Raw genomic sequence first — 72,089 nt, 5'->3', positions numbered from 1 at the left:
GCACACAGACCATGTTTATCTGTCTTCAATCGCAGCCTTTTGCAGTTTTATATTCACATATGAGCATATTGCCATTTTGGTGTTATCTTGATTAATTGTGCAGCCCTAAAGGATAGCAAAATTAGTCTACTGATCCACTCTTCATGAAACTTAATGGCCAAATAAAAAGCACATTAAAATCATCATGATATTGCTTAATTTTATATGGTCAGCCAAATCATTGCGATTAAATCATGAATATTTGGTATATCGCCAAGCCCTATAGGTAACTGATATTGGCATTATATTCATGCTGTGTAGCCAGAGGGGAACTGGCCCTCCTAGCTAAGCCCGGTTTCTCCCAAATGATAGTGACAGCACTACTTGGGAAATTAGTGAAATTTTTTGCTGAACATGCTACTCACCTAGTGCATAGAAGGTGCTTCTGTCCATGCTGGCAGCATCTTTAGGGTCAAAGAGCACAGAGGCGACCTCCTTTAGGCTGAGCAGATTAGGGTCATTCTGCGGCAGGGCCAGCTTCTTCAACTGATGTGCTAATGATGTCATCTAAAAAACAAAAAGGTCGGAAAGGTCTAGAGTAGAATACAACATTTACTGTTTCTCTGACAAACAAAATAAAGTAAAAGTAGGCTTTTATGATGCATGTCTATATAACTTTGTCAAAACGACATTTATTGACTTTTAAATCATGTTACACATAATAGTTTATAACCAAAGCAATAGATCATGAAATAAAACATTTCTTGTTCTGCGTGCTTTTTAGTTAGCTTACATTTTGCAAGCTATCCGCTATAAAATGAATGAACCACAATTTTACAAAATATATTACATATTTACACACATTTCAATCTTATATGCACACCAGCAATTATGAGGGAACAACTGTCAATGACATTTCTGTGCGGTCTAAATATATATATATTTATTTTCCCCAAAAAGAAATGTGTCCTGAGCAGGTTTGTATACATTTAAGAAAATTTAGGTAAAACCAACTTTCCTAAAACATGTCTTTAATGCATGTTTTATATATATATATATATATATATATATATATATATATATATATATATATATATAGGCAAATGTAAAAAGTGGTAGGGACATGTCCCACCCATAAATTATGCCAATGGATACCATTGTTGTCAGATTTTACTGCTGATCTGAGATACAGTACTGTGCAAAAGTTTTAGGCACTTGTGAAATATGTTGCATAGTGAGGATGTCTTCAAAAATAATGAAATAAATAGTTAATGTCATACAAATTCCAGTAAACATAAAAAAGCTAAATCAATATTCGGTGTGACCACCTTTGCCTTTAAAACAGCACCTATTCTCCTAGGTACTCCTGGACACAGTTTTTCTTGGTTGTTGGCAGATAGGATGTTCCAAGCTTCTTGGAGAATTCGCCACAGTTCTATCTATTTAGGCTTCTGTCTCTATATGTAATCTCAGACAGACACGATGTTCAGTGGGGGGATTTGTGGGGGCCATCACATCTGTTGCAGGGCTCCCTGTTCTTCTGTTCTAATCTTTTCTATTTGCAAAAGTAATGTTTGGGAGTCTAACATTTATATTTCCTACTGACACACTAAAGCTGAAGATATAAATAACCATCTTAAGACAAATGCTTTTGTGAAACATCTTATGTGCCCAAGACTTTTGCACAGTACTGTATGTTCTTTAATCTTTAAATTTCTTTAAAGTTTTGGAGATTTTGGTCTTTTCCCAATCAAGTAGATAGAAGCTGTACTTTTATGATGCTTGTTTATGTAGAAAATGAATGTCCAGACTGCCAGGGGGTGTTCCAAAGATGGCCGCCAAGTGGACGGACTTCCCTAGAAGCTAAAAACCAGGGAGGTATGGATGATAATAGCGCCATGGTCAAGGTAATCAACTGGCAAAATATAATGCCTCCTCTTCATATGGCCCACTATATCATCTCATGACATAGGCTAGTCAGTAGAATCGCACACATTAACCAAATCCATTTTTTATTTTGTTGAAAACAACAGTACTTAATTGTAACCCTATCATAGAGCTGTTACTGGTTTATTCATCACAAACAGTGCAGCAAATATGGAACGTATATTGTGTGTGCTGGGCTTTGCTTGTACTTTAAGCTAATACTGGGGAGCAGTTAAAGTAAAAACAGGAATTTCAAACAGTATCTTTTAAAATCAATAGTACACTTGAATACATTTACCTGGAGTAAAATACAGAATAATATGCAACCAAAAGAATAACATGCACTGAATATAAGGCTTGGCCCTGATTTTTTGTCATGGCCATCTAGACACCCTAGGGTGCAGCGGTGCACCCTGCTCCATGTGAAATAAATCAGCTCTTTATTCATGCCAGTGTACATCATTTCAAACATAGTTTTCAAAAATAATATTCATCACTTACAAAACCTTTTAAATAACTAAACATTAACCCTTACATTTTATGGAAAAAGTCCAGGCTTCAGAGTGCTGCTGTGTAAAATAAATGTTCATATAATTACAGCAGTTTTTTTGTGTATGCATCTCGAGTGATCATAAAATTTGATTTCATATATTTGAAATTACATGCACCATTTCTGCATTTTATAGAACATTGGCCACCTTACTGACTAAATATCTTATCAGTCTACCACCAATTGTGACATTTTTACAACAATTAAGTACATTTTCTCCCCCAAATTCTAATTACTGCAACTGTCCAGACACATTTAAAATCATCATAAATTAAATTCAGCACAACAAATACTAGCATTATGTGTACTTCACAGTTCAAAATAATATACCTCCATAACTTAATTTGTTATCACATTAAAATGAGAATGGGATTTCTTTATGTATTACAGTAACAGCAATTTAAGGGTAAATGTGCTTTATTGTCATAAAAATAATGATGCAAATAATCTTAAAGTTTCTAAAACAGAATTAATTTCCTAGGCAAAACAAATATTCATATTTTGATTTGGGGGTGAATTAGGACCCGGACATGTTGTTTTCGGCAGGTTTCATGAAACTACCCCACATGTGTTCGACTGGTTGACCACAAAACGTGTGTGAATATTGATATAGCAATGAAAAACAGATTATGATGACATTTTAAAATATATTCCGTTAAAATTAAGCTATATCTTGTGCTTTCTTTAAGGTTGCTTAAAACACCGTCTACATATATGTCCTATTTTTAATATCGGAACGTAAGTATTACAAGAACATGTTATCGACTTAAAAAATACAGTTTTATTTTTTTTCACCTTTATGTGTTTCAAATACAAAATACAGTAATTTACCTTTAGAAGAGTTTATCACACCAGATTCCACGTGCGAATAAGTGAGTTTCCTCTCTGTTTTGCTTTCGGTAGCAGCTGAATTGATGAATGTTATACTGCCATCTAACGCATCGGATGGACTGCAGCTTCCTACTCAAGAGAAAAGAAAAAAAATGAAAAAAAAAAAAAAGACTACCGTGCACAAAAAACACAGAGAATTCATCATTTTTTATTTGGATAGGACTGTTAATATTGATGAAGCATATTCTGGGCGTTTCTCCACAACACAGACCCTGATTCAACTTGTATTATATTTTAACAACCTCAACCAATTCGATATTTATAGAAAGAAGCATGACACACACTAAAGCAAAGTTTTGGTAAAAAATTATGAAAAGACAATATACTACAGAGAAATAAGTAGCTCTACTTAGGCAAGCACATTTTCATAGGCAAACACATATTCAAATGAAATAAGGGGGTCATGTATATATTTACAAAAAAAAAAACATATATATGTATATTTATATTTTGTTGATGACTTGAAATGTGCATGCATTAAACATTTGAGTCGCATTCTGTCTAAAACACGGGGGGTGGTGGGGGAGTAGAAAGCAGAGTTGCCATGGAAACGGGAACGCTTCCTCAGACAACAGACCAGCTGACAAACAGCAAACACTGGTCCGTCTCTGTTTTATTTATTTACTGCTTACAGGTAAGTTTAGTACAAGCACATTATTCTTCTGGATAAAAAACGTAAGATTGAGGACTGATTAATCTGTCTGTCTGTCAGTCTCGCTGCCTTCACATACTATCGCAATAATCGAAAATATGAGTTTCCAACTCGGAAGTTGCATATGAACGACCCCTCAAGTCGCAATTACGACTGGGGAACTCAGAGACTGTCTGAAAAGATCCTCATCTGCTCGTGGCCAAAAGTGCGGGAGGGAGGGATGTTATATATTTAGCAAGTTAAAGGTGCACACAGTAACTTTTGTCTTTGTGTCTTCTTGGACTTACACTGACACCTAGAGGCTTGGATGCAGCATCATTTCAAATCAATGGTTTTCAGTTTCAGATGCCATCTGCAGAAATGTAGTATTCACAGTCAGCAATTATTACTTTAATCAATGAGGGAAAGTGTCAAAAAACAGGATGGTTACTGAGATTAAGCCAGTAGTATTCGGCTGATCATGTGATTCTAACATGGCAGCCCCCATGTGCGGACCCTCCATGTAGAATAAAACAACTTTTATAAGGTTACTGATATGACTGGTGTCTTCATTTTAATGTGAGTGGTCATGATTTCCTTAATATATTGCAAACATACAATTCATGTCTTTAGTAGTTAAACTTTTTTAGTGAGGAAAAAATTACTGAGTGCACCTTTAATCATGATGAGAAATTACAAAATTTAATGTAACCAAACACTACAATTTACATAATAATAATATTAATAATGTTTAGATATGTTAAATAACCATTATGTTAAAACTTTATTAATAATACAATAATACTTACACAGAACTTACATATTAAAATACTTATACATTATATAACATTTGAAATATTGAATACTGCTCCTTTAATGGAAAAGTTCATTTCTGACCCATAGTGCCATGAACCTTTCAGGTTCTTTATCATAATCATGTAATTATTTTATTTAATTTTTATTTTATTTTTTATTTTTTTGGAGTTAATATTCTGAATTTGCTAAAATCCGTGTCTTAACATGTAGCCTATATTTATTTCCTTTAAAATGTAATCTTAATCTTAAACCATCACAGGATAGTTCTGGTTGACTTCCCGTTCCGGTTGCTACCAGAATGTTGCATGAGCGTTTGTAGCTTGCTAGTCTGCTTAGCATTGCTTATTCTTATACATTCATCATTTTATCCTTTGCCATTTTACCGCGTGCTACAGGTTTTTCCGCTTTTCTACTGTTTCAACTGCCTATATTTTACTGCGCACTCCCATTTTCTCTCTTTTTTCTTTTCCCGCTTGTCTACATCTCACATCTCGACTGCGTGCATTTGTTTTCTCCACTGTGTTTTACATGGATTATTGCATCAATCTCAAACATTTGCTGATCAGGAACCACATCGAACCACATCGATCTCAAACCCTCACCACTCAAGAACAACCATAACAAGGGGGCCTGGGTAGCTCAGCGAGTATTGATGCTGACCACCACCCCTGGAGTCATGAATTCGAATCCAGGGTGTGCTGAGTGACTCCAGCCAGGTCTCCTAAGCAACCAAATTGTTCCGGTTGCTAGGGAGGGTAGAGTCACATGGGGTAACCTCCTTGTGGACATGTTTAGTGGTTCTCGCTCTCAATAGGGCGCATTGTAAGTTGTGCGAGGATCGCGGAGAGTAGCTGGGAGACTCCACGGTGTCATGCACAATGAGCCACGTGATAAGATGTCCTACGCCACCCGGATTGAGGTGAGAAACCAAGCCACCACAAGGACCTACTAAGTCGTGGGAATTGGGCATTCCAAATTGGGAGTAAAGGGGATACAAAAAAAAAAAAAAGAACAACCATAACAACAATAAACAATTGTGGTAATTCATGGCATCTGCTCATGTTATTTCTTCCTGCATTGCATGCCGCATGTTTACTACAGCTTCTTCCATCAGCAGTGAGGGATTCACATGTGATAAATGTAAGGAATTAGTCAGGCTGATGGAGAAGGTTAATGAGTTAGAGACAAGCATCCGAACACTAGTGGAGGTCAGTGAGAAAGAGAAGCCGGTAGATACTGTTTCGGATGCGGGTAGTACAGCAAGCAACACACTTTGGTTCCAGCTTTAGAGCCTCCGCAGCAGGGCGTTTGGGTGATGTCTCGGCAGCATACTTGCTCATCAAAGCGACACCACTTTCCCGTTCCTGTTAGGGTTTCCAATCAATTCTGCACCCACTGGGAATCATGTTGAAAGAGCCTTAATAATTGGTGATCCATACACGGATTATTGCATCAATCTCAAACATCTGCTGATCAGGAACCACATCGAACCACATCGATCTATCCGATTCTATTGTAAGGAACATGGAAATAGAGACGGAATGCATTTCCGGGGCTCAAGCATCTGACATCAGATCAAATTTACAAGTGCTGGCTAATGCTAAACAAATATTTTCTAAAATTGCTATTCATGTCGGCACTAACGATGTTCGGCTTCGCCAGTCAGAGATCACTAAAGATAATTTTAAAGAGGTGTGTGAACGGAGAGTCGCATGGCACCATGCGAGGAGTGGACATGTGAACAGCGAGCTCTGCGCACTTTGCTAGTTTTTAATTCTTTTTGTGTCTTAAACCGTTAAGATTCGATACATCTTGTTACATGACTGTTCTAAGAAGTCAACATGTCAAAGAATTCAAAATCCTTGGGCTCTGGAGATATTAAAAGACACTTACATGCTCAAGCTGATACCTCAGACAGGGCCACAGACCAGGGACTCAGTTTGGACGGTGCGACGGGAGAAAGCCAGCGGCAAATGGCAAGCATGTCTGTAATGCTGGCAAAAGTCGTAGTGGACCTGGAGGATCTTGCTGTAATACATCGATCAATTACTGTGATGGAGGCGAAATTCTCGGAGTTAGTTACAAGAATCAGGAATGTCGAGAAACGGATTGATTATTTGGAGTCATCGGAGAGGGAATTAGCTGCTAATCCGCTAGCGACCAAGACAGACTTGGAGCACGTTTGGGAAAAGTTGGAAGACCTTGAAAATCGTAATCGACGAAACAATGTCAGAATTGTTGGAATTTCTGAGCATGAGGAAAATTCCTAGATGAGCTCTTCCTGAGTCTGCTTAACATAACAGGCCATAAGCTGGAAATCGAGCGAGCTCACAGTGTTCTGGCTCAGAGATCCGCTGAGGGAGACAGGCCCCGATCAATTCTGGTCAAATTTTTGAGATCATCCGATAAAGATCTCGTGTTACGCGAGGTGAGGAGCAAAGGAAGGCTTTCTTGGAAAAACCACAGCATTTGCTTGTTCCCAGATCTTGCGAATTCAACAAGAGAGAAACGTGATCGATTCAAGGAATGCAAGAAACTCTTACATCAACGGAAGGTCGCTTTTGCACTGATGTTCCCAGCCAAATTGAGAATAGATACTAAGGATGGCCGCAAAATATTTACATGCCCACAGCAAGCGATGCCTTTCATAGAGACAATGGAGTGAGTAAGCCATTTGGTGATTTTCATGTTGCCCCCAAGTGAGCTTGGCTCGTTGAACATTCACTTGACTGTCTGAGGAAGCTGGGTGCTTTTTTGTTTCTTTTTGTGTTGGTTCCGCCTAGCAGCTGGAGTTTGTTTTGTATAGTAACACTCCTTCAAGAAACTCTTGCATCGACGGAGGGTCACTTTTGCACTGATGTTTCTGGACAAATTGAGAATAGATACTAAGGATGGCCGCAAAATATTTACATGCCCACAGCAAGCGATGTCATTCATAAAATCAGTGGACTGAGGAAGTCATGGTGTGTTTCTCACATTGCCCCCAAGTGAGCTTGACTCGTTGAACATACACTTGACTGTCTGAGAAAACTGGGTGCCTTTTTGATTCTTTTTGGTTTGGTTCCGCCTAGCGGCTGGAGTTTGTTTTGTGGAATAACACTCCTTCAAGAAACTTTTGCATTGACGGAATGCAAGAAACTCTTACATTAATGGAAGGTCGCTTTGAGAATAGATACTTAGGATGAGCGTAAATTATTTATATGCCAACAACAAGCGATGTCTTTCATAAAATCAATGGACTGAGGAAGTCATGGTGTGTTTCTCACATTGTCCCCAAGTGAGCTTGAACATACACTTGACCGTCCGAGGAAATGGGGCACTTGTTTTGTTTCTTTTTGTGCTGGTTCTGCCTAGCGGCTGGAGTTTGTTTTGTGGAATAACACTCCTTCCGGACAGTTGTGGATGAATCTGCACGTGCCTTGTGTTTATTCTGCCTATGGGCTGGAGTTTGTTTTATAGATTATTTTCTGTTATGTAATTCTGTCTCACAAAATTTGTATAGAAACACCAGACTTGAGCAATCTGACGGCAAATTTGTTGCGGGGCTCTCGTAGGCGTACATGGACTGTTTGAGTTTAGAGGGATGGACGCTGGTTGGTGCTATCGTGCTGCTTTTTTTTTTTTTTTTGGTTTGTTTGGTTCTGGGAAAAGTTTGGGGTTGCACTAATGTTGGAATGTGGTCTTTATAATTGTATTTCTGACACACAATCTATATTTTTTCATATGTCAAAATGTCAAATGTTAATATGAGGGGATTATCTCTCTCCACATGGAATGTGAATGGGTTGGAGCACCCCATGAAAAGAAGGAAGGTTATTTCTTTTCTTAAACGAAAGAAATTTCTTTCCCCGCATATACAGTGCATCCGGAAAGTATTCACAGCGCTTCACTTTTTCCACATTTTGTTATGTTACAGCATTATTCCAAAATGGATTAAATTCATTATTCTCCTCAATTCTACAAACAAAACACCATAATGACAACGTGAAAGAAGTTTTTGAAATCTTTGCAAATTTATTTAAAAAAAAAAAATCACATGTACATAAGTATTCACAGCCTTTGCTCAGTACTTTGTTGAAGCACCTTTGGCACCAATTACAGCCTCAAGTCTTTTTGAGTAGGATGCTACAAGCTTGACACACCTATTTTTGTGCAGTTTCTCCCATTCTTCTTTGCAGGACCTCTCAAGCTCCATCAGGTTGGATGGGGAGCGTCGGTGCACAGCAATTTTCAGATCTCTCCAGAGATGTTCAATCGGTTTAAAGTTTGGGCTCTGGCTGGGCCACTCGAGGACATTCACAGAGTTGTCCCGGAGCCACTCCTTTGTTATCTTGGCTGTGTGCTTAGGGTCATTGTCCTGTTGGAAGATGAACCTTCGCCCCAGTCTGAGGTCCAGAGCGCTCTGGAGCAGGTTTTCATCAAGGATGTCTCTGTACATTGCTGCATTCATCTTTCCCTCGATCCTGACTAGTCTCCCAGTTCCTGCCGCTGAAAAACATCCCCACAGCATGATGCTGCCACCACCATGCTTCACTGTAGGGATGGTATTGGCCAGGTGATGAGCGGTGCCTGGTTTCCTCCAGACATGACGCTTGCCATTCAGGCCAAAGAGTTCAATCTTTGTTTCTCATGGTCTGTGAGTCCTTCAGGTGCCTTTTGGCAAACTCCAGGCGGGCTGTCATGTGCCTTTTACTGAGGAGTGGCTTCCGTCTGGCCACTCTACCATACAGGCCTGATTGGTGGAGTGCTGCAGAGATGGTTGTTCTTCTGGAAGGTTCTCCTCTCTCCACAGAGAAATGCTGGAGCTCTGTCTGAGTGACCATCGGGTTCTTGGTCACCTCCCTGACTAAGGCTCTTCTCCCCCGATCGCTCAGTTTGGCCAGGCGGCCAGCTCTAGGAAGAGTCCTGGTAGTTCCAAACTTCTTCTATTTATGAATGATGGAGGCCACTGTGCTCACTGGGACCTTCAATGCTGCAGACATTTTTCTGTACCCTTCCCCAGATCTGTGCCTTGATACAATCCTGTCTCTGAGGTGATTTCTTTCATTTTTTATTTTTAATAAATTTGCAAAGATTTCAAACAAACTTCTTTCACATTGTCATTATGGGGTATTGTTTGTAGAATTTTGAGGAAAATAATGAATTTAATCCATTTTGGAATAAGGCTGTAACATAACAAAATGTGGAAAAAGTGAAGCGCTCTGAATACTTTCCGGATGCACAGTAACCAAATATATAATTCATATCCCTGAATAACCAAAACTCCACCTTCCGCGACAAAATAGTATTATATCTTTAATTCAATCGGGTCAATTCTCTGAGGCCATCAGACAACATTCGGTGAATCAGCTCTGCCTTGGCATTTTTAATATTCCCTTCTAACTCCATGAGTTCTCGTGCTTTGTATTTTTTGATGAATGAGGCATACTGTATGATCCGACCCCTAAGAGCCACCTTAAGTGCCTCCCAAGCCATGCCCACAGAGGATTGGTCTCCATATAAACATTGATTTCAGCCTTTCACATTTGTTGGAAATCAGGATTTTGCAAAAGGGATACATTAAAGCGCCAACTATTTGAATTCTTTTTCTCCATATGTGGCAACACCTCTAAACTCACCAGGGAGTGATCTGAGACTAAGATGTTTCCAATTGAGCAATCAACAACAGATGAAATGAGGGACTTAGATATCAAGAAAATATCTATTCTAGAATAGATCTTATGGACTGATGAAAAAAATTTATAGTCTCTCCCAGATGGGTTTAAAAGTCTCCAAATATCTGTAAGACCAAGATTTTTACACATCCTGTGAAGCGTCAGTGTTGCTCTAGGTGGCTTACACACATTTGCTTCACTATGATCAAGGGCCACGTCCATCAAAAGATTAAAGTCTCCTCCCAATATTATATCATGAGGGGTGCCAGCGGCATGCAACTTCCCTTCAAGATCTATAAAAAAGCCCTGATCCTCAGCGTTATGTGCGTAAATATTACATCTTTGACATCAATTGTAGTCCATCTTATCTGTACTCACTCACATAATTTACACAACTCTACTTACAGGCACTACATTTAAGCAGGCTCGAGTAACCCCGCTGCTGAAGAAATTCGCACATAACCCCACACAAACAGAACAATACAGACCAGTCTCTCTCATCCCATTCATGGCAAAAACACTTGAAAGGGCAGTTTTCAATCAAATCTCTGCCTATCTCTCACGGAACAAGCTACTGGATGACAATGAGTCAGGCTTCAAAAGTGGACACTCCACCGAGACTGCCCTGCTGTCTGTCACTGAGTCGCTGAGAAAGGCAAAAGCTGAATCCAGATCATCCATCCTGATTCTCCTGGACCTTTCTGCAGCCTTTGACACAGTCAACCATCAGATCTTACTCTCCAACCTCTCTTTGCTGGGCATCACAGGAACTGTGCTTGACTGGTTTAATTCCTATCTCTCAGGTAGGTCCTTCAAGGTAGCCTGGAGAGGTGAGGTGTCCAAGCCACATCAGCTACTTACTGGTGTACCTCAGTGTTCAGAGCTTGGGCCACTTCTCTTCTTTATATACACAATATCACTGGGACCCATCATTCAGGCACATTCAGCGCCAACTGCGCTATTGAACACAACATCACCGTGCAGCTGGGTGCAACTACAGTAAAGCCTTCCAAAACAGTCAGAAATCTAGGGGTAACCATTGAAAACAAACTAAATTTCACAGACCACATCTCAAAGACCACAAGATCATGTAGATTTACACTCTACAATATCAGGAAGATAAGACTTGTCATAACTAGACTGGACTACTGTAATGCTCTCATTGCTGGCCTCCCTGCATGTTAAATTAGACCCCTGCAAATGATCCAGAATGCAGCAGCACGTTTGGTCTTTAATCAACCAAAGAGAGCGCATGTTACACCACTCCTTGTCTCTCTTCACTGGCTGCTGGTTGATGCAATATCAAGTTCAAGACTCTGATGCTGGCATACAAAACAGTCACTGGGCCTGCTCCAGCATACCTAAAATCATTTCTGCAGAGCTACACACCCACTAGAAGCCTGCAGATGTCTAAGGAACATCGCCTTGTTGTACCAACACAAAGAGGCACCAAAACACTTTCCCGGACTTTCAGCTTCATCATACCACGTTGGTGGAATGACCTTCCCAACTCCATCCGTGAAGCTGACTCACTTTCTGTCTTGAAATGGCTAAACACACATCTTTTCCATGAGCACTTAACCAGTCACTAAAAAAAAAAAAGTTCCTTGTTGCACTTTAATCTGTTTTGAATGCTATTCTGATGCTAGTGAAACTTCGTAATATGGCACTTTTCGTACCACTGTCTCCTTAAGATGATTCGCTTATGTTTTCCTCTTTTGTAAGTCACTTTGGATAAAAGCATCTGCCAAATGAATAAATGTAAATGTAAATATTAGCCAAAATCAACCTTTGCCCCTGAATTTCTGCTTAAACAATAATGACTCTTCCTAATTTATCTTTAATCTGTTTGAGACATTTGAATTGTAGATGCTTACTTATCAAAGTAATGATTCCCCTGCTCTTACTTGAGCCAGCACTAAAGAAAACATGTCCACCCCATATCTTCCCAAATATTTCAGCTTCCTGCAGGGGTTTCTTGAAGAAACACTATATCAAATTTCTTTTGTTTAAAAAAAGAAATAACCTTCCTTCTTTTTATGGGGTGCCCCAACCAATTCACATTCCACGTGGAGAGAGATAATCCACTCATATTAACATTTGACATTTTGGTATATCAGAAAAAATAGATTGTGTGTCCAAAATAAAATTATAAAGACCACATTCCAACATTAGTGCAACAATCAGACCCCGATCTTCCCCCCGAACCAAACAAACAGAAAAAAGAAAAATGTGCACATTAACCCCACGCACGACAGTGCCAACTGGCATCCATCCCTCTAAACTCAAACAGCCCATGTACGCCTACGAGAGCCCCTGTGACAACTTTGCCGTTGGATTGCTCAAGTCCGGTGTTTCTATACAAATTTTGTGAGACAGAATTACATAACAGAATATAATCTATAAAACAAACTCCAGCCAATAGGCAGAATAAACACAAAGAATGTGTAGATTCATTCACAAAACTGTATCAAAGGTGTGTTCCTCCACAAAACAAGCTCCAGCCGCTGGCGGAACAAGCACAAATATATAAATAAATAAAATAAAATAAATAAATCCATTCAGTTTCCTCGGACAGTCAAACGAATGTTCAGTGAGCCGGCTGTTCATGAGTGCAGCAGATGACCTAATCCTTCCAATGTCCTACAAAAAATACTCCACAAAACAAACTCCAGCCAATAGGAGGCATAAGCACAAAGAATGAGCAGATTCATCCACAACTGTCCTGAAGGAGTGTTATTCCACTAAACAATCTCCAGCAGCTAGGCGGAACCAACACAAAAAGAAACAAAATGGCACCCAGCTTCCTCAGACAGTCAAGTGTATGTTCAGTGAGACAAGCTCACTTGGGGGCCACGTGAGAAAAACCAGATGGCTTACTCACCCCATTGTCTCTATGAAAGACAATGCTTCCTGTGGGAATGTAAATATTTTGTGGCCATCCTTAGTATGTATTCTCAATTTGGCCAGAAACATCAGTGCAAAAGCGACCTTCCATTGATGTAAGAGTTTCTTGCATTCCTTGAATCGATCGCGTTTCTCTCTTGTTGAATTTGCAAAGTCCGGGAACAAGAAAACATTGTGATTCTTCCAAGAAAGCTTTCCTTTGCTCCTCGCCTGGCGTAACATGAGATCTTCATCAGATGATCTCAGAAATTTGGCCAGAATTGATCGGGGCCTGTCTCCCTCAGCAGATCTCTGAGCCGGGACTCTGTGAGCTTGCTCGATTTCCAGTTTATGGCCTGTTATGTCGAGAGACTCGGGAAGAGCTCGTCTAAGAATTTCACCATATCTCTGCCCTCTTCATGCTCAGAAATTCCAACAATTCGTATATTGTTCCTTCGATTCCCATTTTAAAGATTTTCCAATTTTTCCAAAATGTTTTCCAAATCTGTTTTGGACGCGGGCGAATTAGCGGATAATTCTCTTTCCGACGACTCCAGAAAATCGATTCGTTTCTCAACATCTGCGACTCTTGTGACCCACTCAGGGAGTTTTGTTTCCATCGCCGTAATCAATCGACGTATTACAGCGAGATCCTCCAAGTCAGCAACAACCTTCATCACCATCACCGAGATGTTGGACAGTTGACGCTGAATATCTTCTCCCATCGCACTTTCCAACTCTAGTCCCCGGCTCGCAGGCCCGTCAGAGGTTTCAGCTAGAGCACGTAAGTGTCTTTTTATGTCTCCAGAGTCTGAGGATTTTTACTTCTTTGCCATGTTTGCCTCAAAGAGCAAATATGTAACTGGGTGTATCGAATCTCACCGGATTAAACATGAAAATAATTAAAAACTAGTAAAGTGCGCAGAGCTAGTCGCTCACATGTCTGCTTCTCGCATGGCTTCCTCAGGTGTTCGGTTCCACAAAATTTCTAATATCTTCATCAGTAGATAAAGACGTGGAACTATAAAGATCAAGATAGAACTCTTTAAAGGCATTATTAATATCAATGGCCGAGGTAAAAATATCCCCACCAGCAGATTTCACAAATGGAATGGTAGAAAAAGACACTCTCTGCTTTATATATCTAGCCAAAAGCTTCCCTGCTTTTTCTCCCGACTCAAAGTATGACTTGTCATGCCGTGAATAACCAAAACTCCACTTTCCACAACAAAATAGTATTATATCTGTATTTCAATCGGGTCAATTCTCTGAGGCCATCAGACGACATTCGGCACTTCAGCTCTGCCTCTGCACATTTAATAGTCATATCCAACTCCACGAGTTATCGTGCTTTGAATTTTTTGATGAATGAGGCATATTGTATGATCCGACCCCTAAGAACCACCTTAAGTGCCTCCCAAGCCACGCCCATAGAAGATACTGAAGACCAGTTAGTCTCCATATAAACATTGATTTCAGGATTTTGCAAAAGGGATACATTAAAGTGCCAACTATATGATTTATTTTTCTCCGTATGTGGCAACACTTCTAAACTCACCAGGGCGTGATCTGAGACTAAGATGTTTCCAACTGAGCAATCCACTACAGTCGAAATGAGGGACTTAGAGAAATGAGGGACTTAGAGGGCTTACAAACATTTGCTTTACTATGATCAAGGACTGAGTCCATCAAAAGATTAAAGTCTCCTCCCAATATTATATCATAAGGGGAGCCAGCGGCTTGCAACATCCCTTCAAGATCAATAAAAAAGCCCTGATCATCAACATTAGGTGTGTAAATATTAGCCAAATCAACCTTTGCCCCTGAATTTTTGTTAAACAATAATGATTCTCCCTAATTAATCTTTAATCTGTTTGAGATATTTGAATTGTAGATGTTTACTTATCAATGTAATGACTCCCCTGCTCTTACTTGAGCCAGCACTAAAGAAAACATGCCCACCCCATATCTTCCCAAATTTTTCCGCTTCTTGCAAGGAAATATGTGTTTCTTGAAGAAACACTATATCACATTTCTAACGCTTAAGAAAAGAAATAACCTTCCTTCTTTTTATGGGGTGTCCCAACCCAATCACATTCCACGTGGAGAAAGATAACCCACTCATATTAACATTTGACATTTTGATATAATAGAAAAATAAATTGTGTTAAAAATAAGATTATACAGACCGCATTCCAACATTAGTGCAACAATCAAACCCCAAACCAAATAAACAGAAAAAAGACAAATGTGCGCATTAACCCTGCGCACGAAAGCGCCAATCGGCGTCAATCCTTCTAAACTCAAAAGGTCCATGTATGCCTACGAGAGCCCCCGCGACAACTTTGCCATCGGATTGCTCAAGTCCGGTGCTTCTGCACAAAAAAAAAGCTTTGAATGGTCTAACTCCACAGTACTTAAGTGGCCTTCTGACATGCTATATTCCATCTCGTTCATTACGATCACAAAATTCTGGCTTGTTAATAGTTCCTAGAATATCAAAATCACAGGAGGTAGATCCTTTTCCTATTTGGCTCCTAAATTATGGAATAGTCTCCCTAACACTGTTCGGGATGCAGACACACTCACTCAGTTTAAGTCTAGACTAAAACTCATCTATTTACATCTAATTTATCCTTCAACTCACAATTAGGCTGCTTTAGTTAGGTCTGCCAGAACCAGAAACATCTATCAGGATCTATAACTCCACATAAAATATCCCAAGGTTACCAGAGCCAGAAAGATCCAGCTCCATTCCTGCTGGGTCAGACTCCACTGCTATGTGTCTCTGAGTGATGACGACTAAATGCAGCTGGTGCTAGCCAGACATCACTTCAGTATTTTATGATGGACTTCAGAGGATAAACTGATGCCAACTCCAACTGTAAGACATCAGATACCACTGCCTGAACCTTGGACTAAGGATGGACCCCACCGAACCTCACAGAAATGACCTTCCGGTTGAACTGCGATGCACCTCATTGATCTCTGCCTGCATCACTATCTTACTCACACTATCTTACTTGACTTACTCACATAGACTATCATTTAATTGCCAACAAAAGCCTTCATCAGCCAACAAACAAAGGACAATGCATCTATGTGAACTTCTGCAGTTAATCTAGGATGGATTACAAAGACATTAGTCATTAAACTTACAGATCATAAACATATATTTTTTTTTTAAACACTGGACCTTAATACTTACTTAGCTTACTCATCTTAAACCATGACCTGCACTGCACATAAATAACTAATATTGGTATTATATTCATGATGGTTAGCCAGAGGGAAACTGGCCCCCACAGTGAGCCTGGTTTCTCCCAAGGTTATTTTTCTCCATTAACCAACATCTTATGGAGTTTTGTGTTCCTTGCCACATTCGCCTTCAGCTTGCTTACAGGGGTTCTAATACAATTATTATTTAATTATTTAATATTTATACACAATTTACAATCATATTTAATCAAACTATACAATGATCTCTATGACTTGCTATAGATATTACAGTTTCATTTTTTGTTAATGCATGATTTTTTGTAAAGCTGCTTTGAAACAGTGTTGCGAAAAGCACTATACAAATAAAAATTACTTGACTTGACTAACCCATGTAGTACCTCAAGAAAAAGTAAATGCACTTACTACATAAAAAAAATAAATAAAAAAAAACGTCATTTAAAAAAAAAGCAACATTTAAATAAATAATCTAATAATTTATCTTTAACAGTCCTAATATACAGATAAAAAATATTTTCATTATTTTCTTTATTGTGACAAAATAAAACAATACTTATGGTATGACAGTAAGAAAGACTGTAGCTTTACAGCTCACAAAAGGAAAAACTCCACAAAACTATGCAGTGTTCAATGTTATATGATGTGCTTTTCTTAAAGAGACAGTAATCATATTGGTAGTGTCAATAACAGTACTGCAAAGCATTTTAAGAGATACTAAATTAATCAAAGAATACATTTAAATCAAATATTACTAAATATACATATACATTGGCTACTTTACACTACCGTTCAAAAGGTTTAGAACTAATGACATTTTGTTTGTCCAAGAATCCTGTTGCAGCAATGCCAGTCTTTGGCATGTACAAGCTGCTAGTTTAGGACATGTTAGGGATCTGATTCTCAGACTAGAAACTGTGATTTATTTGAGTCTTTGTTGTGCATCTGGGCCATCCACTTCACTCTATCCTGGTTAGAGCCAGTTTGATTTATTTTTTCAAAACAGTAATGCATGGAATATACATCTTCAACTCTCTAAAAACAGTAGAATGATGAATTTCAGGAGAAATTAGTTTATTTTTGCCAATTTTTTACTTGAACTCAATACCTCCAGCAAATAAAAATAAAAAAAGAAATAAAAAAGAAAAACCTCTATTGTGATTTCCACACTTTATAAGTAACACAACCTTTTTCAACTGCTCTAATAATAAGAACATTTTCTTGAGTACCAAATTAGCACATCAGAATGATTTTTTAAGGATTAGGTGACAGTATATTTTTAGTAGACTGGAGCTGTCTGCTGAAATGAGGATTTTTGGGACTCTTTCCACCACTCTGCTGACCATGTGCATCCCTTCATGGCCACAATTTACCCATCTTCTAATGGCTACATCCAGCATGATAATGCACCATGTCACAAAGCAAAAGTCGCCTCAAACTGCTTTCATGAACATGACAATGAGTTCTCTGTTCTTCACTGGCCTTCCTAGTCACCAGATCTGAATCCAGTAGAACACCTCTGGGATGTGGTTGAATGGGAGATTTGCAGCATGAATGTGCAGCTGACAAATCTACAGAAACTGCGTGATGCAATCATGTCAACACGGATCAGAATTTTAAAGGAATGTTTCCAACATCTTGTGGAATCCATGCCATGAAGAATTGAGGCTGTTTTCAGAGCAAAGGGAGGCCCTACCCAGTATTAGTATGGTGCTCCTAATAAAGTGCTCAGTGAGTGTATAAAAATGAAATCAGATTTGAATCTATTTGAAAACAGAGTTGTGAACCTGAGTTGAATAAATTGGGGAGATCTGTATCAATACCCAGCCCTATTTTGTGTGTGTCATTTTTGGAGCTTGACAGCATCTGTCCTCATCTCAATTACATGAAAAATAGCACCTAGATAATTCTGCTAAACATCTTCTATTGCGTTCAAAGAAGTTAGTGTTATTCCAAACCAATATGATTTTCTAAGTAAATGAGTAAATTACTACATTTTAATTTTTTTATTAATTTTCCAAAAGAGCAGATATGGAATTTTTCCCCCCAGATAAATTCTGGTTTTCAGCATTTGTGAATTTATAATCTGTTATTTTTTGTATGAAAGTCTCACAATGTTTTTATTTGAGCAGGAGAAGCAGCACTGGCACATGGAGAAAGCCCAGATGGAGCGTAAATGCAGGAGAACCGGGAGCGCATGGAGAAGCTGGAGGTACAGTGCATCCGGAAAGTATTCACAGCACTTCACTTTTTCCACATTTTGTTATGCTACAGCCTTATTCCAAAATGGATTAAATTCATTATTTTCCTCAAAATTCTACAAACAATACCCCATAATGACAACGTGAAAGAAGTTTGTTTGAAATCTTTGCAAATTATTAAAAATAAAAAATGAAAAAAAAAATCATATGTGCATAAGTATTCACAGCCTTTGCCATGACACTCAAAATTGAGCTCAGGTGCATCCTGTTTCCACTGATCATCCTTGAGATGTTTCTACAACTTGATTGGAGTCCACCTGTGATAAATGCAGTTGATTGGACATGATTTGGAAAGGCACACACCTGTCTATATAAGATCCCACAGTTAACAGTGCATGTCAGAGCACAAACCAAGCCATGAAGTCCAAGGAATTGTCTGTAGACCTCCGAGACAGGATTGTATCGAGGCACAGATCTGGGGAAGGGTACAGAAAAATTTCTGCAGCATTGAAGGTCCCAATGAGCACAGTGGCCTCCATCATCTGTGGAAGAAATTTGGAACCACCAGGACTCTTCCTAGAGCTAGCCGCCTGGCCAAACTGAGCGATTGGGGGAGAAGGGCCTTAGTCAGGGAGGTGACGAAGAACCCGATGGTCACTCTGACAGAGCTCCAACGTTTCTCTGTGGAGAGAGGAGAACCTTCCAGAAGAACAACCATCTCTGCAGCACTCCACCAATCAGGCCTGTATGGTAGAGTGGCCAGACGGAAGCCACTCCTCAGTAAAAGGCACATGACAGCCCGCCTGGAGTTTGCCAAAAGGCACCTGAAGGACTCACAGACCATGAGAAACAAAGATTGAACTCTTTGGCCTGAATGGCAAGCGTCATGTCTGGAGGAAACCAGGCACCGCTCATCACCTGGCCAATACCATCACTACAGTGAAGCGTGGTGGTGGCAGCATCATGCTGTGGGGATGTTTTTCAGCGGCAGGAACTGGGAGACTAGTCAGGATCGAGGGAAAGATGAATGCAGCAATGTACAGAGACATCCTTGATGAAAACATGCTCCAGAGCGCTCTGGACCTCAGACTGGGGCGAAGGTTCATCTTCCAACAGGACAACGACCCTAAGCACACAGCCAAGATAACAAAGGAGTGGCTCCGGGACAACTCTGTGAATGTCCTTGAGTGGCCCAGCCAGAGCCCAGACTTGAACCTGATTGAACATCACTGGAGAGATCTGAAAATGGCTGTGTACCGACGCTCCTCACCCAACCTGATGGAGCTTGAGAGGTCCTGCAAAGAAGAATGGGAGAAACTGCCCAAAAATAGGTGTGCCAAGCTTGTAGCATCATACTCCAAAAGACTTGAGGCTGTAATTGGTGCTAAAGGTGCTTCAACAAATTATTGAGCAAAGGCTGTGAATACTTAATTTTGAGGAAAATAATGAATTTAATCCATATTGGAATAAGGCTGTAACATAACAAAATGTGGAAAAAGTGAAGCGCTGTGAATACTTTCCAGATGCACTGTATATTGGATGGAGGCACAGAGTCTGTGCCAGGCAGTAGATAACCTGAAAGAGGCACAGGCTCCGCATCAGGCTCTAGAGCACAGCCATAAGCCTCATTAAAGAGTATCAGCAAAAGTGAGAGAAAACATACAGATTCTTGTCACCAACCTGAATTATGCTAAAAAAAAAAAAAAAAAAATTATGTTACAGCATGTTCATACATTGTGCATGTTATTTATTCATTATTAACTGTGTTTGATACTATACCTGTCAAGACTTGTGTAGAAGGTTATTAATTAAATATATACAATTAATAAAGCAGCATCTTCTGGAATGTTATACTAGATGCTAGGGGGAAAAAAAACTTATAAACATGAGGATTTTTTATGCATACAACAATAAAAGTTAAAAGGTTCAAATAAAGCAATTATTGAGCAGAAAAGATTGGTACTTCATTATATTTTCTTAGAGGTTCAATGTTGTAATGATAATTTTCAAAAATATGTGAAAAATGCAATTCTTACAGAAGATGTAAGTAAAATTCTAAGTAAAATTCATTTTGATATTTGAAGTAAATAGTCTAATTTAATGTCCGAAATGGTTGGGGAAACGTTAAGTATTTTAGCAGTCTCTTATTTTTATTTCAAGAAAAATTCTGTGTATATATATATATATATATATATATATATATATATATATATATATATATATATATATATATATATTAAATAATTAAGATGTGTACACATGCTCAGGTGTATATATATATATAAACTACAAATTTTTACACTATAGTTTTTTCACCACTTGACATTTTTTAATTAAATGGCTAAATACTTGTTGAATTTTGTTGAAAATGGTATAAAAGTTAATTTAAAAGAAAATGGTCAAAAATGTATGAAACAAACATAAAGACTACATTTCTAAGAACTTGACACATGATTGACAAACTAGATTTTTAAAGATTTTTTCCTCTCATCATCTCAGACATTCTTCATTTTATGAAGCATTACGTTTCATTTCAGAAATCTAATTAGTGTAATCTGTGAGCCCTGTTGCATGTAGGGAGATTGAGCTTATGAATAAGAAAACTCTCAAAAGACTGAAGCTTTACATAAAAAAGTGACAGAATGGCTCCACGTCAAATTACCATGATTATTTTGGCAAATGCCTGTACTTTCTTGTAATGATCAAACCCTTCTACTTTAACATCAATATGTCAGTGTTAAAAACTGCTGTACAGTTTACATGACTAATATGACTATACTCCAATTCTCAGCAGAAACATCTCTTCACACAGGTAAAAGATCTTGAGTCACAGGTGGAGGACTTCTGTAACCCTCATAAAAGCTATTTTTAAAATTCTAACTACTTTAGTGTAAATGGTAATTTGGTCAACTTTGTTCTTGTTGGTAAGCCCGAGTTTTTTTATTTCATTTTATTGTATTTGCACAACAATAAATTATATTGTGCAAGAGAGGTTTGAAGCCAAAATGGCTTAGAAGATACCTCCCCTATATATATATATATATATATATATATATATATATATATATATATATAAATAACAATAAATGTACAAAATAATCAAAAAAATGTGCATCTTCAAAGTTTCAAGTCTAAGCAGCAATACAAAGATGATAGAAGTACCATTTACACAAGTTTACAGTTTAAGATCAAGCAGAAATACATTATTAGAAATTTAAAAAATATATAGAAGTACAAATTTCAAAATTGAAATACATAATGAAATCCATAAACATTTTATAAATCCTTGATACCCTTCATTGCCCTCGCGCATCAATGAGCCTTGGGCGCCCAACACCTTGTCGCCGGTTTGTGGTTTGTCCCTCCTCGGACCACTGTCGGTAGGTACTCACCACTGCTGACCGGGTGCACCCCACAAGACATGCCATTTCAGAGATGCTCTGACCCAGTCGTCTGGCCATAACAATTTGGCCCTTGTCAAAGTCGCTCAGGTCTTTACTCCTGCATTCAACACGTTAACTACGAGAACTGATTGTTCGCTTACCATCTAATCTACCCAGACCTTGATATGTAGCCTTGTTAGGAGATGATCAACATTATTCGCTTCACCTAGGGTGACCATACGTCCTCTTTTTCGAACCTTAAAAAAGCGTCTGGCCGGGCAGACTCATGGCATCAAATATTTTATTTTAGTACATGCACATTCAAAAGAATGTTGAAAATTGGTATTTATATATATTTATATGTTATGCTAATAGTGTCTTTTTCACTGTATTAAAATTTGCATTCATAGTAACACTGTTTTGAACCCTATTATTCTAACCCTGCTATTATTAATTGATAATGTTAGCAAAAGTGTCCAATAACGGGATGTTACCGAGATAAAAAGAACAGTATTTAGCTATTCATGTGATGTCAACATGTCAGCCCCCATGGGGTGACCCACTCCAGTGTAGGTTTTAGGGCACAGATATGACTGGATTCATCTTGTCTAAGTGTACGTAATTTCAAACATATTTTTGAAAAGGACTGTTGATATTTATGTGTAAAACTTTTGAGGAAAAAATTACTAATTTTACCTTAAAGAACCAGTTGAAGATAGAAGTATTTTAGCTAATATTTTGTGGTCATTAAAACATTAACATATACTTAGTTTAGCCTTACTTTATAGCCAGATTTTAAGGGGTTTACTTCCAAAACCTCTCCAGTCACCTCTTTTCTAGCTATAACAGTCAACACCATCCCTCTTGGTTTTGGTGCCTTGAACCTTAAAAACCAACTGCTGCCTTTTTCTCAGATTTACTACAGTAATCATTTGGACCTTTCCTTAAAGGAATAAAAGTGGATAAGTGCCAGAAAATCATCAAAAAGTAGACTCGAGCACACTATTTTGAAGTCTTCTAAAGCCACATGAAAGCTGTGTGAGCAACAGACTGAAATCTGAAGTCATTATTCACTGAAAATCTTGCTTGACAGCCATGGTCACCATAAATAACTCCTTTAATGTTCCACCACAAAAGAGAAAGCCATATGGGTTTCCAAAGACATGAGGATGAGTAAAAGATGACAGAACTTTAATTTAGGAGTGAACTATTTCTTTACAGAGGCAATAATATAGTTGCTTCCAGTGGTTCCCAGTGGAACGGTACTTTTTTTCAGCAATTTCAGTAGTATTGTATTAACATTATTGTAGAGTAACTGGCATCCAACATGTGTATATTTTTGTCTTTTCATACACGTGTTGGTCATGTTTAACAAAAATACAGTTAAGGGGTTAACCTGTTGGGCTCAGAGCCCACAATAGCTTGATAAAATCTTAATAATACTATCTGGAAAGAGTCTGCCTCATAAATTAAGTATAATTTAACCTAATACAGCATACAGATACAGCAGTTATAGTAATACAACAGCACTGGTTCCACATCCTTTTGGAAGTAAGACCACTTGTGAGCAGTGTCATGAAATGTACGAAGGAACCAAGAACTATTAATGATTGTGATTTTAGTATTTAGAAGGTCACTGCTCTCTTTGAGCAGGGACTAAATAAAATTGACGAGACATGTTAACTTTTTTTTTCAATGCAAAGCTTGAATGGAACACACTCTTGTTCACACTCATGCATTTTAAACTTATGCTTAACACAGAGGGCATGTGCATAACCAACCACTAATGGGAATGATCTAACGCTTTATTCTCTTTAAAAACCACCAAGAAAATCTATACCTAAAGAGTCAAATTGAGAGAAAATGTAATATCTTCTGTTATTTCCCAACTTGTTTGCTCGCACTATGAGCATGTTGAAATTTACAATAAAGGCATACTGCATGCAGGATGCAGGTGTGCCTGAGAAAGATAACACTTTACAGTCTGTAAATGAACAAAATAGAATCTAAGAACACACTGCAAGAAGCTCATCAAAAGATAAAAAAAGATTGCTTATATTGCATTGAAAGACACAAATGTTTATGCATCTAAAACTATCACTGAATCTCAGGAATGTATTTTCTTCAATCCAAAATAATAATAATTGTGAAGAATTTTGACTTTCCTGTCTTCTTAGTTTCTTGACTTATACATCGTTTCTTGATAATAATTAATGAACCATAAGTTTGACAGTACACTTTGGCAATTGCATAATAAGAAAAAGACTAATCACTTAAAAAATGCATTCTAATGTCAAGATATTTTACAAAACTGTTTTGTAAAACCTCAGCAAAAGCTTCACCCACTTAAAAGAAAACATCTAGCAGTGTATACTTTTCCCAAATTATTTTACTACAATCAAAGGAAATATTGTGTTACACTAATATTAATAAAATATAATTTTAACTCCGTGACCTCTGCAAAGTCCTTTTAACATGTCTTATGTTTCTCAGTCTTTGGGTACCAACTACACTAAGTTATTGCGTACCCACTTGTCCTCAAAAATGCTTTTATGCAGTCCAGACCTGTCCAACAGTCTGCAAGAAAAACATTTCAAAGGCTGGATAATTTTGTGTTATGGGAAAAGAAAGATGTTCTTCAGGCAAACTGACAAATCAATCCTGTATCTTCTCATAATTGCTACTTTCATCAAGAGTGCATTTTCTGGTGATGTCGGGTGAGATGGTATCTACGGGTGAAGCTTTTTCCACACTGAGTGCAGGGGAAAAGCTTGGTGCCATTGTGAAGCTGTTGGTGGGCTTTGAGACTTTGAGGCCGACTAAAGCTTTTCCCACAATCAGGGCATTGGCATGGACGAACACCTGAATGTGTTTGCTCATGCCGCCTCAGGTCTCCTGACTGCCTGAAGCTCTCACCACACAGTGAGCACAGGAAAGGTTTTTCACCCGTGTGTGTGCGGAGATGCACGTTCAGTTGTCCCGAGTGGACAAAACTCTTCCCACACTGTGGACATGTGTAAGGCTTTTCTCCTGTGTGGATGCGCTGGTGCTGCTTGAGGCTGTTAAACCAAGTGAAGGCCTTCCCACAATCTGGGCAGAGATAGACGTTCTCCCCCTGCTTGAAGCAGCTGTGGTTCTTGAAGCCCTTGATTGTGCTAAAGCTCTTGCAGCACTGGCTGCAGCTGTGAGGCTTTTCAACAGACAAAACACCCCCTTCTTGGAAACTCAGATATTTCACGCTCATCTCAGGGTGATGTCGCCGGACATGTTTGTAAAGATAGCGTGCATCGGTAAAGGAGAAGGGGCAGCATGAGCAGGGAAAGATGCTGGCATTAGCCAGGGCTGAGCTCTGGCGGTGGGCTTTGCGGCGTGAGTGGCTCTGCTGGTGGCGCTTCAAGCCAGAACTCTGTGTGAAGGACTTGAGACACAGCGTACAACAGTAGGGCTTCTCCTTGGAGTGGATGGTGCGCTCATGGAGCTGAAAGTTGCACATGCGGTTGAAGTAAAGGTTGCATTCGGAGCAGCTGTGAAGACCGTCTCCCTCTTGAACGCACTCATGGGCTTTGAGATTATCAACATTATTGAAAGATCTTAGGCATTCACCGCAAACACACTGGGAAGCTTGCGCTTCCTGTGGTTCCTCTAGTTCCTCGTTAGGTTTCCCTGTGCATTGGTGAGTTTTCAGTGTCTCCGTATCAGTAAAGCTTTGTTGACACTCAGTGCATATTAGTAAACTCTTCTGCGGCTCAACCTCAACCACGGCTTTCTTCTTGGTTTTAGGTGGACGGCCCCGTGGTCGGCAAGTAGGCACTTTTTTAGGGCGACTTCTGCATCTGAAAGAGCTCTTTGCAGACCTCTTCATTCGAGCAGGAGGTTCATAGGGTGGGTCATCCTTGTCAAAGTTAGCCTCTGTATCACCCTTAGTCTCTGCTGTGAGTGAGCCATTCTCAACTAATCTGAGGTACTCTCCGTGGTGATGGCGTTTGAGATGTTGGAATAAATTGATTTTGGCCACAAAAGAGAAGGAGCACTTAGTGCAAGGGTAGATATCAGAAGGTCTGTTTGCATCCATCTCTTTCTCCTCACCCTGGTGGGTCTGTTGGTGTCTCTTGAGCCCTGTTGCCTGACTAAAGCACTTCTTACAACGGCTGCAGCAATAAGGCCTCTCTTTGGAGTGGATTGTGCGCTGATGTCTCTTCAGATGACAAGACCTCAAAAAGTTCCGACCACAATCACTGCAAGTATTACTTTCACCTGAGACCTCAGGAACACTGTTTGCCTGGTTTGTGTCTTTGCTCAAACCATCACAGAATGTACTGGACAAATCTGTGCTGTCTATGTCTGAGTGATGGTTGGCTTGTCCATTAAGGGTTGAAATATGACCCTCACAGTTATCTGTGAATGGCTGTATCCGTGTATGTGGAAGTGCATCAGAGACCAGAAGGCACTGGTCTATCTCAATCACTGGTGAGTGGTCTTCAGACTCAAGTGGCTGTTTCTCCATGAAGTGTGCGTGCTGATCTGGGTGTGAGTGTTTCACATGAATGCTCAGATAAAAAGGGGTTGGGAAGGAATAATGGCAATGAGAACATTTACAGTCTTTAGATGCCTGCTCTTCAGTTTTCCCTGAAAAAAACAAAATAAAGTCAAATTACTGGAAAGTCACTATTGAGATCAACACCAAATTCATGATAGCTGCTGTATTCAGACATCCTATATACTGGGTTCCCAAGTCCTCAAGACTTATAGTTATAATTGAAAAAAGGTGCGTCTTACATAGTGTTGACTCTCCGCAAAGCTCTCTCTCTCAGTAACTGTTGCTGTGTCAATGATGTGATGCTCATCAGATCTTTAAAATTATTAAAAGATACATAGGTATATAGGTGTATACATACTCTACGATTACCACTCAATTACTGAGTTCAAAAGTCATTTTGATATTTTTTCTGAGTCTTAAAGACAAAAATGTGGTGTGACCGTCCTGAGACAGAAAAAAACAAAAAACAAGTCTTGAACAAAAAAAGATTTGTTGGCATGGGTAGTGCAGAATAATCTTTTATTATTATTTCTTTAAAAAATAAACAGTGAAACAACGCAGTTTTAAAATATGACTGATATTTGAAAAGCATTTGTCCACCAAATCAAAGTCATGTGGTGTAACCAACATGTGACAAAAAAACATAACAGAAAATACTGAGTTTAAAGATAAGTTCACATGGGAGTTGCGTGACGCCATGCGGGGTTCGGACGTGTAAACGGCGAGCTCTGCGCACTTTGCTAGTTTTTAATTCTTTTTGTGTCCTAAACAGGTGAGATTCGATACACACTGTTTCATAACAGTTCTATGAAGAAAATGTGTCAAAGAATTCAAAATCCTCGGCGCTGGTGACATTAAGACACTTACGTGCTCAAGCTGATACCCCTGACAAGGCCGCAGACCAGGGACTCAATTTGGACGGTGCAGCAGGAGAAATTCAACGTCAACTGGCGAGCAGGTCTGTGATGCTGACGAAGGTTGTAGCGGACCTGGTGGGTCTTGCTGTAATACGCCGATCGATTACGGCGATGGAGGCGAAATTCTCCGAGTTGGTGACAAGATTGTCGGACGTCGAGAAATGGATCAATTATCTGGAGTCATCGGAGAGGGAATTAGCTGCTAATTCGCTAACGACCAAGGCAGATTTGCAGTGCGTCTGGGAAAAGTTGGAAGACCTTGAAAATCGTAATCGGCGAAACAACGTCCAAATTGTTGGAATTCCTGAGAACGAGGAAGAGATATGGTGAAATTCCTAGACAAGCTCTTCCCAATTCTGCTCGATATAACAGGCCATGAGCTGGAAAACGAGCAAGCTCACAAAGTCCCAGCTCGGAGAACCACGGAGGGAGAAAGGCCCCGATCAATTCTGGCCAAATTTCTGAGATCATCCGATAAAGATCTCGTCTTACGCGAGGCGAGGAGTAAAGGAAAGCTTTCTTTTTTTCTTTTTACCCAATTTGCCCAATTCCCAGTACGCTTTTAAATCCTCGTGGTCGCGTTGTGATTCACCTCAATCCGGGTGGCGGAGGATGAATCCCAGTTGCCTCCGTGTCTGAGACCATCAACCCACGCATCTTATCACGTGGCTTGTTGAGCGCGTTGCCACGGAGACATTGCGTGTGTGGAGGCTTCACGCCATCCACCGCGCTCAAAGGAAAGCTTTCTTGGAAGAACCACAGCATTTTCTTGTTCCCAGACTTTGCGAATTTGATGAGAAACGTGATTGATTCAAGGAATGCAAGAAACTCTTACATCAACGGAAGGTCACTTTTGCACTGATGTTCCCAGCCAAATTGAGAATAGATACTAAGGATGGCCGCAAAGAATTTACCTGCCCACAACAAGCGATATCTTTCATAAAGTCAATGGAATAAGTTATTTTGGTGACTTTCATGTTGCTTCCGAGTGAGCTTGACTCGTTGAAAATTCACTTAACTGTTCGAGGAAACTGGGCACCTTTTTTTGTTTATTCTTGTGATGGCTCCGCCTAGGGACTGGAGCTTGTTTTGTGGAATAACACTCCTTCGGGTCAGTTGTGGATGAATCTGCTCGTTCTTTGTATTTATGCCTCCTATTGGATGGAGTTTGTTTTGGGGTTTGATTGTTGCACTAATGTTGGAAAGTGGTCTTTATAATCTTGTTTTTGACACACCATACATTTTTTCTAATATGTCAAAATGTCAGATGTTAATATGAGTGGATTATCTCTCTCCACATGGAATGTGAATGGGTTGGGGCACCCCATAAAAATAAGTTATTTCTCTTCTTAAACGTAAGAAATATGATAGTGTTTCTTCAAGAAATGCATCTTTCCCCGCAGGAAGCTAAACAATTTGGGAAGATATGGGGTTGACATGTTTTCTTTAGTGCTGGCTCAAGTAAGAGCAGGGGAGTCATTACATTGATCAGTAAGCATCTACAATTCAAAGGTCAAAAACAGATTAAAAGTAATTTAGGAAGAGTCATTATTGTTTTAGCAGAAATTCAGGGGCAAAGGTTGATTTTGGCTAATATTTACGCACCTAACGTTGATGATCAGGGCTTTTTTTTTTTTTACAGATCTTGAAGGGATGTTGCAAGCCGCTGGCACCCCTCATGATATAATATTGGGAGGAGACTTTAATCTTTTGATGGACTCATTCCTTGATCATAGTGAAGCAAAATTGTGTAAGCCCCCTAGGACAACATTGACACTTCACAGGATGTGTAAAAATCTTGGTCTTACAGATATTGAGACTTTTGAACCCATCTGGTAGGGACTATACATCTTTTTCATCAGTCCATAAGATCTATTCTAGAATAGATATTTTTATTTTTATATCTAAGCCCCTCATTTCATCTGTTGTTGATTGCTCAACTTTAAAAAATGTATTCTCAGATCACACCCTGGTGAGTTTAGAGGTGTTGCCACATATGGAAAAAAAAAAGAAATCATATAGTTGGCACTTTAATGTATCCCTTTTGCAAAATCCTGATTTCCAACAAATGTTAAAGGCTGAAATCAATGTTTATATGGAGATCAACTGGTTCTCAGTATCCTCTGTGTGCGTGGCTTGGGAGGCATTTAAGGCGGTTCTTAGGGGTCGGATCATACAGTATGCCTCATTCATCAAAAAATCCAAAGCACGAGAACTCGTGGAGTTGGAAGGGAATATTAAAAGTGCCGAGGCAAAGCTGAAGCGCCGTATGTCAGCTGATGGCCTCAGAGAATTGACCCAATTGAAATATAGATATAATACTATTTTGTCACATAAAGTGGAGTTTTGGTTATTCAGGGCAAGACAGTCATACTTTGAGTCAGGTGACAAAGCAGGGAAGCTTTTGGCTAGATTTATAAAGCAGAGAGAGTCTCTTTCTATCATTCCCTCAGTGAAATCTGCTGGTGGTGAAATTTTTACCTCAGTCATTGATATTAATAATGCCTTTAAAGAGTTCTATCTTGATCGTTATAGTTCCACGTCTTCGACTACTGATGACGATATTAGAAACTTTGTGGAACCATTAGATCTTCCTAAACTGACGATTGAGCAAAAAAACTCTCTTGATTCTGAGATAACCTTGGAGGAGCTTGTCGAGGTAATTAAGTCCCTACCTAATGGCAAGGCTCCGGGGACAGATGGTTTTGCCGCAGAATTTTTTAGATCCTATGCTACAGAACTGGCTCCACTTTTGTTAGAAGTTTATACTGAAACATTAAAGAATGGAAAGCTTCCGCCAACCATGACACAAACCTTGATCAGTCTGATTCTTAAAAAGGACAAAGATCCAAACAAGAGTTACCGTCCAATTTCCCTGATCCAGCTAGATGTTAAAATATTGTCATTAAAAGGAGTTTGATATGGTAGAATGGGATTATCTTTTTAAAATTTTGGAAATGTATGGGTTTGGGAGTACGTTTATTGGATGGATTAAGTTGCTTTATAGACATCCAGTAGCGGAGGTACAAACAAATTGATTAATTTCAGATTATTTTACTCTGGATAGGGGCACCCGGCAGGGTTGCCCTCTTTCCCCATTATTGTTGTCTTGCCCTAGAACCATAAGCAGCTACGATAAGAAAGGAGGATGATTTTCCAAGGGTGATGGTGGAAGGTATAGCGCATAAGCTTCTGCTTTACGCAGATGATATTTTATTATTCGTCTCCGACCCTACTAGATCTATGCCTTGCCTTCACAGAATTATTAATTCCTATTCTAAGTTCTCAGGATACAGAGTCAACTGGTCTAAATCCGAAGCTTTGGCTCTGACAGCATACTGCCCAGTAACTGCTTTCCAGCCGGGTGCCTTCCAGTGGCCCAAACAGGGCATTAAGTATTTGGGTATTTTATTCCCAGCAAATGTGTGCGATTTAGTTCGAGTTAATTTTGACCCTTTAATAAAAAGGTTTTTGAGCAATGTGGGCAGGTGGGCTTCATTACATTTATCGATGATTGGGAAGGTTAATATTATTAAAATGAATTGTATTAGATGTCCCCTGTAGATGTCCCCCTCTCTTACTTCAAGCAATTTGATAGCATAAAGAATTCTTTCATTTGGAATGGTAAGCGTCCCAGATTACATTTCAGTAAACTGCATACACCGATTGACAAAGGTGGGCTAGGCCTACCCAAGATTGTTTTATTATTATGCATTCGGTCTCAGACATTTGGCTCATTGGTCGCTTCCAACTGAGAGAGCCCCTCCCTGGTTTTGTATTGAACAGGAAGTTCTTGCCCCTATTTTGCCATTGCAAAGCCTATCAAACTAACCGGAGAAGTTAAATTACACCCCGTTATTTCGCATTTGCACTCGGTATGGACAAAAGTGTCCAGTGTGTTTAATTCGGATATTTATCTAAATGTTGCCTCGAGCTTATGGCTGAACCCCAAATTATGTATTAATAAGTCCTCTTTCTGCTGGTCAGAGTGGATTGTGAGGGGGGTTACTACACTCAGTGACCTATATGAGAGTAGTGTGTTGAGATCCTTTGAAAATTTGGCTCAACATTTTGAGATCCCAGATCTCAGTTTTTTAGGTATTTACAGCTACTCTGTACTATTTTTGGGAATAGCATACAACCCCCTAAAACAGCAGATACTATGGGAGTGGTGATTACTGCTTTTGGAAAAGGTCATGAGGCATCAGTGTATTACTCCCTGCTAAATCAGAGCCTGGGGGACAGAGCTTCAACTTCTCTCAAGAGATTACGGGAGAAAGATTTAAACTTGGAATTGGAGGAAGGAGAGTGGGCTAGGATTAAAAAAAACATCAAGTCTGCATCTAGAGACGCAAGGGTGCGCCTCATGCAATTCAAGATTTTACATCGGTTCTATTGGACCCCCTCTAGATTGTATAGGCTTGGTCTTAAAGACACATCCACCTGCTGGCGATGCCAGTCAGAGGATTGAGACATAACCCATGACTTTTGGGGGTGTCTTAACATCCAGGAACTTTGGTTGAAGGTTCAGAGTTTGGTGTCTGATGTATTGGGCACTCGGGTTTCATTTTGCCACAGACTCTGTATTTTGGGTGATGGGGAGGTCATCGATGTTAAAAATAGACACATAAATAGTTGGGTCTTAACCAGTGTCATGACTGCCAGACAGATACTTTTAAGGGGTTGGAGGTCGGCTGGAGCACCCTCATTTCAGGAGTGGTGCTCGGAGATGAGAAGGGTGGCAGCCTTTGAAGAAGGGTCATTTAGAAGAATGGGGAAGTTTAACTTGTTCATGGAGAAATGGGGTGGATATCTGTCATTTATGGATTTGTGATTATTTTTTTATTTTTTATTTGTTTATTTTTATTTTTTGTGCGTGTCTATATCATGTACGACCACTGGGATGTTGTTGGGGGCCAGGGTGGTTTTGGGAGGGGTAATAGTGGGGGTTAATGTTGATTCTGTGTAAATATGTTTTGTTTTTCTATGTTCAACTATGTGAATCAATAAAAATTGTTAAAATAAAAAAGTATGCCAAAATATGTTTTATTATTAAGCGACTCGAGCAGGAATACAGTATTGTTCTTGTTTATTTGCTCCCTGCAGAGCAGAAAACATGTATAGTAAATAAGTAACATATCTAAATTTCAAAATGTTCACATACTTTGAACAAGTTTTTAATGCTAAAATAATTTAATAAATACTTTTGAATCAACATATTACATTGCTTTTGTTTATTTATGAATGTATAATTAGCGATTTGGCTGTATAAATAGCAGAACGACGCAGACACCAATGCAAAACTATAAATGCAAACCAATGCGTTGGCCACTATGTGGAGACTATGCCGTAGGTTCGACGCAAAAGCATAAATTAGCCTTAATAGTAGACTACAGTACAAGTTCATAAGTTCGGGTGTTTGATCAGCAGTCACACGCACCAGTGAAAATAAAAACTTTACCCACATCTCTCAAACAGCTGTCTGATCATTATTTTCAGCTGTTTTCTCCCTTTCTGTGCAAATTTGTTGACGTGTTATCACGAATAAACTCTCCCGTTGCTACAGTTGTGCTCAAAAGTTTGCATACCCTTGGAGAATTGGTAATATATGCACCATTTTTAAAGAAAACATGAGTGAGCACGCAAAACACATTTCTTTTATTTCTTATGGGATTCATATTCAGCTTTAGGTTATAACAGAATGGCACAATCATAAAACAAAACATGGCAACAAAGAAAAAAATGAAATGACCCGTTCAAAAGTCTGCATACCCTTAGTTCTTAATACTGTGTATTGCCCCCTATAGCATCAATTACATCATGCAGTCTTTTGTAATAGTTGTCTATGAAGCCCCAAATTCTTGCAAGTGGTATAGCTGCCCATTTGTCATGGCAAAATGCCTCCAGGTCATGCAAAGTCTTTGGTCTTCTTGCATGAACCGCACGTTTGAGATCTCCCCAGAGTGGCTCGATGATATTAAGGTCAGGAGACTGTGATGGCCACTCCAGAACCTTCACCTTTTTCTGCTGTAACCATTGGAGGGCCAACTTGGCCTTGTGCTTAGGGTCATTGTCGTGCTGGAAAGTTAGAGAGCGTCCCATGCGCAGCTCTCGTGCAGAAGAATGCAAATTGTCTGCCAGTATTTTCTGATAACATGCTGCATTCATTTTGCCATTAATTTTCACAAGATTCCCCATGCCTTTAGAGCTAACACACCCCCAAAACATCAGTGAGCCACCACCATGCTTCACAGTGGGGATGGTATTCTTTTCACTATAGGCTTTGTTGACCCCTCTCCAAACATAGCGCTTATGGTTGTGACCATAAAGCTCTATTTTGGTCTCGTCACTCCAAATTACAGTGTGCCAGAAGCTGTGAGGCGTGTCAAGGTGTTGTCGGGCATATTGTAACTGAGCTTTTTTGTGGCATTGGCGCAGTAAAGGCTTCTTTCTGGCAACTCGACCATGCAGCTCATTTTTGTTCAAGTATCGTCGTATTGTGCTCCTTGAAACAACCACACCGTCTTTTTCCAGAGCAGCCTGTATTTCTCCTGAGGTTACCTGTGGGTTTTTCTTTGTATCCCAAACAATTCTTCTGGCAGCTGTGGTTGAAATCTTTCTTGGTCTACCTGACCTTGGCTTGGTATCAAGAGATCCCCGAATTTTCCACTTCTTAATAAGTGATTGAACAGTACTGACTGGCATTTTCAAGGCTTTGGATATCTTTTTATATCCTTTTCCATCTTTATAAAGTTCCATTACATTGTTACACAGGTCTTTTGACACTTCTTTTCTGCTCCCCATGGCTCAGTATCTAGCCTGCTCAGTGCATCCACGTGAGAGCAAACTCAGTGACTATTTATACACAGACACTAATTGCAATTTAAAAAGCCACAGGTGTAGGAAATTAACCTTTAATTGCCATTTAAACCTGTGTGTGTCACCTTGTGTGCCTGTAACAAGGCCAAACTTTGGATCAGGGCCATTTGGGTGATTTCTGTTATCATTATGTTTTAAAAAGGAGCCAAACAACTATGTGATAATAAATGGCTTCATATGATGTTGAAAATATAAGAATATTCTCCATTCCGATTATAGAATATTTTGCCAAAAACCGCGCCATTCACGGCAATCTCCCATTCATTCCTATGGGGAGTTCTGTATAACTTGTCAAAATGAGCAACCATAACCAAGGGGAGCAGTGCTTAGCGAAGGGTCAATTGCCAGTTTTGATAAATCAATTAAACTAACTTGACAATAAAAAATAGTCATTTCTTTAGCCACTTTCAGCCACTTTACTATGCGTGTCATCTTTCTTTTTGTTAAGGTACACAACTCAGGACTAATGAGGACTTGTTTCAAATGTTATTGTTTTCATTGTTTTAGCATGTTAGATTAATCTTCCTTCTGTATTTTAAGCATAATGCAGTTTTAGACAACATGACATTTTCATTTATTTTAAATTTTTGACGTTTATTTACATTGCATTCAAATCAGATGATGACCAACAAATTCAACGTCAGACTGCCATGTTTGTTATATACATTTGGTCGCCAGTGAATGCTTCAACCCGGGAGGATATAACTCATTTGATTAAACCAGGTATTTGAGTAAATATACTCTTGGCTGGAAAAATTGCCTTAAATAATCAAGAAACAGTTGCTTTAAAGCAGAAACTGTTTAAAATGACTTTATTGTCAGGTTTAACTAAGTTAGTTTTGAAAGGCTAAAAATTAACAAAAGGAATATATTTCTCTTACATTGCTCATTTCCTTTGGAAAAGAGATCTTGATTGATCTATCAGCCCATTGGCTGTGGTTTTTGTTTATTTGGGGTCTGCAAATGATCACAACTCCGGTCCAATGGGGGTTACAGTGTGGTCTGTTGATTGGTCAATTTAAATGTATCAGGTTGGGTTCTGGTAACATGGTCAAGCAAAGGATAAATGAGGATTGTAACTTTGCTCTTCCTCCAGCTGGGTTTCAGGCCATCAGGCCAGACTCCAGTTCTCACTGGCATCTCTACCAACCCTTTCTCTCTCTTTCTATCTTTTGGTCATCTTCACTCAGGTAGTATCCATACTGGTTTCTAGAGCTGGGTAAAAATATAAATTTTCCAATGCATCACAATCATCATTTGAACGATCTCAATATCGATTCTTAAATCCCAAGATCAATCTTTTACTATAAGCCCCTTTCACACATACAGCCTTTTCCAGAAAATTTACTGCAATTTTCTTGTTAGAGGTCATGTGTGAACACGACCCTTTTGAAAATACGGGTAAATTTTGCTCTAGCAATTTCCCTTAATGAGAAACTGCATCATTACCTAAAAATTTCCATATTGATGGTATGTGTGAACAGAGCCATAAGATTACCGGTTTCAGTTCTATGAGGTCAGGATGCGCTAACGTAAGTTAGTTCTGACTGAGATGACACAATTACTCCATGCTGTAGTACTGGTGAATTGGAAGTAATAAAAAAAAGTCAACAAATTGGTCAGATATTGAAACTAAAGCGCTTCTCTTCATCTGAGCAGATGAACACATTTGTCAAAAGCTTAAAGAAACAGTAAGCGATTCCGTTACATATGATAAACTGAACAGTGTTCTCCTTTGGGAACACGCAGACCTCCAGCGTTACCAAACGTACATTTTCAGATACAAAATAATACCAGACCATGTTTTCAAACAAGAACCCTACATTTCTGGCGCAGCCGTGTAGATGTAATTTCTGGCAAATAACGTCACAGAGTTTAACAGCATTTGGTGCTGTGTATGGTACTGTGAATAGCACATGTGGTACATTTATCAGTGATGGCAACCCAACGATTTTTCTGTAATTTACCTGGTTGCATGTGTGAAAGGGGCTAATGTGGCAAACCACTATAATGCAAGTAAATCACTCATATGGGCAACCAAATCTCACGGAATGCGACTAAAAATGTCCCACTGACAAGTAAATGTTCAGATTTCACTCACCAGTTATGGAGCTGTATAGTGGAGAAGTTAATAGCACATTTTACTGTGGGTTAAGACCAAAAGTTGATTATGTATTTTCACAACGCTTCTCTCTTCTGACCTACATTACCTACCGTTAGGATCATACTTATGCGTGCCAATCGTCTGCCTGCTGTGCACCTTTCAATATGGATAATGTTTGTAGACGTTTTTGCTATCCAACTAAAAAATAAGAAAATAAAATCAACAAAGAGAGCCAAATCACGGAAACTGGAAGACTGGTCACTGTGATATCAGCATCAGGTAAGATACTCATCTTAATTTATCCACTCAGCTACGTAATGTTATAATTATATGATTAATCAAAGATAAATCTCAATTTCAGTGGGTTTATTATAAGGTAAATTTTATTTTAATAAGGTTCTTATAATTAATAATTTTAATAAATAAAAATTAACAATAAATTAAATATTTAAAATGTATTTTTAAAATGATAAGTAATTTTACATTTTAAAAGACAAAGTTACAAATCGTATTTTATCACCTAAATTAATTCAATGTGATTTTGATGCATTCAGAGCACATGACTTTAATGCCCACATCTAGAAAACAGACACCCCTGTGGAAAAACATGGAGATCTTATTCCCATCCGAAACGGTACATGAAATCACAGACGTTGGGTGAAAATAACTGTAACTCAAACGTCGTTTGGAAAACTAATCCCATCCGAATAGGGCTTTATATGCGCTTACTGGTTGATGCCGCTAGTCTTAAAGGGATATTTCACCCAAAAATGAAAATTCAGTCATTGTTTACTCACCCCTGTGTTGTCATAACCCTATATGACATTCTTTTTCTTGACACAAAAGGAAAATTATGAAAAAAAAATTGTGCTCAGTGATGTTATACAATGGCAGTTTATAATGTCCACCCCTTCAAGCATCAAAAGGACACAAAAGTATAATTCAGAAGTCTAATAAATTATTCTATGCAACTCACGTATTGTTCTGAAGGAATAAGATAAGGTTTGGTGAGAAACAAACCGAAATCTAATGTATTAAGTGAAACTCTTGTCCAACCGGGCAACTTGTAATCTCTTGAGAATTTACAATGTGCATCATATCCTCTCTGTGCATTATTTCAGTAATCATATTTTCACATAAATTATATATTCTCTGATTCATCTGCTCATGAATTTTCCACGGATCCAACCTCTCCAGTCTCCGCCCATGACTTTGGCAGCCATTTTTAAATTTGGCAAAAAGTTACTTTTGCGAACTCATCCCACAGCATTCATCGGAACTTCCCCAAAATTTTATCAGAGCACCTTGAGACATTGCTGGACAAAAGTTATCAAAAGTTTTTTTGAGAGTAAACCGTTTTTTAATAACGCATCAACAAATTCAGCGGCGAAGAGGCCAAACAGAAAGTGTGGCTAAATATTGGCAACGCTCTGTTCTATCGAAGCTAGGGATGTCAATTTTCAGACATTTTCATAATCAATTGTCATGGAAATTAAGTTTCCCAAAACGCAAGTGTAGGACTCCAAATAATGTGCATGTAGCCTACTGTTTAAATAATACAGTATTCAGAAAACTATTTTTCTGAAATTTATTTTTGAAATTCCATTTGGTGGCACAGGAATTACATACTTCAGCTTTAATACATTTATCCTATGCTTAGTATGAATTTAGTTTAGTGTGAATTTTAACTTGTTTTTTTAATTTGAAATCAAATCATTTACATTTGTGCATTAGGCAAAAGCTTTTATCCAAAGCGATTTACAGTGCATTCAGTGTAACCATCAGTTTGTGTGTTCCTTTGGAATCAAACACATGATCTTGGCGTTGCTAATTTTCATTGCATTCAGTGTAAACATCAGTTTGTGTGTTCCTTGGGAATCAAACTCATGATCTTGGCGTTGCTAGTGCCATGCTCTACCAGTTGAGCTACAGGAACCCTACAGGAATTATGTCAATCACAGACAAAATTGTAGGTTGGGATGAAACAAGGAGACCAGCAGATCAGCAGTATTTGTTTTAATGTTGTACTTTAATACATTATCAAGGTGTATGAAGAAAATATAATTTTAATTTGTAAAGAAATGCTCCAACACTGATTGTGGTTCTTTTGTCAAGTGGACAAGATGTGACATGCAGCGCGCAAGCACCCTCTAGCGGCAGATGACTGTATAAACAGCCTTATCAACATCTGCTGGCATGATTACTGAATGCATTTGTCCTGAAATTAATCGACGATCGATAAGCTAAATCGATCAAATTATTAATGACAATAAATCGATTCATCATTAACATCCTTAATCCAAACAAAACTTGGTATGGCTCATTAGGACCATGATCAAAGGGTAGGGTACATGGCAATTTTGGGGACGGCAATTCTGGGTCAAGAAATCTCAAAAATTGCTATTTTTGCCCATAACTTTTGAAACGTATGTCCTAAAATCATACAGAATTTTCAGTTAAATTTGTCCAAAAATACTGTATCTTACAAACATATATATATATATATATATATATATATATATATATATATATATATATATATATATATATATATATAAACTTAGTAAACATTATTAGCAGCATATGACCTGATCAGTTTGGGTACAGCACCACCTAGTGCTAAAAAAACAAAAAACTAAAATTCATTCATATAAAAAGTCCTTATAACTTTTGAAATCCTTGGCATAAATGATTTTGATCTCTTCAGATTCCTTGCATCATACTGAATACAATGCAACCAATCTGTCCAAAGTGTACATTATAGCATGTCCGCCATTTTGAATCTAATTTTCAACTGCCCTTTCGAACTCATCCTACAGCTTTCATCAGATCCTTCACAAATTTTGTTCAGATAATTGAGACATAGCTGGTAAAAAGTTATCAAAAGATTTTTCATATTCCAAACCATTTTCCTGTAACATGCAAACCAAGTTGGCCAAGAAGATATCCATCGGAAGATGTTCTGAGTGGTCAAATGTAAAACATTATCTCAGCAATGCTTTGGCAAATTCTCATTACATTTGGCTTAAATGACTGTCAAACCAAGCCAGAAAAAAAAGCTATTTAATGAGTGCTGTATGTTAAAGTTCGCAACAGCAGTATCTTATAAATTTTTCTCATATTGGGATGCCTGTTTCGCTACGACACAACTCAGAGTGTAGTGTGACACCCTGCTAATGAGCTCAGCTGAAGATTTGAATCAGGTGTACAGGTGCATCTCAATAAATTAGAATGTCGTGGAAAAGTTAATTTATTTCAGTAATTCAACTCAAATTGTGAAACTTGTGTATTAAATAAATTCATTGCACACAGACTGAAGTAGTTTAAGTCTTTGGTTCTTTTAATTGTGATGATTTTGGCTCACATTTAACAAAAACCCACCAATTCACTATCTCAAAAAAATAGAATATGGTGACATGCCAATCAGCTAATCAACTCAAAACACCTGCAAAGGTTTCCTGAGCCTTCAAAATGGTCTCTCAGTTTGGTTCACTAGGCTACACAGTCATGGGGAAGACTGCTGATCTGACAGTTGTCCAGAAGACAATCATTGACACCCTTCACATGGAGGGTAAGCCACAAACATTCATTGCCAAAGAAGCTGGCTGTTCACAGAGTGCTGTATCCAAGCATGTTAACAGAAAGTTGAATGGAAGGAAAAAGTGTGGAAGAAAAAGATGCACAACCAACCGAGAGAACCGCAGCCTTATGAGGATTGTCAAGCAAAATCGATTCAAGAATTTGGGTGACCTTCACAAGGAATGGACTGAGGCTGGGGTCAAGGCATCAAGAGCCACCACACACAGACATGTCAAGGAATTTGGCTACAGTTGTCGTATTCCTCTTGTTAAGCCACTCCTGAACCACAGACAACATCAGAGGCGTCTTACCTGGGCTAAGGAGAAGAAGAACTGGACTGTTGCCCAGTGGTCCAAAGTCCTCTTTTCAGATGAGAGCAAGTTTTGTATTTCATTTGGAAACCAAGGTCCTAGAGTCTGGAGGAAGGGTGGAGAAGCTCATAGCCCAAGTTGCTTGAAGTCCAGTGTTAAGTTTCCACAGTCTGTGATGATTTGGGGTGCAATGTCATCTGCTGGTGTTGGTCCATTGTGTTTTTTGAAAACCAAAGTCACTGCACCCGTTTACCAAGAACTTTTGGAGCACTTCATGCTTCCTTCTGCTGACCAGCTTTTTAAAGATGCTGATTTCATTTTCCAGCAGGATTTGGCACCTGCCCACACTGCCAAAAGCACCAAAAGTTGGTTAAATGACCATGGTGTTGGTGTGCTTGACTGGCCAGCAAACTCACCAGACCTGAACCCCATAGAGAATCTATGGGGTACTGTCAAGAGGAAAATGAGAAACAAGAGACCAAAAAATGCAGATGAGCTGAAGGCCACTGTCAAAGAAACCTGGGCTTCCATACCACCTCAGCAGTGCCACAAACTGATCACCTCCATGCCACGCCGAATTGAGGCAGTAATTAAAGCAAAAGGAGCCCCTACCAAGTATTGAATACATATACAGTAAATGAACATACTTTCCAAAAGGCCAACAATTCACTAAAAAATTTTTTTTTCTATTGGTCTTATGATGTATTCTAATTTTTTGAGATAGTGAATTGGTGGGTTTTTGTTAAATGTGAGCCAAAATCATCACAATTAAAAGAACCAAAGACTTAAACTACTTCAGTCTGTGTGCATTGAATTTATTTAATACACGAGTTTCACAATTTGAGTTGAATTACTGAAATAAATGAACTTTTCCACGACATTCTAATTTATTGAGATGCACCTGTATTAGTAAGCGATAATGTGCAGTCAGCCGGTTGTTTTCGCACAATAAACACCGACAGGGTGGTCAGGACCCCGATGCGAAGCACGGCTTACTAACCATATAAATAAATACACAAACAGAATATTGATGTGTGTTGAAATTATGTAATTTGAGAAGAAATGGCTAAACCACTAAAATCTGTTGGTATTTATTTTGTGAAAATGACCGTCTGACTTCTCATTATTCAGACTATTACAAGACTACTTGCCAAATAAACAATTAGATGGACATGAAACATTAATTTGCATTGAAAATGTGTAATTACACTGGCAGCCAAAAGTTTGGAATAATGTACATATTTTGCTGTTTTGGAAGGAAATTGGTACTTTAATTCACCAAAGTGGCATTCAACTGATCACAAAGTATAGTCAGGACATAAGTGATGTAAAAACAGCACCACCACTATTTGAAAAAAGAATTTATCAAATCTAGACAGGCCCCATTTCCAGCAGCCATCACTCCAACACCTTATACTTGAGTAATCATGCTAAATTGATAATCTGGTACTAAAAAAATCACTTGCCATTATATCAAACACAGTTTAAAGCTATCTGGTTCGTTAAATGAAGCATAACTTTGTCTTTGTGTTTGTTTTTGAGTTGTCACAGTATGCAATAGACTGGCATGTCTTAAGGTCAATATTAGATCAGAAATGGCAAAAAAAGAAACAGCTTTCTCTAGAAACTCGTCAGTCAATCATTGTTTTGAGGAATGAAGGCTATACAATGCTTGAAATTGCCAAAAAACTGAAGATTTCATACAAAGGTGTACACTACAGTATTCAAAGACAAAGGACAACTGGCTCTAACAAGGACAGAAAGAGATGTGGAAGGCCAGATGTACAACTAAACAAGAGGATAAGTACATCAGAGTCTCTAGTTTGAGAAATAGATGCCTCACATGTCCTCAGCTGACAACTTCATTGAATTCTACCTGATCAACACCAGTTTCATGTACAACAATAAAGAGAAAACTCAGGGGTGCAGGCCTTATGGGTAGAATTGTAAAGAAAAAGGCACTTTTGAAACAGAAAAACAAAAAGAAAAGGTTAGATAAAACAGATAATTGGAAAAGTGTGTTGTGTATCTTAACCCCACTGAGATTTTGTGGGATCAGCTAGACCGTAAGGTGCGTGAGAAGTGCCCAACAAGACAGACACATCTACATATGTGCTACAGGAAGCATGGGGTGAAATGTCACCTGAGTATCTGGACAAACTGACAGCTAGAATGCCAAGGATCTGCAAAGATGTCATTGTTGCACGTGGAGAATTTTTTTATGTGAACTATTTGAAGTAGTTTAAGAAGTTCTGAAAAAAAAAATTCAAATTGCAACAGTGGGGAAACAACGTGACGCCATGCGAGAAGCAGATGTGTGCAACACGAGCTCTGTGCACTTTGCTGTTTTTTTTTTTAAATTATTTTCATGTTATAACCGGTGAGATTTGATACACCCAGTTACATATTTGTTCTTTGAGGTAAACGTGGCAAAAAAGTCAAAATCCTCTGGCACTGGAGACATTAAAAGACGCTTACGCGCTCAAGATGAAACCTCTGGCGGCCCTGCGAGCCGGGGGCTCGATTTGGACGGCACGTCAGGAGATTAAATTCAGCGTCAACTGTCCAACATCTCGGTGATGCTGAAGAAAGTTGTTGCTGACTTGGAGGATCTCGCTGTAATACGGCGATCGATTACGGCGATGGAAGCAAAGTTCTCTGAGTTGGTTACAAGAGTGACAGAAGTTGATAAGCAAATCGATTATCTGGAATCAGCTGAAAGGGAATTATCCGCTTATCCGCCCATGACCAAAATAGTCGTGGAAAAAGTCTTGGAAAAACTGGAAGATTTGGAAAATATAAGCCAAAGGAATAACATAGGAATTGTTGGAATTCCTGAGCATGAAGAAAGCAGAGACATGGTGAAATTCCTGAACGAGCTCTTCCCGAGTCTGCTCGACATAACAGGCCATAAACTGGAAATCAAGCGAGCTCACAGAGTCCCTGCTCGCAGATCTGCTGAGGGAGACAGGCCCAGATCAATCCTGGCCAAATTTCTGAGATCATCCGATAAAGATCTCGTGTTGCGCCAGGCGAGGAGCAAAGGAAAACTTTCTTGGAAGAATCACAATATTTTTTTGTTCCCGGACTTTGCAAATTCGACAAGAGAGAAATGCGATTGGTTCAAGGAATGCAAGAAACACTTACATCAACGGAAGTTCGCTTTTGCACTGATGTATCCGGCCAAACTGAGAATAGTAACGAAGGATGGTCGCAGGGTATTTACGTGTCCAAAGCAAGCACTGTCTTTTATAAAACAATGGGTGAGTAAGCCATTTGGGGTTTTTCCATGTAGCTCCAGAGTGGATTAACTCGCTGTACTTACTCTGGCTGTCCGAGGAAGCTGGGCGCTGACCAGTTTTGTTTCTTTTTGCGTTGGCTCCACCTAGCGGCTGGAGTTTGTTTTGTGGCATGACTCCTTCAAGAAACTTTTGCTTGGATGGATGATCGCTTTTACACCGAAGTTCCCGGCCAGATTGAGAATGGATACTAAAATATATATATATATATCTTCATGCCTACACAAAGGATGTCTTTTATAAAGTTGACGGACTGAATAAATCATGGTGTATTTTTTTATGCAGCCTCCGAGTGAATAATACACACTTGATCATTCGAGGAACTGGGATGCCTGTTTTTTTTTTTTTGTTTTTTGTTTTTTTTTGTGCAGGTTCCGCCTAGTGGCTGTTGGCTGGAGTTTGTTTTTGTGGAGTATTTTCACAGGACATTAGCATGATTTGGTCATCTGCTGCACTCATAACAGCCAGCTCACTGAACAATTGTTTGTCTGTCCGAGGAAACTGAACGGCTTCATATCATCTCGAGTTTGTTTTGTGGAGGAACACACCTTCAAGACAGTTCTGTGAATGAATCTACATGTTCTTTCTGTTTATTCTGCCTATTGGCTGGGGTCTGTTTTTACAAAGTATTTTCTGTTATGTAATTTTGCCTCACAAAATTTGTGCAGAAGCACCAGACTTGAGCATTCCGATGGCAAAGTTGTCGTGGGGGTTCTTGCATGCATACATGGACCTTTTGAGTTTAGAGGGATTGACGCCGGTTGGCGCTGTCGTGCGTGGGGTTAATGCACACATTTTTCTTTTTTCTGTTTGTTTTGTTCGGGGGGAAGTTCAGGGTTTGATTGTTGCAATAATGTTTGAATGTGGTCTGTATAATCTTGTTTTTGACACACAATTTATTTTTTCTTTTATATCAATATGTCAATTGTTAATATCAGTAGGTTATCTCTCTCTACATGGAATGTGAATGGGTTGGGGCACCCCATAAATAGAAGGAAAGTTATTTCGTAAGCATAAAAAATATGATATAGTGTTTCTTCAAGAAACGCATCTTTCCCCGCAGGAAGCTGAAAAATTTGGGAAGATATGGGGTGGACATGTTTTCTTTAGCGCTGGCACAAGTAAGAGCAGAGGGGTCATTTTACTGATAAATAAACATCTACAATTCAAACGTCTCAAACAGATTAAAGATAAATTAGGAAGAGTCATTGTTGTTTTAGCAGAAATTCAGGGGCAAAGGTTGATTTTGGCTAATATTTACGCACCTAACACTGATGATCAGGGCTTTTTTATAGATCTTGAAGGGATGTTGCAAGCCGCTGGCACCCCTCATGATATAATATTGGGAGAAGATTTTAATCTATTGATGGACTCAGTCCTTGATCATAGTGAAGCAAAAGTGTGTAAGTCCCCTACAGCAACATTGACGCTTCACAGGATGTGTAAAAATCTTGGTCTTGCAGATATCTGGAGACTTTTGAACCCATGTACAAATGTATAGTAGGGACTATACATTTTTTTTTTTATCAGTCTATAAGATTTATTCAAGAATAGATTTTTTTTTATATATATAATTTTATAGAGAAGTTTTTATATACCTCATTTCATCTGTTGTCAATTGCTCAATTAGAAACATCTTAGTCTCAGATCACACCCTGGTAAGTTTAGAGATGTTGCCACATACGGAGAAAAAGAAATCATACAGCTGGCGCTTTAATGTATCCCTTTTGCAAAATCCTGATTTCCAACAAATGTTAAAGGCAATGTTTATATGGAGACCAACTGGTCCTCAGTATCCTCTGTGGGCGTGGCTTGGGAGGTACTTAAGGTGGTCGGGCAGTTCTTAGGGGTCGGATCATACAGTATGATTCATTCATCACAAAATCCAAAGCACGAGAACTCGTGGAGTTGGAAGGGAATATTAAAAGTGCAGAGGCAGAGCTGAAGCGCCGATTGTCGTCTAATGGCCTCAGAGAACTGACCCGTTTGAAATACAGATATAATACTATTTTGTCGCGGAAAGTGGAGTTTTGGTTATTCAGGGCAAGACAGTCATATTTTGAGTCAGGGGACAAAGCAGAGAAGCTTTTGGCTAGATATATAAAGCAGAGAGAGTCTTTTCCTACCATTCCCTCAGTGAAATCTGCTGGTGGTGAAATTTTTACCTCGGCCATTGATGTTAATAATGCCTTTAAAGAGTTCTATCTTGATCTTTATAGATCCGCGTCTTCGTCTACTGATGAAGATATTAGAAACTTTGTGGAACCATTAGAACTCCCTAAATTGACAACTGAGCAAAAAAATTCTCTTGAATCTGAGATAACCTTGGAGGAGCTTGATAAGGTAATTAAGGCCCTGCCTACAGGCAAGGCTCCGGGGCCAGATGGCTTTGCCTCGGAATTTTTTAGATCTTATCCTACAGAACTGGTTGCACTTTTGTTAGAAGTTTATATGGAATCAATAAAGAATGGAAAGCTTCCGCCAACCATGACACAAGCCCGGATCAGTCTGATTCTTAAAAAAGGACAAAGATCCAAGCAAGTGTAAGAGTTACTGTCCAATTTCCCTGATCCAGCTAGATGTAAAAATTTTGGCAAAAATTCTGGCTAACCGATTAAGTAAAGTTATGACAGCTCTTATACATAAAGATCAGGTGGGGTTTATTCGGGGCTGCAGCTCTTCTGACAACATTAGGCGTCTCATTAATATCATGTGGTCAGTGGCGTATGATCAGACTCCGGTCGCTGCCATCTCACTTGATGCCGAAAAGGCATTTGATATGGTAGAATGGGATTATCTTTTTAAGACGCTGGAAATATATGGGTTCGGAAATACTTTTATTGGTTGGATTAAGTTACTTTATAGACACCCTGTAGCGGTGGTACAAACAAATGGATTAATTTCAGATTATTTTACTCTGAATAGGGGCACCCGGCAGGGTTGCCCTCTTTCCCCATTATTGTTCTGTCTTGCCCTGGAACCATTAGCAGCCGCGATAAGAAAGGAGGATGATTTTCTAGGGGTGGTGGTGGGAGGTGTAAGCTCACAAGCTTTTACTTTACGCAGATGATATTTTATTATTCGTCTCCAACCCCACTAGATCAATGCCTTTCCTCCACAGAATTATTAATTCCTTTTCTAAATTTTCGGGATACAGAGTTAATTGGTCTAAATCCAAAGCTTTGGCTCTGACAGCGTATTGCTCAGTAATGGCTTTTCAACCAGGCACCTTTCAATAGCCCAAACAGGGCATTAAGTATTTGGGCATTTTATTCCCAGCAAAATTATGTGATTTAGTCAGAGTTAATTTTGACCCTTTAATAAAAAGGTTTTCGAGTGATTTGAGTAGGTGGGCTTCATTATATTTATCGATGATTGGAAAGGTTAATGTTATTAAAATGAACTGTATTCCAAAATTCAACTACCTACTACAATCTCTCCCTGTAGATGTCCCCCTCTCTTATTTCAAGCGATTTGATAGTATAGCGAAGTCCTTCATTTGGAATGGAAAGCATCCCATGTTACATTTCAACAAGTTACATATGCCGATTGACAAAGGTGGGCTAGGCCTACCCAAGATTTTGTTTTATTATTATGCATTCAGTCTCAGACATTTAGCTCATTGGTCACTTCCACCTGAGAGAGCCCCTCCCTGGTTTGGAATTGAACAAAGTTATAGCCCCTATTTTACTATTACAAAGCCTTTCTATTAAACTAATTGGAGAAGTTAAGTCGCACCCCGTTATCTCGTATCTGCACACGCTATGGTCAAAAGTATCGAGAGTGTTCAATTCAGACATTTATTTAAATGTTGCCTCAAGCATATGCCTAAACCCAAAGTTGCGTATTGGTGAGTCCCCTTTCTGCTGGTCGGAGTGGATTGTGAGGGGTGTTAATACACTCGGTGACCTATATGAGAGTGGTGGGTTGAGATCGTTTGAAAATTTGGTCCAACATTTCAGGATTCCTAGATCTCAGTTCTTCAGGTACTTACAGCTGCGCCACATGCCCTTTTAGGGGGGTGTATGCTACTCCCAAAAATAGTACATATTTTTGGGAGTAGCATACACCCCCCTAAAAGGGCAGATACTCTAGAAGTGGTGATAAATGCTTTTGGAAAAGGTCATGAGGCATCAGTGTATTACTCCCTGTTAATTCAGAGTCTGGGGGATGGAGCTTCAACTTCTCTCAAGAGATTATGGGAGAGAGATTTAAATTTGGTATTGAAAATTTGTGGGCTAAGATTCTAAAAAAACGTCAAGTCTGCATCTAGAGATTCAAGGGTGCGTCTGATGCAATTTAAGGTTTTGAATCGATTATACTGGACCTCCTCTAGATTGTATAGACTAGGTCTTTAAGACACACCCACCTGTTGGCGATGCCAATCAGAAGACGGGGACATAACCCATGTTTTTTGGGGATGTGTTAAAATACAGGAATTCTGGTTGAAGATTCAGGGATTTATGTGTGATGTGTTGGACACACGGTTTTCATTTTGCCCCAGACTCTGCATTCTAGGTGATGGGGAGGTCATTAATTTTGGGGATATTCACTTGAGAGGTTGGGTCCTGGCTGGAGTTATGGTGGCCAGGAGAATAATCCTCAGGGGGTGGAAGACGGCTGGGACACCCTCGTTTTGGGAGTGGTGCGGGGAGATGAGTGAGGTTGCGGCATTTGAGGAGGCGATTTACAGAAGGTTGGGAAAGTGGGATTTGTTTAATAGGAAGTGGGGTGGATATTTGGATTTCTCGGGGAGGGGCAGTGGAGAGAGATTTTGTATTTTTAGTTTGATGTGCACTCTTGTTTTTTTAAATTATTTTTTAGTTTGTTTCAAATTTTTTGTTAAAATTGTAAGAGATCACTGTAATGCGTGTGTGTTGGGTGGGGGTGGGGGGTGGGTGTTCGGGGGGAGGGGTTTTAATTTATATAACTGATTCCGTATTTTATGTTGTGTTTATTTGTTTTTGTATATGGAATCAATAAAAATGTTAATAACAAATTGCAACAGTAATTTTACACGTTATTAATGTCCTGACTATACCTTGTGATCCATTGAATGCAACTTTGGTGAATAAAAGTGCAAATTTCGGTACATTATTCCAAACTTTTGGCAGCCAGTGTATGTGAGAAGAAATAAATAGCTAAACAGCTGAAATTCCACCTCCGGTTTGCATCGCAATTCGGTTGTTTATTTTTTAATTAATGAACATCTGACTGATTGGTATGCATCTGATTACAAAACTACTTGCCAAATAAATAAAAGCACATAAAACATTGAGTTGAGTTTAAATTATTTTATTAGCTTACTTGTAGTGATCGCAGAGTGCTACGTATAGCAGGAGGGACGGCTTGCAGCAGACGTAGACCCCGGATGAGCGGTCTGATACATGGAGCTGCGGTTGTTACAGAGAAATAACAGACCACTAGATGGCGCCATTGATAAATAAGAATCGAGTATTCCAGGCAGCGGTGCAATAAATAAAGGTAGCCATCCAAAATGTGCACTGCTGTGGATCCCCAGGACTTTTGTTGACCTCTTTGGCAATGCTGAGCTATGTGAGCTGAGTGGCGCAGTCTATAAAGCATTGAGCAAACAATGCAAACGCACCCCAGTCTGAGTCCCACTGAGAATGGTGTGAAAAAATTTGCTTTTAGTGATGCTAGTGATGCTTTAGTGGTCCTCACATTGTGCTTACTGCAACATCTTACTTGCTTTTTATTAGCTTTGACCCAATAATTGCTGCTTGCTGCTATATTTCTAAATGCTCTTTATTATATTTTATTTAGTGCTGTCAGTCGATTACATTTTTTAATTGTGATTAATCGCATAATTTTTGCTTTCAGAAGTTTTATATGGAGTTAGGATGAAAATAAGGTGCATTTCGAACTGTTCTGAGACCAGTGGAGACAGACAGCACACTGGAGACCAAGTCACTCACTAAATAGGGAGCAAGGGAACAAGGGAGCATCCTAAAGTGCATTCACTCCAAAAATCCAACCATAATTTCAGTTTCAGGCTGCAGATTATGTTTGGACCACTCAACATGTTTGGCAGACATGGGACATGGGATAAAATAAGATTCAATTTTATTTTAACATGGTTGGCAATTAGGGCAGTGGTGGCTCAGCGGTTAAGGCTCTGGGTTACTGATCAGAAGGTTGGGGGTTCAAGCCCCAGCACTGCCAAGATGCCACTGTTGGGCCCTTGAGCAAAGCCCTTGACCCTATCTGCCGTATCATGGCTGACCCTGCACTCTGACCCCAGCTTAGCTGGGATATGTGAAAAAAAAAGAATTTCACTGTATATGTGCAAATGTATAATGTGTGAAAAATAAATATAATTAATTATAAAAATTATAGTTATTGGATGATGCTGGCCATTACTTTGAATCAGAGTTAGTTGTACTAATTTCTGATTTTATGTCTATAACATCTCAAAAACATCATTAACCAACACTCCTGGAAACAATAAACAATTTGATGTAAATTAGTCCCACTGTCCACATATGTGGACATAACGTTTTAGGAAAATGATTATTCTAGATTTTTTTTTTTTTTTGCTTGTTCATTAGGTTCTGCTAGTTACAAAACAAAAAGGGAAATGGAAAATCCACACAGCAGTTACGCTCGAGTCTCAGGAGGTTAAAGGAAACGCCATCGTTATATCTTTTTATGCATCCTTTAAGTTCAAATAAGCACAAACCCTAAAACAGGCATTTCTCTGTGTGGTCAGAGCTGCTTTATGAGTCATGTGAAGTAGTGCAAACAGTTTGAAACTGATCCCGGCTGATGAACTCTCTTGTACGGAGACGCTCACCCCTCATGTGCACTTACAGCCGCTTCAGATAATGTACTTGCTCGCAATGTACTGAATCATAATATGAGATGCAGTGTATATCTTACTGTGAAGAAATCGTTTATAAGCAGCTCTATTATGAAGAGAGAGTTTGTTTGTTGTGAGTTAAAGATGTATCAAAGTGAACAAAAAGGTGAAAGGGTAGTTTTACTGGTTTTAACCTGATGAGCTATACTGCAGAAGATATTCAAATTTTAAAAGAATGTTGAATATAATCTTGAATATACAGTAAGTGTATTTTGTTCTACTGCACTGGCAGAAGAATAAACAAGTGAAAAACAAGTGGAAAATACACTTACACAGATGAGCCAAAACATTATGACCACTCACAGGTGAAGCGAATAACGTTGATCATCAAGGCCACATGTCAAGGTCTGGGTAGATTAAATGGTAAGCGAACAATCAGTTCTCGTAGTCAATGTGTTGAATGCAGGAGAAATGGGCAGAAGTAAAGACTTGATCGACTTTGACAAGGGCCAAACTGTTATGACCAGACAACAGGGTCAGAGCATCTCTGAAACGGCAAGGCTTGTGGGGTGCACACGGTCAGTGGCGAGTACCTATCGACAGTGGTCCAAGGAGGGACAAACCGGCGACAGGGTGTTGGGCACCCAAGGCTCATCGATGCGTGAGGGCAACGAAGGGTATCCTGTCTGGTCTGAACTGACAGAAGGTCTACTGTTGCAAAAAAATTTGTAATGATGGTTATGGGAGGAATGTGCCACAACACACAGTGCATCACACCCTGCTGCATAGCCACAGACCGGTCAGAGTGCACATGATGACCCCTGTCCACCATCGAAAGCACCTACAATGGGCTCACGAGCATTGGAAATGGACCTTTGAGTGGTGGAAGAAGTTCGCCTGGTCCGATGAGTCCCATTTTCTTTTACATCACGTGGGCTGCTGTATACATGTGCGCCGTTAACCTGGGGAAGTGATGGCACCAGGATGCACTGTGGGAAGACAAAAAGCCAGTGGAGGGAGTGTGATGCTCTGGGCAATGTTCTGCTGGGTTTGGCCATTTAAATCAAATCAAATCACTTTTATTGTCACACAACCATATACACAAGTGCAATAGTGTGTGAAATTCTTGGGTGCAGTTCCGAGCAACATAGTAGTCGTGACAGTGATGAGACATATACCAATTTACAATAAACATCAGATTAACACAACACAATTTTAAATTTAATATACACATAATTACACAAAACACAATATACAAATAATAACATACAATGTACAGTATACAATACACACAATATAGAATACACATTATACAATAATGAAAAAAAAGTATATATATAGTATATATAAAATATACAGTAGTTTGTATTGTACTGTATTGGCATTCAGGCTGTCGGTTGATAGTAAGTTGCCAGTGTGTTGTTAAGAGAGAATATAATTTATGACAGTCTGGTGTGAGATAATAAGATTAATAAAGTGCAGTGCTGATGTATATTGATCGTGAGAGATCAAGAGTTCAAAAGTCTGATTGCTTGGGGGAAGAAGCTGTCATGTAGTCGGCTGGTGTGGGTCCTGATGCTGCGATACCGCCTGCCTGATGGTAGCAGTGAGAGCAGCACATGGCTTGGGTGGCTGGAGTCTCTGATGATCCTCTGAGTTTTTTCACACACCGCCTGGTATATATGTCCTGGAAGGAGGGAAGCTCACCTTCGATGATGTGTCTGGCAGTTCGCACTACCCTTTGCACGGCTTTGCGGTTGTGGGCGGTGCTATTGCCGTACCAGGCGGAGATGCAGCTAGTCAGGATGCTCTATACAGTGCTGGTGTAGAACCGTGTGAGGATGTGGCGGTTCATTCCAAACTTCCTCAGCCGTCTCAGGAAGAAGAGGCGCTGATGAGCCTTCTTCACAACGGCCTCAGTGTGGACCGACCATGTGAGTTCCTCAGTGATGTGGACACCCAGGAACTTGAAGCTGCTGACTCTCTCCACTGGTGCTCCATTGATGGTGATGGGGCTGTGTTCTCTTTCTCTTCTCCTGAAGTCCACCACAAGCTCCTTTGTCTTACTGACGTTGAGGGAGAGGTTGTGCTCCTGACACCAGTGTGTCAGAGTGTGCACCTCCTCTCTGTAGGCTGTTTCATCATTGTCAGTGATCAGACCTACCACCGTCGTATCATCAGCAAACTTAAGGATGGCATTGGAGCCGTGTGTTGCCACACAGTCATGTGTGTACAGAGAATACAGGAGTGGGCTGAGAACACAGCCCTGCAGGGCTCCAGTGTTGAGGGTCAGTGATGAGGAGATGTTGCTGCCCATTCTAACCACCTGGCATCTGCTTGACAGGAAGTCCAGGATCCAGCTGCACAGCGAGCTGTTTAAGCCCAGAGCCCGGAGTTTCACATAAAGCTTGGAGGGCACTATGGTGTTGAATGCTGAGCTGTAGTCTACAAACAGCACTCACGTGAGTGTTCTTTTTTTCCAGGTGGGAGAGAGCAGTGTGTATTGTAGATGCAATGGCATCATCAGTGGAGCGGTTGTTGCAGTAAGCAAACTGCAATGGGTCAAGTGAGAGAGGCAGCACAAAGCAGATGTAATCTCTGATTAGTCTCTCAAAGCATTTGCTGATGATGGGGGTCAGAGCAACAGGACGCCAGTCATTTAAGCAAGTGATTTTGGATAGCTTTGGAACAGCACAATGGTGGATGTTTTAAAGTATGTGGGGACTACAGACAAAGAGAGGGAAAGGTTGAAAATGTCCGTAAAAACACCAGCCAGTTGGTTCGCGCATGCTCTGATGACGCGGCCCGGAATGCCATCTGGACCCGCGGCTTTACGGATATTCACCCGTCGGAAGGATCGGGTTACATCCGCTACAGAGACGGAGAGTGAACTAACCTCTGTAACTTCGGCCGCGAGAGCTCTCTCCGCGAGGGCGGTGTTATTTCCCTCGAAACGAGCATAAAAAGTATTTAGCTCATCCAGGAGAGAGGCAGCGGTGTTCACGGCGGAGTTTTTATTCCCTTTAAAGTCCGTGATGATGTTAATTCCCTGCCACATGCTTCTAGAGTTGGTGGTGTTAAACTGTCCTTCAATCTTGTTCCTGTACTGACGTTTTGCTGTTCTGTTCCTGTACTGACGTTTTGCTGTTTTCGTAGGGCATGACTGGCTTGCTTATGCTCCTCCGTGTTCCCGGAATTAAAAGCGGAGGTCCGCGCATCAAGTGCCGTGCGAACATCGCTATTAATCCAAGGTTTCTGGTTCGGGTAGATCCGTATTGTTTTGGTCGGAAAAACGTCCTCTTTGCACTTTCTAATGAAACACGTTACGCTATCAGCGCAAAGCTAGATGTCGTCATCAGAGGCAGACCGGAACATCTCCCAGTCCGTGTGATCAAAACAGTCTTGTAGCATAGAGTCTGATTGGTCCGACCAGCACTGGATCGTTCTGAGGGTGGGTGCTTCCTGTTTCAGTTTCTGCCTGTAAGCAGGCAGAAGCAGAACGAAAGAGTGGTCCAATTTGCCAAATGGTGGGCGGGGGAGGGATTTGTAGCCATCCCGGAAGGGAGAGCAGCAATGGTCCAAAACCCGGTCCCGGTCGTGTGTTACAACTGATGTGTTGGTGGTATTTGTGCGTGACTGATTTGAGATTGGCTTTGTTAGAGACCCCAGTCACAATGAACGCGGCCTCAGGGTGCACGGTTTCCTGCTTGCTTATAATCACCATCACCTCTGCTTTTACCTGAGAGGTCTTTCGCTCTGTACGCTCGGTACACGGAGAACCCCGCAGGTTCGATGGCTAAGTCTGGAATCTCCGCAGATATCCAAGTTTCTGTAAGGCAGATAATGCAGCAGTCCCTCATCTCTCGTTGGAAAGAGATCCGCACTCTCAGCTCGCAGAGCTTGTTGTCCAGAGACTGAACATTTGCCAGTAGAATACTGGGTAGCGGGGGGTGGGGGGGGGGGTGGGGGTCGCACAACGTCTTACTCTGATGAGAATACCGGCTCTGTTTTCCCTTTTCTTTTTGTGTTTCCGCGGCCGGGCTGCCCAGACAAAGGGCTCCGCTGGCCTGTTTGTAAACAGTGGATCAGCACTGAGGAATTTGAAGTCCGTTTACGGTGTATAATTGCAGAACCAATGTCCAAAAGTGTTTGGCTGTCATAGACAATAAGGCAGACAACATCCAAGACAAAAAAACATAAGAATTGTAAACAAAACAAACAAAAAACTACAATGTTTTGTTGGAGCTTGCAATGCAGCAGCCATACTCGGCGCCATCTTGAGTCCAATGTGGACGTCAATTTGACATGTGCCACCAACCTAAACATCGTTGCAGGTCAGGTACACCCCTTAATGGCAATGGTATTCCCTGATGGCTGTGGCCTCTTTCAGCAGGATAATGCGCCCTGCCATAATGCACACATTGTTCGGAAATGGTTCGAGGAACATGATGAAGAGTTCAAAATTCCACAGATCTTAATCCAATTGAGCATCTGTGGGATGTGCTGGACCAAAAAGTCAGATCCACAGCTGCTGCACCTTGCAACTTACAGGACTTGAAGGATCTGCTGCTAATGTCCTGGTGCCAGATACCACAGGACACCTTCAGGGGTCTTGTAGAGTCCATGCTTTGGCAGTTTGGTACATGGAGGACCAACATTATATTAGGCAGGTGGTCCTAATGTTTTGGCTTATCAGTGTACATACACTTAATGTAAACACAAAATAAACTTATATTCAAGATATATACTTTGAAAACAAGTCTAAATATCTTGTACTGTGTGTTCCTCAGGTAAATATATCTTGTTTCAAGGATTTTAGGAAAACAAGACACAAACACTTGCTAAGATTTTTTTTTGCAGTGATTTTTTTTCTGAATTAATCTTAATAGAAATCCTTAAGAACTGTTTTCCTATAATTCAGTGACGGTTATTTAGAGAGATATTTAATAGATACTTTCATCCTCTTTTCTTTATTTTTAGTAAGCACATTTAATACGACATCTTAACTTGATGCACAAGCTGAATTGTCGGTGAAGAGCTAATGATAAATCGTTGCAATAATCACTCAAATAGTTGATTAATCGTTGTAATATTTGTTAGATTTGTCGATAATCAAAATAACCGTTAGTTGCAGTCCTATTCTCATAACAGTATATTAAAGCCGGCGTCTCACTAGCCAGTTCAGAACAACTTTCGGCCATTTTGGCCAAGAGTGTCACACCTACCGACTGTTGTGCTGAGGTATTTCTTTTTTCAGTCAGAGGTCTGTCACTCACACACACACACACACACACACATTCAGAATGGAGGAGAGGTGAAAGACATACCGGCTCCCTCTGAATTTCTCATCGATACCCGGTCTGGTGGAGATCGGCAAAATACCGTTTATGTTCATGAGTACCACATGAACATAAACAATGGTAATAAACTGAATTAGAATACAATTCATAGAGTAAAATTTGCCCTCTGTTTGTGTGCGATTGCATATTTATGCCTTCTGGACTAGTGTCTGGTTATGACACAGTGTAACTGTTTCAGTTCAAATTTTCGGCCAAGTAAGAAATAAAATTCAAGCTGTAGTTACCGAGAGGGTGGCATTTCCTGTCCCAGATCTTATCCCAGATGGTACCAAGTCCTTGAGCATATTCTTCAGAATACCATACTCTAAATTCCTGCCCAGGGCTTACAGGGCGACAACAACGGAACAGAATATGCCCGTTTTGCTGAAATGCAACAAGATTCTGCTCCCTCTCACTCGTTGAGCACACCACATACCTAGAGCAAGATAGATTTATTAAGATAGATTTAATAAATAAATGGATTACCTAAAATGCACAAAAAGGAGCACAGAAGGAATGCTTACTTCATCCAGTTAGAGTGAGTGTCTCTCTCTGCATCTATGTAACTATATTGATTATTGTCTTTGCAAATCTGTGGAAGAGAAAAAAATAGCATTAATATATTAAACAGTTTCCACTAAGAAATTTTAGTGCTGACCAATGTGTCTGGTAATTATAAGGTTTACCAGACAAATTGGAAAAAATCCGGTAATTTCTTTTTGGTGTTTATTTTGTGCTGTACCGTGATGGACTATGCATAACATCTGATATAATAATGACACAATCAAGTCAAATGAACGACAAACGTTTGTTAATTATAGATGCTTTTTCATTAAAAAAAAAAAAGGCAGTCATGGAAAAGCAAAAATCTTCATATAATTTCTCACCTTGGCTAATTTCTTTCTCTTTATTTTTATGACTATTTTCCTCATAGCACAGAAGTCAAATGTGTTCAGCTTTTCTCTACAGCTTGAGATGCAAATAAGCCTGGAGTCCTTCTCCTCAAGAAGACGGAAAAGCAAGGCTGTTTTAATGCAATTCTAAAGTGAGATGCTTCTCACTGTGGGCATGCGAGATGGGAATTACACAGGCTGCTTTTGCCAGTGTGCGGGATACAACCCGCTGTAGTCACGTATTAGGACTTCGTAAGCTGTCGAAGCGCTGTCATCATTGGGATGGCTTCATGCTGTACACTTGTGGCATCAACTAAAAGGTTGCTGATGATTCGTGTTAATATTTTCACCAGACATTGGAACAGTTTAACGGTCAAAAACGGTAGTGACCGGCTAACGGAAACCTTGCATTGGGATAAACTGGAACAGCGAGCCAGGCCCCATAACCCAAGGTCAGTGCCTGACATAAATAATGCTCTTGTGTCTTGCTGAACATTTATTTCAAAAGCATGGACATTAATCCCTCCCTCTGCTGCTATAACAGCTTCCACTTTTCTGGGACGGCTTCCCAGTAAATTTTAGAACATAAATTCAGAGCTTTGCTCCCATTCAAACATAAGAACATCAGGCAGAATGCACAGTAATTAATTTAGAATTAAGATTTGTCCTCAAAAAAATTACTGGAGTAGCAAAACCTGTTCATTAGAAATGGGTGTACATACTTTTGGCCATCTATTGTATTTTTAGCCCAATTCTTAAAAAGATTACAACATTAACCAATAAAAACAAAAAACAAAACAAAACAAAAAAACAGTAAGGCTGAGACTTACAACCCAAGAGTAGGCACTATCCAATGCCTTTTCCTCACTAGTCACCTCTCCATCAAAAGGTCCAAAATGCATCCCCAAAGGAACAGTCTGGCCTTGGTTGAAAACTCCAAGTCCTGCATTAGGGATGCTTGATCGACCTATAACCAAACCTTGGGGAAGCGTTAGTAGAGCCCTCTGAGGAATCCCCATTGGCGTTGGTGAGTCATAAGTAAATAGCAGAGGACCATGAACCTCGCACTGATCTATAAAGTGCTGATGGCACATCTCACAATCTGCCAAATAAAGTGAGAATTAGAAAAGAGAAGTTATGGAATAGATGCAGTCACATTTTGAGTTAGCATCTCAAAGGGATAGTTCACTTAAAAACAAAAATTCCGTCATCATTTATTCACCCTCGTGTTGTTCCAAAACTGTATGACTTTCTTTCATGAAACACAAAATATCTTAGGCAGTATAACCTTAGTAACCATTACTTCAAATTGTATGGAATTTTTTTAATGAAACTGAATGATGACAGAGGGTAACTCCTAATGTGTTCCACGGAAGACAGAAAGTATGAGTTTGGAATAGCATAAGGTTAAATGATAACAAATGCAAATGATGACACAATTTTTATTTTAGGTGAACCCCTTTAAAATTTTAAGTTTGCATATTTAAGGAATTTGCACGTTATTTACTCACAAAACTTTTTGTCACTAAACATGTTATCCTCCTGTCCCTCAATCACCACAACTGAAGAACAGTTAGAAATAGAGCCCTGACTCTCCACATTCTGCTCATCGCTCGGTGGCAAATCTGTCTGGGACCAGTTGCAAATTGAAAGACAGGCTTGTAGATAACACATAATACTAACATTACAGAGCAGAAAACTGAACATAGATTTTGTAAGTGATGGCAAAGTTGCTGTCGTGATGAATTCTGGTTACCATGTTTTAATTCTTAAGAACCAATAATGAACCGCATAAATCATTAGTAGCACTAGTTAGGCATATACATTTAGCTGAAATGTCCAGAAAAAAATTAATTGAAGCGTTATGTTTCAATATTTTATGTCTATTTGAGCAGTTTCAAGCTAGCATTACACGTATATAAAGAGTTAGCTAATTCACATCAGTGTGCACAAATTAATTGCCCACCTGGACTGTTCGACATTGTTTCAAGCTGCACTATTAATTGCACTCCTCAATACAACGCACACTTTTGGACTGTCAGCGTCAATGTATTCCTTTGAAATTTTCTAGCTTACTAGCTAAACAGCGTACTAGAGATCAACTCAACGCTTCTCCAAACAGGAAGTTGTCATTCGTCGTCATCGGTATGTGACGTCACCATTAAGTGACGTCACCATTAACCTGCTTTATCGAAATATGTTGTTTTTGTGAAATTTATCATATTTGAATTAATTTTCGTTTTCTAGAAGTTAAGTCTGCTTATAAACAAACAAAGGTGTCTGGCAGCGAGAAGTGCCTGACAATGACTGTCGGAAGAGTAGGAGGAACCTGCTGGTGGCAGCCGCCAATTATTATTATTCAGACAGTGACAGCAGCCAATCGCTAAACTCACAGATTAACGAATGAAGTAGGCTCGTTTGAAATGCCAAACGCCTTGCCTTGAAAGTAAACTTGGGAAGATCAGATCATTTTACTGACTTGGGTCTTTGAGTCTCGTGCAGCAAAATGAACGAATCTTTAATCTTTAAGTCTTTAAGTTGATTTGAGCAGAATTAAATTAAAATGTTAAATTTTCAATAGCCAGCCCCACTTTTTGTTACACTTCATAGGATATGTAAAAATCTTGGTCTTGCTGATATCTGGTGACTTTTGAACCCATCTGGTAGGGACTATACATTTTATTCACCAGTTCATAAGATTTATTCTAGAATAGATTTATATATATATATATATATATATATAAAGTCCCTCATCTCATCTGTTGTTGATTGTTCAGTTGGAAACATTTTAGTCTCAGATCACGCCCTGGTGAGTTTAGAGATATTGCCATATACAGAGAAAAAGAAATCATACAGCTGGCGCTTTAATGTATCCCTTTTGCAAAATCCTGATTTCCAACAAATGTTAAATACTGAAATCAGTGTTTATATGGAGACCAACTGGTCCTCAGTTTCCTCCGTGGGCATAGCCTGGGAGGCACTTAAGGCAGTTCTTATGGGTCGGATCATACAGTATACCTCATTCACCAAAAAATCCAAAGCACGAAAACTCGTGGAGTTGGAAGAGAATATTAAAAGTGCAGAGGCAGAGCTGAAGCGACGAAAGTCGTCTAATGGCCTTAGAGAATTGACTCGATTGAAATACAGATATAATGCTATTTTGTCACGGAAAGTGGAGTTTTGGTTATTCAGGACAAGACAGTCATATTTTGAGTCAGGGGACAAAGCAGGGAAGCTTTTGGCTAGATAAATAAAACAGAGAGAGTCTTTTTCTACCATTCCCTCAGTGAAATCTGCTGGTGGTGAAATATTTACCTCAGCCATCTATATTAATAATGCTTTTAAAGAATTCTATCTTGATCTCTATAGTTCCACATCTTCGTCTACTGATGAGGATATTAGAAACTTTGTGGAACCATTAAAACTCCCTAAACTGATGACAGAGCAAAAAAATTCTCTTGATTCTGAGATAACTTTGGAGGAGCTTGACGAGGTAATTAAAGCCTTGCCTGTTCCAGCTCCGGGGCCAGACAGTTTTGCCGCTGAATTTTTTAGATCTTATGCTACAGAACTGGCTCCACTTTTGTTAGAAGTTTATACGGAATCATTAAAGAATGGAACGCTTCCTCCAACCATGACGCAAGCACGGATCAGTCTGATTCTTAAAAAGGACAAAGATCCAAGTGAGTGTAAGAGTTACTGTCCAATTTCCCTGATCCAGCTAGATGTAAAAATGTTGTCAAAAATTTTGGCTAACCGATTAAGTAAAGTTATGACATCTCTTATACATACAGATCAGATGGGGTTTATTCGGGGCCGCAGCTCTTCTGACAATATTAGGTGTTTCATCAATATCATGTGGTCAGTAGCGAATTATCAGACTCCGGTCGCTGCCATCTCACTTGATGCCGAAAAGGCGTTTGATATGGTAGAATGGGATTATCTTTTTAAGATTTTGGAAATGTATGGGTTCGGGAACACTTTTATTGAATGGATTAAGCTACTTTATAGACACCCTGTAGCAGCGGTACAAAGAAATGGACTAATTTCAGATTATTTTACTCTAAATAGGGGCACTCGGCAGAATTGCCCTCTTTCCCCATGATTGTTCTGTCTTACCCTGGAACCATTAGCAGCCATGATAAGAAGGAAAGATGATTTTCCAGGGGTGGTGGCTGGAGGTATGGCGCATAAACTTTTGCTTTACGCAGATGATATTTTATTATTCATCTCGGACCCCACTAGATCTATGCCTTGCCTCCACAGAATTATTAATTCCTTTTCTAAGTTTTCAGGATATAGAGTCAATTGGTCTAAATCCGAAGCTTTGGCTCTGACAGCATACTGCCCAGTAACGGCTTTCCAGTGGCCCAAACAAGGCATTAAGTATTTGGGCATCTTATTCCCAGCATAATTGTCTGATTTAGTTAGAATTAATTTTGACCCCTTAATAAAACGGTTTTCGAGCGATGTGGACAGGTGGGCTTCATTACATTTATCTATGATTGGGAAAGTTAATGTTATCAAAATGAATTGTATTCCAAAATTCAATTACTTGTTGCAGTCTCTCCCTGTAGATGTCCCCCTCTCTTATTTCAAGCAATTTGCTAACATAGCAAAGTCCTTCATTTGGAATGGTAAGTGTCCCAAATTGCATTTCAATAAGTTACATAGGCCGACTGACAAAGGTGGGCAAGGCCTACCCAAAATTTTCTTTTATTATTATGCTTTCAGTCTCAGACATTTGGCTCACTGGTCGCTTCCACCTGAGAGAGCCCCTCCCTGGTTCTGTATAGAACAGGAAGTTCTTGCCCCTATTTCGCCATTGCAGAGCCTCTCTATCAAATTAATCGGAGAAGTTAAGTTACATCCCATTATCTCGCACTTGAACTCGGTATGGATAAAAGTGTCCAGACTGTTTAATTCGGACACTTTTTTAAATGTTGCCTTGAGCATAAGGCCGAACCCCAAATTATGCATTAACAAGTCCCCTTTTTGCTGATCAGATTGGATTGTGAGGGGGGTTACTACACTCGGTGACCTATATGAGAATGGAGTGTTGAGATCCTTTAAAAATTTGGTTCAACTTTTTGGGATTCCTAGATCTCAGTTCTATAAGTATTTACAGCTGTGCCACCTTTTCTGTACTGTTTTTAGGAGTGGTTTACATCCCCCTAAAGCGGCAGATACTCTGGGAGTAATGATTACTGCTTTTGGAAAAGGTCTTGAGGCATCAGTATATTACTAATTCAGGGTCTGGGGGACGGAACTTCAACTTCTCTTAAGAGATTATGGGAGAAAGATCTAAACTTGGCATTGGAGGAGGGGGTGTGGGCTTGGATTCTAAAAAACGTCAAATCTGCATCTAGAGATGCAAGGGTTCGCCTTATGCAATTTAAGATTTTACATAGAGTCTATTGGACCCCCTCTAGATTGCATAGGCTTGGTCTAAGACACATCCACCTGCTGGCGGTGTCAATTAGAAGATGGAGACACAAACCATGTCTTTTGGGGATGTGTTAAAATTCAAGAATTTTGGTTGAGGGTCCAGAGTTTTATGGGCGATGTATTAGGTACTCAAATTTCATTTTGCCCCAGACTCTGTATTTTAGGTGATGGGGCGGTCATTGATGTAGGGGATAAATACATGAAAAATTGGATCCTGGCTGGTGTTATGATAGGCAGACAGGTTATCCTTAGAGGATGGAAGTCAGCTGGAGCCCCCTCGTTTTGTGAGTGGTACGAGGACATGGGCAAGGTAGCGGCTTTGGAGGAGTTGTCATATAGAAGGCTAGGCAACATGGATATGTTTATCAGGAGGTGGGGTGGCTATTTGGCCTTTTTGGAGGGCTTTCGGGGAGGGGCAGTGGAGGGAGATGTGTTGTTTTAAATGTGTGTGTTGTAGCCTTTTTGTTTTTGAATGTATACTTTCCATTATGTATTTCTAAATATTTTCTACTGTTTTATTGTCTTTTTGTGTGTCTTTGTCAATTACATTTGACCACTGGGGGATCTGTTCATGTTGGGTGGGGGGTTAATGTTCGGGAGGAAGGGTTGTAAATAATATAATGTGATTCTATATATTTTGTTATTTTTTATTATTATTATTATATTTAAATATGTTATATGGAATCAATAAAACTGATAATTAAAAAAAAATGCATAAGGTACACCCTTGCATCTCTAGATGTAGACTTGACATTTTTTTGAATTGTAGCCCACACTCCCTCCTCCAATACCAAGTTTAAATCTTTCACCCATAATCTCTGAGAGAAGTTGAAGCTTCATCCCCCAGACTCTGAATTAGCAGGGAGTAATACATTGATGCCTCATGACCTTTTCCAAAGGCAGTAATCACCACTCCCAGAGTGTTTGCCGCTTTAGAGGGGTGTATGCTACTCTCAAAAATAGTACAGAGCAGGTGACACAGTTGTAAATATCTAAAGAATTGAGACCTGGGAATCCCAAAATGTTGAACCATATTTTCAAAGGATCTAAACACTCCACTCTCATATAGGTCACCGAGCGTATTAATCTCCCTCACAATCCACTCTGTCCAGCAGAAAGGGTACTTATTAATACATAATTTTGGGTTCAGTCATATGCTGGAAGCAACATTTAAATAAATGTCTGAATTAAACATTCTGGACACTTTTGTCCATACCGCATGCAAATGCAAGATAACGGGGTGTAACTTAACTTCTCCGGTTAGTTTGATAGAAAGGCTTTGCAATGGCGAGACAGGGGCAAGAAATTCCTGTTCAATACAAAACCAGGGAGGGGCTCTCTCAGGTGGAAGTGACCAATGAGCCAAATGTTTGAGACTGAATGCATAGTAATAAAACAAAATCTTGGGTTGGTGTAGCCCACCTTTGTCAATCGGCCTATGTACATTGCATCTGGAAAGTTTTCACAGCGCTTCACTTTTTCCACATTTTGTTATGTTACAGCCTTATTCCAAAATGGATTAAATTAATTATTTTCCTCAAAATTCTACAAACAATACCCCCATAATGACAACATGAAAGAAGTTTGTTTGAAATCTTTGCAAATGTATTAAAAATAAAAAACGAAAAAAATCACATGTACATAAGTATTCACAGCCTTTGCCATGACATTCAAAATTGAGCTCAGATGCATCCTGTTTCCACTGATCATCCTTGAGATGTTTCTACAACTTGATTGGAGTCCACCTGTGGTAAATTCAGTTGATTGGACATGATTTGGAAAGTCACACACCTGTCTATATAAGGTCCCACAGTTAACAGTGCATGTCAGAGCACAAACCAAGCCATGAAGTACAAGGAATTGCCTGTAGACCTCCGAGACAGGATTGTATCGAGGCACAGATCTGGGGAAGGGTACAGAAACATTTCTGCAGCATTGAAGGTCCCAATGAGCACAGTGGCCTCCATCATCTGTAAATGGAAGAAGCTTGGAACCACCAGGACTCTTCCTAGAGCTGGCCGCCTGGCCAAACTGAGCGATTAGGGGAGAAGGGCCTTAGTCAGGGAGGTGACGAAGAACCCGATGGTCACTCTGACAGAGCTCCAGTGTTTCTCTGTGGAGAGAGGAGAACCTTCCAGAAGAACAACCATCTCTGCAGCACTCCACCAATCAGGCCTGTATGGTAGAGTGGCCAGATGGAAGCCACTCCTCAGTAAAAGGCACATGACAGCCTTCCTGGAGTTTGCCAAAAGGCACCTGAAGGACTCTCAGACCATGAGAAACAAAGATTGAACTCTTTGGCCTGAATGGCAAGCGTCATGTCTGGAGGAAACCAGGCACCGCTCATCACCTGGCCAATACCATCCCTACAGTGAAGCATGGTGGTGGCAGCATCATGCTGTGGGGATGTTTTTCAGCGGCAGGAACTGGGAGACTAGTCAGGATCGAGGGAAAGATGAATGCAGCAATGTACAGAGACATCCTTGATGAAAACCTGCTCCAGAGCGCTCTGGACCTCAGACTGGGGTGAAGGTTCATCTTCCAACAGGACAATGACCCTAAGCACACAGCCAAGATAACAAAGGAGTGGCTCCGGGACAACTCTGTGAATGTCCTTGAGTGGCCCAGCCAGAGCCCAGACTTGAACCTGATTGAACATCACTGGAGAGATCTGAAAATGGCTGTGCACCAACGCTCCCCATCCAACCTGATGGAGCTTGAGAGGTCCTGCAAAGAAGAATGGGATAAACTGCCCAAAATAGGTGTGCCAAGCTTGTAGCATCATATTCTAAAAGACTTGAGGCTGTAATTGGTGCCAAAGGTGCTTCAACAAAGTATTGAGCAAAGGCTGTGAATACTTATGTACATGTGATTTTTTTTATTTTTTTTTTTTTTATAAATACATTTGCAGAGATTTCATACAAACTTCTTTCACGTTGTCATTATGGGGTATTGTTTGTAGAATTTTGAGGAAAATAATGAATTTAATAAATTTTGGAATAAGGCTGTAACATAACAAAATGTGGAAAAAGTGAAGCGCTGTGAATACTTTCCGGATGCACTGTAAATTACTGAAGTGTAATCTGGGACGTTTACCATTCCAAATGAAGGACTTCGCTATGCTATCAAATTGCTTGAAATAAGAGAAGGGGACATCTATAGTGAGAGATTGTAGCAGGTAGTTGAATTTTGGAATACAATTCATTTTAACAACATTTACCTTCCCAGTCATAGATAAATGCAATGAAGCCCACCTGCCCACATCGCTCAAACTTTTTGTTAAAGGGTCCAAATTAACTCTAACTAAATCACACAAATTTGCTGGGAATAAAATACTCAAATACTTAATGCCCTGTTTGGGCCACTGGAAGGCGCCTGGCTGAAAAGCCATTACTGGGCAGTACGCTGTCAGAGCCGAAGCTTCGGATTTAGACCAATTAACTCTGTATCCTGAGAACTTAGAAAAGGAATTAATAATTCTGTGGAGGCAAGGCATAGATCTAGTAGGGTCGGAGATGAATAATAAAATATCATCTGCGTAAAGCAAAAGCTTATGCGCCACACCTCCCGCCATCACCCCTGGAAAATCATCGTCCTTTCTTTTCGTGGCTGCTAATGGTTCCAGGGCAAGACAGAAAAATAATGGGGAAATAGGGCAACCCTGCTGGGTGCCCCTATCCAGAGTAAAATAATCTGAAATTAAACAATTTGTTTGTACCACTGCTACCGGATGTCTATAAAGTAACTTAATCTATCCAATAAAAGTATTCCCGAACCCATATATTTCCAAAATCTTAAAAAGATAATCCCATTCTACCATATCAAATGCATTTTCTGCATCAAGTGAGATGGCAGTGACCAGAGTCTGATCATTCGCCACTGACCACATGATATTGAAGAAAAGCCTCTAGCTGGATCAGGGAATTTGGACGGTAACTCTTACACTCGCTTGGATCTTTGTCCTTTTTAAGAATCAGACTGATCTGGGCTTGTGTCATGGTTGGCGGAAGATTTCCATTCTTTAATGATTCCGTATAAACTTCTAGCAAAAGTGGAGCCAGTTCTGTAGCATAAGATCTAAAGAAATTCAGCGGCAAAGCCATCTGGCCCCAAAGCCTTGCCTGTACCTCACCAAGCTCCTCCAAGTTTATTTCAGAATCAAGAGAATTTTTTTGCTCAACCAACAGTTTAGGAAGTTATAATGGTTCCACAAAGTTTCTAATATCCTCTTCAGTAGACGAAGACATGGAACTAAAAGCTCAAGATAGAATTCTTTAAAAGCATTATTAATATTAGTGGCCGAGGTAAATATTTCACCACTAGTAGATTTCACTGAGGGAATGGTAGAAAAAGACTCTCTCTGTTTTATATATCTAGTCAGATGCTTCCCTGCTTTGTCCCCTGACTCAAAGTATGAGTCTTGCCTGTCTTGGCTCTGAGGCCATTAGATGACATTCGGCACTTCAGCTCTGCCTCTGCACTTTTAATATTCCCTTCCAATTCTACGAGTTCTTGTGCTTTGGATTTTTTGGGTGAAAGCAGCATACTGTATAATCCGGCCCCTAAGAACCGCCTTAAGTGCCTCCCAAGCCACACCCACAGAGGATACTGAGAACCAGTTGGTCACCATATAAACATTGATTTCAGCCTTTAGCATTTGTTGGAATTCAGGATTTTGCAAGAGGGATACATTAAAGCGCCAACTATGTGATTTCCTTTTCTTCATATGTGGCAACACCTCTAAACATACCAGGATGTGATATGAGACCAAAATGTTTCCAATTGAGCAATCAACGACAGATGAAATGAGGGACTTAGATTTATATATTAAAAAAAAATCTATTCTAGAGTAAATCTTATGGACTGATGAAAAAAATTTATAGTTCCTACCAGATGAGTTCAAAAGTCTACAAATATCTGTAAGACCAAGATTTTTACACATCCTGGGAAGCATCAGTGTTGCTCTAGGGGGCTTGCACACTTTTGCTTCACTATGATCAAGGTCCATCAAAAGGTTAAAGTCTCCTCCCAATATTATATCATGAGGGGTGCCAAAGGCTTGCAACATCCCTTCAAGATCTATAAAAAAGCCCTGATCATCAACATTACGTGCATAAATATTAGCCAAAATAAGACTTTTCCCTGAATTTCAGCTAAAACAATAATGACTTCCTCTTTATTCTGTTTGAGACATTTGAATTGTAGATGTTTACTTATCAGTGTAATGACTCCCCTGCACTTACTCAAGCCAGCACTATAAAAAAAAATGCCCACCCCATGTCTTTCCAAATGTTTCAGCTTCCTGTGGAGAAAGGTGCATTTATTGAAAGAACACTATATCATATTTCTTATGCTTAAGAAGAGAAATAACCTTCCTTCTTTTTATGGGGTGCCCCAACCCATTCACATTCCACTTGGAGAGAGACATTCCACTCATATTAACATTTGACATTTTCACATATGAGAAAAAATAGATTGTGTGTCAAAGACAAGATTATAAAGACCACATTCCAACATTAGTGCAACAATCAAACCCCGAACATCCCCTAGTGAAAAAAAAAACAAAAACAGAAAAAAGTTAAACGTGCGCATTAACCCCACAAACGACAGCGCCAACTGCGTCAATCCCTCCAAACTCAAACAGTCCATGCACGCCCACGAGAGCCCCCGCGACAACCTTACCGTTGGATTGCTCAAGTCTGGTGTCTTTATACACATTTTGTGAGACAGAATTATACAGCAAAAGATAATCTATAAAACAAACTCCAGCCAATAGGCAGAATACACACAAAGAGCGTGTAGCTTCATCCATAAAACTGACCTGAAGGTGTGTTATTCTACAAAATAAACTCCATCCGCTAGGCGGAACCAGCACAAAAAGAACGTGCAGATTCCTCAAACAGTCAAACGAATGTTCAGTGAGCCGGTCCACTTGGCTGCAACATGAGTACAAGCAAATTACTTACTCCAATGACTTTGCAAGAAATACTCCACAAAATAAACTCCAGCCAACAGGCGGAATTAGCACAAAGAGTGTGTAGATTCTTCCACAAAACCGTCCCGAAGGTGTGTTGCTCTACAAAATAAACTCCAGCCATTAGGCGGAACCAGCACAAAAAGAGTGCGAAGAATCTTCAAACAGTCAAGTGAATGTTCAGTGAGCTGGTCCGTTTGGCCGCAACATGAGTACAACAAGATGGCTTACTCTGTTGACTTTATGAAGGACATTGCTTGCTGTGGGCATGTGAATGTTTTACGGCCATCCTTAGCATCTATTCTCAATTTGGCCGGGAATATCAGTGCAAAAGCGACCTTCTGTTGATGTAAAATTTCTTGCATTCCTTGAATCGATCACATTTCTCTCTTGTCGAGTTCGCAAAGTCTGGGAACAAGAAAATGCCGTGGTTCTTCCAAGAAAGCCTTCCTTTACTCTGCAGATCGTCGAGCCGGAACCCTGTGAGCTCACTCGATTTCCAGCTTATGGCCTGTTATGTCGAGCAGATTCACCATATCCTGTCCTTCTTCGCCCTCAGGAATTACAACGATTCGGACGTTATTCCGCCGGCTACAGTTTTCCATGTCCTCCAACTTCTCCCAGACATGCTCCAAATCCACCTTGCCTGCTAGCATATTAGCAGATAACTCCCTCTCCGATGACTCCAGATAATCGATCCGTTTCTCGACATCCCCCACTCTTTTGACCACATCAGTAAATTTCACCTCCATGGCAGTGATCAATCGACGTATCACAGCAAGATTCTCCAAGTCAGCAACAACCTTCGTCAGCATTGCCGACATGTTCAGCATCTCTCGCCGCATTTCCTGCATCTCTCCAACCAAATCGACTCCCGGGCTTGGGGCCTGCTCATGGGTGTCAGCTTGAACATGTAAGTGTCTTTTAATGTCTCCAGAGCCCGAGGATTTTGAATTCTTTGACATATTGTCCTCCTAGAACAGTTATGGAACAGAGTGTATCGAATCTCACTGGTTTATGTCATAAAAGGTATTAAAACTAGCAAGGTGCGCAGAGCTTGCCGTTCACACGTCCGATACTCGCATGGTGTCACATGACTTCAATTTTTGTCTTTTTGAAAACAAAATTATCGATCATTTTGGCTGTGTTAATGCCAAGGGCATACATTTAGCCAAAGGTGTGTATTTTGGGGGGAATTTTGATATTTCAACCTCAGTTCCTATAATACATCTATAATATACTGTGTACACAAAATAGTTACACTCAGGAACTTCAGGAGAAAAATTTCCCCATTGAAACCCATTAAAACTGCAGTATTTGATCCCAGTGCCATCAAAGCATAAAATCATGAATTCTATGATATTATGCATTCATTCCGGAGCCCTGGCTTCAAATTTGTTTTATATTTTCCACCAGATGGTGCCATTTTCCCATGTTTAGCCTATGGAGCAAATACATGCTTTTTTCCTATTTTCAGTTTGCTGTGTTATAGAGCACTGCAGGCCAACTGAATAAATGATGCAGATGAAATTGTGTGGGTGTGTTAGTATGGATGTCAGAGTGTGTTTTGTATGTTTGTATTGAGAAATGTGTGTGTATGTGTGTGTGTGTAAAAAACAACAGTGGCATTATGTAAACAACTGGCATTTAAAGGGTTAAAATCTTGAAAATAAATTAATATTTGGTAGTTATGACAGGACTGACGTTGGTTAAAAATCTAAGTCAGTGAAAGTGGAAAATAATATTACTATATAATATTTTTGACACTGACATTTTTGTCCTCCAATGTCCTGAGTGTGAGGTTTTTTTTATTTTTTTATCTGACATTGCAAAATAATAATAATAATAATGCATCAAAATCAATGTTGTTGCTAATCACTGACATATCCCAGACTGTGATAATCCAAAAAAATTTCCCCTTAGCATTTAGTATATGAAAATAATTCATTTTTTGTGTTTTATTTTCATAAAAAACAAACTGGCATTTAAAGGGTTAAAATCCTGAAAATTAATGAATATTTGGTAGTTATGATGAGGACTGATGTTGGTTAAAAAAAATTAACTCATTGAAAGTGGAAAATAATATTATTATGGCAGTTTTTTGACACTGAGTAACTTTTTTTTATTGACGCACAAGGGTTAACTTTATAATCCTTTATATTTTGCCTTATTTGATGAGGAGTTGTGCCTGAATGCATAAAGTAAGTGTATAATCCTTGGTTATTGTATTATTTAAATGCATGATTTTACATTTGCTCCTGTTTGCTTAATATCGTGCCCATGAATGTAATTAGCTCATCTACGTATTTGTGTGTACGCGCTCGTGATTAGCGTGCCTGTGAATCTGTATTTTGTATGTCCATACTTCGGTTGACATTTCATTTTGTTATTATTGATAATATTATAAATGATATGTTATATAATTTTCATTAACTACACATCATGGTATTTTCCATATATTCTTTATGGGCACAAAGTGGTAAACTACTCTCTGACTGTGTGCATGCACACACTCATGGCTGGGACAGAGCAGTGCTCATCTCTAACGAGGTGTCAGATTTCAGATATGTGAGTGTGTGCACTGTTTATATAATGAAGCCTACACACTGTAATTCATGTTGTGCCATTTATAACCAGTAACAGTGTTCATGTTTAACTTTATTGCTTTAATTATTTGATATTATGCTGTATTGTTTCATATCATTCTGCTTAATTATTATGTAATAGAAACCACAAATATTACTCATAAGGCTCATCAAATCATACACTGCATATTGTGCCTGAACACCTGAGTCTTGTAAGACAATTAACTGAGTGCTGTGTGTGGCAACAATAAATGGGTTATTCCCAGACTTTTAAGACTGTTTTCTGAATTATCTCTAATGGGATACCCTGTAGTGGGCAGAGTTGTCAACCAGCAACAGAACAATAGTGGAGAGCTACCAGTAGCCATCCATTTCTACACGGTCCTTCGAGTGGGATCCTTGGCTTACTACAGTGGATAGAAGATGTCATATCCGGCAGAGGAACCTACTGTGCGAGTCAGGAGGAAGACGACCCTCCCTGCACGATTTGAAGATTATGAACTTTTTTGGCTTTGCTATCCCTAATCTCTTTGCACAACCCATACTGCCACCCACTCAGTCATCTCATACACTGGCTCAAGGTACAGAGCAAGAGAAGGTTGCAGCTGGGCTTCCCTTGTCACGTCTAAGATGTGAGGAGCCTGACAGTCCACTTCAGTAGTCAGACTATGAGCAGTGTGATTCTGGGTCTGCTATTCTCAAGGCGGAGAGTAAGAATCTTTGCTCTGACCGATCTATTCCTGCACCATGCTGTCAACAACCTACTCGGTCGGATGAGAATACCTACAGGCCTGTACCAACCCCAAATTTCAGCGGTTATGGGGAACAACCACAGTATGAGGATGATCATACCATTCCTCAGGCCCTACCAGCTCCAGTGGCTGCACCTAGAGCTAAACAGATTTCCATTTCTGATACTGCATACACCCATACTACTAGATGGGAAGCTTCACAAGAGGATGAGGTCTACTATTAAAGGCCACAGAGTTCTTACAAACAGAGTTTTCATGCTTCTCAGGAACTAGGGTTCATGACTTCTCTACATAGTGACATTTATGACTCTGCCAAGCGTTACCCAATGCCATGTCAGCCACCCAGTACACCCCTTCTCGAACATGAGCTGAAATACAGGGGCTCAACCCCTATGATTCCAGACTTTGTACATCCTAACCCGAGAGAGGTTGAAGATCGCTCTGGACAATGTCCTCCCATTCAATGCCACTGAATTTAAGTTCCAAATTCTCACAGAT

At 39.7% G+C, this 72,089-nt stretch overlaps 2 protein-coding genes across 6 annotated transcripts in view; both read right to left on the bottom strand.

Annotated features, from left to right (window-relative positions):
* The window catches only part of heatr1 (HEAT repeat containing 1), a 216,473-nt gene extending 213,119 nt beyond the window's left edge, over positions 1–3,354 (bottom strand). For all 3 annotated transcript variants that reach the window (XR_007894235.1, XR_007894236.1, XM_051666734.1), the window contains exons 1-2: positions 3,287–3,354; positions 405–546 (exon numbers count right to left, since the gene is read on the bottom strand). Coding sequence is in view for 1 of the 3 variants with exons in the window: in XM_051666734.1 (XP_051522694.1) it covers positions 405–546 (142 nt within the window). In the remaining 2 variants the exon portion in view is untranslated. The remainder of the gene's footprint in view (positions 1–404; positions 547–3,286) is intronic.
* Positions 3,355–23,283: 19,929 nt separating this feature from the next.
* prdm9 (PR domain containing 9) lies at positions 23,284–58,946 on the bottom strand. Of its 3 annotated transcripts, none has more exons than XM_051666745.1 (6): positions 58,799–58,946; positions 58,344–58,457; positions 57,663–57,934; positions 56,464–56,531; positions 56,185–56,375; positions 23,284–26,777 (listed from the first exon to the last, which is right to left on the bottom strand). In XM_051666745.1, exons 1-6 carry the CDS (start codon positions 58,812–58,814, stop codon positions 24,841–24,843), a joined length of 2,598 nt encoding a protein of 865 aa, XP_051522705.1. In that variant the 5' UTR covers positions 58,815–58,946; the 3' UTR covers positions 23,284–24,840. The 3 variants fall into 3 exon arrangements, with proteins under 3 accessions (XP_051522705.1, XP_051522706.1, XP_051522707.1); XM_051666746.1 differs by having other exon boundaries at positions 58,344–58,461; positions 58,799–58,945; XM_051666747.1 differs by lacking the exon at positions 58,344–58,457.
* Positions 58,947–72,089: the final 13,143 nt, after the last annotated feature.

The sequence above is a fragment of the Myxocyprinus asiaticus genome, chromosome 32 (assembly GCF_019703515.2).
Source record: "Myxocyprinus asiaticus isolate MX2 ecotype Aquarium Trade chromosome 32, UBuf_Myxa_2, whole genome shotgun sequence".
NCBI classification, from domain to species: Eukaryota; Metazoa; Chordata; class Actinopteri; order Cypriniformes; family Catostomidae; genus Myxocyprinus; species Myxocyprinus asiaticus.
The sequence above is the reverse complement of the archived record's forward strand: the minus strand, read 5'-3'. Positions and strand labels throughout refer to the sequence as shown.

What these genes read in the sequence shown, in the direction of transcription:
- prdm9 (XM_051666745.1), bottom strand. An exon ending in GTTTAGTGACAAAAAGTTTT is followed by an intron (nt 57,935 to 58,343) that starts GTGAGTAAATAA and finishes TTTATTTGGCAG; the next exon opens with ATTGTGAGATGTGCCATCAG. An exon ending in CAGGAAATGCCACCCTCTCG is followed by an intron (nt 26,778 to 56,184) that starts GTAACTACAGCT and finishes TGTTTTTTTCAG; the next exon opens with GGAAAACTGAAGAGCAGGCA.